Genomic DNA, 72089 nt, shown 5'->3' with positions numbered 1-72089 from the left:
CTCTTTTTTTTTCTTTTTATCTTTTTGGTTTTTTTAATATATGTTTTCTTTTAAACATTTAACTATATTTACATAGAGACCAGGAGGCCTATATTCAATGTGTTTTTTGACACTGGACTCATATTTAGGTTATACCTGTTTTTAATATAATTCTGATCCCTATGTATCAATATCAATGTTATGTTTATCATTATTTGTTTGTTGTTTTTGAGGGAAGGGGAGGGAGGGGGGGGGGGAAGGGGAGGGAGGGGAGGGAGGGAGGGAGGGAGGGAGGGAGGGAGGGATGGATGGAGGAAGCTAGCTAGCTAGCTGGCGATCCACCGACAGAGGGGTTCAGGCACAGTCAACTTGGAAAGTTTGGAGTGTAGTAGCTTTGGCACAATGGTGTTGAATGCAGAGCTAAAATTAACAAACAAAATCCTCGCATAGGTCCTCTGGTGGTATATGCGCTGGTGGATGAAGTGAAGGCCCACGTTGACTGCATCATCCACAGATCTATTGACCCAGTAAGCAAACTGCAGAGGGTCCAGCAGGGGGTTTGTGATATTTTCCAGCTTGGCCAGCACAAGCCTTTCAAGGGTCTTCATGACTACAGAGGTTGACAGGCCTGTAGCCAGTTGTTTGGCACAGAGCTTGAGAGAACAACTTTTTATTGTTGATGATGGAGAAGTGATGTTGCGCTGCATGTAGGGGGTGGGTAGTGGACGAGGCTGCAGTCTTTTGCAGTCAGGCTGTAATTGGGTGTTAAGTGATGATTGGACAGGGGTAGGTGGGAAAGTGTCCAGTCTTTTCAGACTGGAGTCTTGCTTTAAGTAGGTGTGATGTGGTGATTGGGGAGGAGTGGGTGAAGAAGGGTCCAGTCTTTGCAGTCTGGGGTCAGGCTGTGAGTGGTTGTGAAGTATTGGTTGGGGTGGGAACAGGGCCTGCCTTAAGCCAATTTGACCGATTGCCCCCAATTGGGCCCCGCGCCTAATGGGGGCCCTGCACTAATGTTCCGTATTTCGGACGGAAATACGAATTCTCTTTGTTAAATTATGATTTTTTTTTAATTCGCCATCCGGATTTTTTTTTTAAACGACCATGTATAACAGCCGCTGCACGGCCATCAGACACAAACGATTTGTTAACTAGTACTGTTAGCACTTCTTAACATGAAGTAGTTAACAAGTTGTTATATCAAACTGCATCCATCCACATTGCTCAGTAAATGTTATTGTGTTTTGAATGAGTATTAATGACGCCGTGTTCCTTTGAATAAAATTCACGCGGCGTCATAAATACTTGTTTAAAACACAATTATATTTACTGAGGAATGTAGATCGATGACACATTGAGAATTTCTTTAAACTCACCATCATGAGTGAGGGGCCCCGGACCGCGAGAAGGGGCTTCTTCCTGGTGTGCAGGTTAGTCATTCACCTACTGACCCACGTTGTGTCTCTCTGTGTTTTGCTCTCTCCCTCCCTCCCTCCCTCTCTCTCGCGCTCTCTCTCCCGCTCCCCATCTCGTCTCTCTCTAGCTCTCTCACCCTGTTGCCTCAGCATTCCCGGAATCATTGACGTTTAGCGGTTGACAAAAATGCTGGAGAAACCCAGCGGGTGAGGCAGCCGCTTTGACCGCTGAGTTCCTCCAGCACTCTGTGTTTTTTGTTTGGCTCTGAAGTTGAAGGTGGCTCAGCGGGACGGGCAGCGGCTCTGGAGAGAGGGTTGCGTTTCTGGTCGAGACCCTTCTTCAGACAATCACAAGTACTCTCACCGATGAGAGTTCAATTCAGTCTGAAGAAGGGTCTTCTCTCCAGAGTCGCTGCGCTGCCTGTCCTGCTGAGTTACTCCAGCTTTATGTCTATCTTCAATTTCAGAGAAATACAATTTCTCACGGGGGGCTTATAACGTCTCTAAACCCCTCTTGGACCCTCTGAACACCTCTAAACCCACTCTATCCCCCCCCCCCCCCCCCCCCCACCTATTTCCCTCTACAACACTTCTAAACCCATCTGAACCCATCTGAAGCCCTCTAAACATCTCTAAACCGTTTAAACCCCTCTAAACTAGGAGGCTACAAGGTGACTTGTACTTGTATAGGCTGGGTGAGTGGGCAAATGCATGGCAGATGCAGTATAATGTGGATAAATGTGAGGTTACCCACTTTGGTGGCAAAAACAGGAAAGTAGACTGTTATCTGAATGGTGGCCGATTAGGAAAAGGGGAGATGCAACGAGACCTTGGTGTCATGGTACACCAGTCATTGAAAGTAGGCATGCAGGTGCAGCAGGCAGTGAAGAAAGCGAATGGTATGTTAGCATTCATAGCAAAAGGATTTGAGTATAGGAGCAGGGAGGTGCTACTGTAGTTGTACAGGGTCTTGGTGAGACCGCACCTGGAGTATTGCGTACAGATTTGGGCTCCTAATCTGAGGAAAGACATTCTTGCCATAGAGGGAGCACAGGGAAGGTCCACCAGACTGATTCCTGGGATGTCAGGACTTTCATATGAAGAAAGACTGGATGGACTCGGCTTGTACTCGCTAAAATTTAGACGATTGAGGGGGGATCTTATAGAAACCCACAAAATTCTTAAGGGGTTGGACAGGCTAGATGCAGGAAGATTGTTCCCGATGTTGGGGAAGTCCAGAACAAGAGGTCACAGTTTAAGGATAAAGGGGAAATCTTTTAGGACTGAGATGAGAAAAACATTTTTTACACAGAGAGTGGTGAATCTCTGGAATTCTCCGCCACAGAATGTAGTTGAGGCAAGTTCGTTGGCTATATTTAAGAGGGAGTTAGATGTGGCCCTTGTGGCTAAAGGAATCAGGGGGTATGGAGAGAAAGCAGGTACAGGATACTGAGTTGGATGATCAGCCATGATCATATTGAATGGCGGTGCAGGCTCAAAGGGCCGAATGGCCTACTCCTGCACCTATTTTCTATGTTTCTATGACTGCGTCCAACTGCTGTCTGGTTCGTTGATCGGTTTGCTAGATATGAACTGTTTTGGGAGAGAAAAATGCTCACGGCAGACCAAACGTGTTAAACAGAAATTGGTCAGATATTGAGCTTTACACAGTCAGAAATTATGTGAAATAATCACTGAATTTAATTTTAAATGAATGTACCTGCATGTTATACTGTTTAGTTTGGAGATACAAACAGATAGTCTACTGAGTTCGCACTGACCAGCGATTTTTGTTACAGATTTGACAATTTTATTTGGCGGCTAATCAATCGCTGTCTCTAAGGGGGTTACATCCAATCACCAACCAGCTTGCTTTAAAATTCCCGTCCAATCAACAAATTACTCCTCCCGTCCAATCAGCCGCTGTCTCCAAGGACATTGTGTCCAATCACATAATTAGCAGCTACGGTAAAGGTTGGCAGCCAGCGGAGCTACTGACTGGCAAACGGGAGGGAGCGGGAGAGATTCACACAGTGTATAATCCATAGCACCTAGTGTACAATTTCATAATATATACTAAATAACTGGGCTGACACACCTTGGCTGGGAACCTGGGGCCCACCAAAATTGTTCCCAATTGTGCCCCGCACATCCTAAGGCCGGCCCTGGGTGGGAAAGGGTCCAGTCTTTTCAGACTGGGGTCAGGCTATGTTGGTAGGGGAGAGGGGGGGGGGGGGGGTACCAGGGTTATTTTTCTGCTTGTCAAACCTACAGTAGAACTCATTCAGGTTGTTGGTCAGCTGCCGATTGTCCAAAGAGCGAGGGGGGGGGGGGGGGGGGGGAGAGGTTCCTCTTGTAGCTGGTGATTTCTTGCAAGCCCTTCCAAACTGAAGAAGAGTCACCAGCTAAGAACTTGCTCCTCGAGGTTTCAAAGGAGAATGGTTTCACAAATGTAATTGTCTGTGCTTCCCCTGTACAGTCAGCCCCCCCCCCTCCCAGAGTCAGTGTCCCTCACTTCTGTTAAAAGAACACAGGAGAATAGATGCAGGAGAGCCACAGCCCCTCACGATTACCCTGAAAGCTCTTCCACCATTCAACATATTCATAGCTGAACCAACTCCTGAACCAGTATCCTGCAGCAATGCATTTCGTTGTCTCTGTATTGTACACTGACAATGACAATTAAAATTAAAATTAAAATTGAATCTGCAGACTTTAGTTTCCTGCTATTTCGAATATTTATCAACCTAAATACATGTAATGATCTTGCCAAAGTCAACTCAATATTATTTTCTCATATGCTATGTTCGCCAGAGCATACCTCAAAGTGGTGGATGCCCGAAACACCTTGCCAGGGATGGTGTGGAAGCAGATAGGATAGAGGCGTTGAGAAGACGTTTAGAGAGACTCATGAGTTTGCAGGTAATGAAGGGATATGTAGAATAAGCTGACAGAAGAGATTAGTTTGGCATCATTGAATTGAATTGAATTGAATATTGACACATGTGACATGCCGGAGTGAAATTCTTTGTTTGCATACCAAGGCAGGCAATAGTCGCCACATGAAGAGCGCTGACAAAGTTACAAAGTATCCCGCGCCAGGTCCACTCTTGTTCTCCTCTCCCTCATAACAGTTCCCCATGCTGGGCCCTCCTTTCTTCTCCCCCCCCCCCCCTCACAATGGTCTCCCACGTGGTTGGGGATAGATAAATAACCGGTTGAAGGGCCTGACACTGTGCTACACTGCCTTATGTTCTATTTCCAACTTTCTAATACAGTACAGCCAAAGTGCAGCAATGGAGTCCAAATACAATGACATCTGAGGTACGTGCACAATGATGGTCAGAGATGATTGATTTCAATAGGGACAGCAAGACCTCTATCACGGACATTCCTTTTGATTTCTCACCTCTCCTCCCTCCTGCAGCATTAAAGACACTTGTTTTTGTTACTTCCGCATTTGTGATGAAGGATTTTTGACCTGAAGCATTAACTGTTTCCCACCCCAGTGATGCTGTTTGAGCTGCTGAGTGCTTCAAACAATTCCATTTTTGTTATAGAAAATGATTTGGTTGGGGAATGTTTTGAGTAATGTACTAAAAACAAAGTTTGATTGCAACTGCCACAATAGTTAACAAGCATAATTAGCCTGAGCTAAGTTTAATGTTATAATTGATATTCAGGAAAATAGGTCACACTCTGTATTGAGAGGGCCGTGGACAGGATATAACACTTTTATGTATCTGAAGACTATTTGTAGAAGAACATGGGATCTACATCAACCTACTATGGATATTGTGGAGAAGTTGAGTTTAGCTTGTAAGGTTGAAGTGATCGCCAAGGGAATTGCAATATATAATGCTAATGTAAAGCAGTATGTAAATTTATGTTTAGCTAAATTTAAGGACTATGCGTATTCAGTTCTGTAAATAATTACAATGAAACTCCATTTGGAGTTTGGCAGTGCTTGACTGGCAGATTTTTGATATTCGGGAATGTTATTTGTATTAGTACCCTAACACAATTTTAATTGACTTTGTTTAGATTTCTCAGTTTAATCGAGCATTCGAATTTCTGAACAAGGCCATGATGCAATCAGTCGGTATATATCCCACCATACTCTTCGAGAAGTATGATTTAACAAAAATGTTGTACAGAAAAAATGTCCTTAAAATGAGTACTGCTTTTATCTAATTCATTTTTCAAGATTGGATAGTCACTGGACACAGACTTTTTTTAATTTCACTTATTTCCCACTTTCCTCAGCGGCTGCCACATTTCCAGAAAAGGTGCTCCTATAAAGCTATTAAATGGGAGTTATTCGATAATAGAACCAACAACAATGAAGGATTGGTGATATATCTCCAGAGCAAGACTGTGCAACATGAGAGGAATCATTTTGCTGGTGGTTTTCCTATGTTCCGCAAACTCTTGTCCTTCACATGGAAAGGATGCAGCTTTGGGAGGTAATGTTGAAAAAGCCCAGGCAACTTAGTGAGGCTGCTGTGTTCCGTTTTGGTTACCCTGCTATAGGAAGGATGTTGTAAAGCTGGAAAGAGTGTAGAGAAGTTCTGTATCTGTATCTGTATCTGTATCTTGATGTATAATCACCATCACTGGTTGTCCTATACATTCGGAGGGTCATGTGCAAAGTCATTAAAATATTAAAGTGGGCCTTAGAAGTCAGTGTCTTAATGTCGATTGTTTCCAACTTGATCTTGAAGGTCTTGACGTCAGTTGCAGTGTAAATGACATGGTGGAGATGATTCCATTCGCGAATTGTCTTTGGGTACAGTGAATACCTATAACAGTCTTTATTTGTTGGGATGATGTTGCATTTGAAAACCCCTGATTGCCTGGTTTTTGGTTGTTTGGATGAATTTGTAGATTGAAGATGACTCTTGATATTGCTTGGAATAAACCCGTGTGTTTCTTTATAAATGGTCGTCAGGCGTAATTTGGTCCAACGGTCGTGAAGAGTTTCCCACTCTAGATCAGCAAGTATTTTAATGATACTGGACTCCCTGCTGTAAACCTTGCAGCTCTATTTTGAATTATTTCTAACTTGGCCCCATCTGTTTTGTGATGTGGATCCCAGACCACGGAGCAATACTCAAGTTTGGGTCTTGTAGGACAGAGTCTATGGACTTGGTTCTGTTGCAATAATAAATATTTCTCTTCAGCAATCCCAGCCTTCTGTTAGCCTTAGTGGTTGTTTGGTTGATGTGAGTAGACCATTTCAAATCACTGCTAGGTTCCAGGTAGGGATGATGTTTCACCTCTTCCAGGGTGGAGTGCCCCATCTTGTACTTCATGGTAACCAGATTCCACCTGTGGGTGACTCATTCTTCTAGCACTTAGAAGAATTGAAAGACAACCTTCCCATTTGACTAAAGCATCAAGGTCTCGTTGGAGTCTCTCCGAACCCTCCATGGATTGTATTCTATTATAGAGAATACAATCACCCACAAAGAGTCTAACCTTTGAGTGGACCTTCGAAGGCAGATCATTGATGTATGCCAAAAATAGCTCAGATGCCTGTAACAAAGATTTTGCCAGGACTCAAGGGCCTGAGCTATATCGAGGTTGGGCTGTCTAAGACTTTATTCCTTAGAGTGCAGGAGGCTGTGATCTTACAGATGTGTGTAGTATCAGCAGTCACTTTGGTTCCCCACTAGAAATGCAACTAGAGTTGCTCTTTTCACCTTTTGCAGTGAAAACCGGAACACAATCATATATGAGACCTCTTACCTTTTCAGACAGGTGAGGGTGCACTGAACTTCCATGACCTTCCTGGACAGCCATCAGTCTCCTGAAGAATCTGGGATAATTCGACTAGATCATCATTTAAATTTAGTGCCTAGCACGCGAACACTTCCAGCATTTTCTCTTTTCATTTCAGCTTTCGAACGTTCACAATATGTTTGCACAGATTTAGTGGTCTTAAAGCAATTATGGCATGAAATATGCTGAGGCACTCCAATGAATTAAATTCAATCAGCAGGAAATATCGTTGGCACAAGTAATTGGACAAGAGACCAAGGCTTGTTACCTCAATGCTCTGATCCCCGTCTGCACCTGTGCAACCAATCCAATGAATTGAAAATAAAACTTATGAAGAACGGAAAAATGTGCTCATTGGCAATGGGTGATTCAGAGTGCTGCCGATAGCAACTGTTTTCATGCAGAGGGGAGTATTTGAACATTCCAAAATACTTTTAAAAAATAAATATTTTGGAAGTGTTGCACAGTGTGAAATGCTGCATCCCATTTATGCACAGTTTGCCCCTGCAAACAAAATATTATCCATTTTTATTTTAGTTGATGTTTAAGGGCATGAGGATATAAATCTACTCCTCTTCCAATGCCTCAATGGCTTGCAGAGGGGTGAAGGCCACTCCCTTGTTCCAAATAAGAAATAAGGATAGGCCTAGCAACTAAAGTCCTGTCAGTTCAACTTCAGCGGTGGGAAAGCTTCAAGAAACGCTGATCCAGGGAAGAATTGATAGTCACGTTGGAGAAAAATAGATTCGTTCAAAGCAGTCTGAAGAAGGTTCTCGACCCAAAACACCACCCATTCCTTCTCTCCAGAGATGCTGCATGTCCTGTTGAGTTTCTCCAGATTTTTGTGTCTCTTAGTTCAAGCATGCACAGCATTAACCTGCTATGAACAAATCTTGTTGAACCAATCTGAGATAATGTTTTTGCCAATGTAATGTACAGTGTTGACAAGACTAGCACTGTTGATGTGTTGTATTTTGGCTTCCAGAAGGCTTTTGATTGAGTGCCACATAACATGCATATTACTAAAGTTGAAGCAAAGACTTAAAAAAATGCACATTCATGTCTGAATGCTAAGTGGGTGAAGCAGCAGAGAACCAAGGGCGATGTTAAACGGTTGTATTAGAGACAGGAACATGGTGAATAGTGGTGTTGCACATGGATCATTTTTGGAATCACTGTTTATTTATGTGCTGGCGAATAGGTTAGTTGACTAATGTAAAGTTAAATTTTAATGAAGGCAGCTGGTTGGAGAATAGTATCTTGAAAGTGGAGTCACAGGTAGATAGGTTGGTCTAGAAGGCTTTGAACACATTGGCCTTCATCAGTCAGGGTACTGGGGTGGGAGATTGCAACCTTCACGTGGCCCACCCTGTTTCGACTAATGCGACCGACGTGCACAAACAAATAGACATAGTTTTTCATCTCATTTGATCTACAACTTTAGGCTGTGCACATCACACGCAAGAAGAAGTCAGGGCACTGATTTAGTCATTATTTTACAAAGCGCTGGTGAGGCCACAGTTGGAGTATTGTGATCAATTTTGGTCACCTGCCATGGGAAACATGTGGGTAAGCTGGAAAAAAATAGTAAGATTAAACGAGAATTCACCAGTTTGAAGTTTGATCTTTATCTTATGAGGAGTTACGATGAGCGATTACGTGAAGAAGAAGGCCGTCATCCCAAATGCGCGTCAATCTTCAAAGCAGTGGTGTGAAATCACAGATAACAGTAGATGAACTAACATAGTAAGATTAGAGATGACTAGAACTACCAAATGATCTTCATGAAACGAGGGTTGGGAGCATGGGCACGTAATCGCTCATCGTAATTCCTCATAAAATAAAGAACAAACTTCAAACTGGTAAGTTCTCGTTTAATCTTACTATTTTACTTCGGAGTCACGTGAGTGACTACGTGAAGATTTTAAAGCTCTGATTTCATGCCGTGGAAAAACGAGTCCACACAAGCACGACTGCATCAGTTGACCATAGATAAGGGAAACATTCATCATGCATACAGACATGACATAGATTTAAAATATGCTGATGCTGATAAATGAACAAATAATAATAATAGTAACCCCTCTAATCTGGGGGAAACTATAAAATAGAACCTAAAATAGAGTTGGCAAATATCCCTGGTCTGGCAAAGGGTTAAAATAAAATGTTTGGAAAACTCGTTCGTTAGACCATCCTGCAGTCGGCAGGATGTGGTCCAGAGGACCGTACATAACCCTTGCTGCTGATGTTGTAGCAACCCTGGAGGAGTGAGATAGAAAATTAATATCTACTCCTGTATAAGCCAAAACTCCGTTTTAACCTCCTGGAGATGGTCTGAACTGATACCTTCTTATGAGGTTTATTGTAACTAACAAACATTGCTAGCATCAGAGCCTCTAAGGCTCTAGGTGACCGTGATGTAATGTTGTAAATGTGTGACCACACATAACCGAAGGTGCATGGGGTATGCCACGAGAACTAGTTTGAGACCTGACACCCCTGGACTGCCCTGCTTAACATGTCCTAGGCTGAACCAGCAAAGTTTTATGTTTAGAAACCCATATAAGGTTCTATTATTATTCCCGACATTTGCGGGAAACCATGGCTGCATAGGCCACTCAGACAGTACGAAACCCCTGAAGTGGTAGCTTGCTGAATTTATTGCAAGACCCGACTGATGAGGCAAAATGGAGAAACAACATAAAAGAACATTCCTCCCCCGTGTAGCGAGAATGTATCTCTCGCCACTAGGATGCCACATGTTTTTACAACTGGTGACTGAGCCTGGATGCAAACATATCGATATTCGGTGTTCCAACGAGCCATAATGTCATAAAATATTTTGTGATCCAACATCCATTCTGTGTTGTCATGGATTTTACATGATGATACACCAGCGCCAAATGAGGTTGGGTAAATTATGACAGGGCACTTTGACTTGATTGCACCCATGTGACTAACATATGCCACCACCACATTGTATCAACTTGGAGCTGAGCATACAGAGTATGTATACTCGCAAAATAACCCTTTAACCCATAGCATGCACCTAGTGTCTATAGGTAGTTGAAACCAATAACTGAAGAATTGGTAATTCATGCAAAACCCATCTACCTCCGTAACTAGAGATGGCAATAGTAATTTTCCATCTTAGAGCACTAGCATCAGTTTGTAATATAACTGAAGATTTATTGACCAAAACTACTGGAGCAATGCTAAATATAGTTTGTCCACCATTGTGGGCTTCAGCTGGTAATAGCATAGGTCTGTTAACAATGACCTCGATGGCACTTGAGAGGTACTATTTTGCACGTTGTAAGTTCTGATAATGCAAAGGCCCAATTGCACAGCTGAAACACAGCTGCTCTATTGCCAATTATACTTGATGAATAGACGACTGCTTGAAAACAAGGTTGTTACAGGCTTCTATTGATTCCAATCTCTTGCCCCAGGGCGGAGTCACAGATAAATTAATAGTTAAAGGTAAATCCGGATAATCAATAACTCTAGTTGGTATCAACTTAAATGGATGGATGAGGAACCTCAATTTCTAAAATATACGGGACCTGAATAGTATGCATCTTTCAGATCGATGCATGCCATAAAGATCCTATGGAAATCAGTTGTTAGACAGTAACGAGTTCCATATACTGAAAAGTCTATGTTGCACATGCAAGTTAAATCAACTATGAACCGATATCCTCCATCTTTCTCAATGAACAGGCCTGCCTGCCATAATTCCATGCCTGTCTTGAACGACAACTCTGGCCAGATTCCCGAGCCTGTCTCAAAAGGTAATCCTGGCCATAATACTGAGCCTGCCTCGAAAGACAACTCTGGCCATAATACTAGGCCTGCCTTGAAAAACCACTCCGGCTATAATTCTGAGCCTGCCTCGAAAGACAACTCTGGCACCAATTCCAAGACATGCTTGGTACCCTTGTATACTGTGCAATAATAACCCAATCACATGTTATCATTTTAGTATATAGCTGATCTGAATCTCATGTTATCATTGCCATTTGTACAAAAACAAGTGTAAATATTACCAACTTGTAAATGGTCCACTTACCCCATGTTTCGGGAGAACCAGACCCACCTACCCCCATAGTTACCAGTGGTCTTATGGTAGCCCAAAGGCGCCTGATGTGGGTTCTATTCCCGTCCTTGATTGGAGAGTAGGAATGGTAGTGTATGTGGATTCCATATTTCCTGAAACCGGCTTGGAACCTTGGCCTGAAAGACCTCTGCCCAGCTTTCAAGCTGCCACCAGCTTCAGTGAACTGTTTACTGCCGATAAGGCATGGGGTGTGTCGTCGCCGAAACGATGTATCGTCGGTACCTTGATCAGTCCGCCAGCTTTTGTTTCCTCATCCAAGTATACCTGTTGGATAAGTCTTACCTGAAGAGAAGATTCGGCGGCTGGTTTCATTACCTGGATTTCATGCCCCTCCAATGTCACCCCTAAAGCGCAGTTCACTGCCGGTGCTTGTAGCGTGAGGGGAACTCTGGCCCCTTCCAGGTTTTTCTGCCAATGGCTGGAACCAATTCTTCCGGCAGTAACCCCATCGCTTGCAAGTATTTCATCGCACTCCCCTCCACAGAGAGGGAGATTCGTAGGCAGCCCTGAAACAGGTGCTGCCGCAGGCCCCTGAGGATACCTGCGCTGACATGGCCCCTCCTACGGACCTATATCAGGATTTTTGCTCTGAATCAGACTGAAACTGACCCTGAATGCTCCCCTCCTCAGAGAGGGAGACATTGAGCAGCCCTGAAACAGGTGCCGATGCCTCGGGCCCCAGAGGAGACCCGCGCTGATAACTTCCTCCTTTGGAGAATATCATTGTGGAGCACCTCTCCATCAAGTGTTCCATGTGGGTTTAGACGTCCGCAGACGCTATCCATTGAAGGAGGGGAACCCTCCTGGCCCTACTCGCTCAAGTCCCAAGGCCTGACCGACTTCCTCGTTGTTTTACCCCATTCCTGGGGCACCATAGTGGTCTTAGGAGTCACTGACCGCACTGTCAGCGACTCAGGTCTCGAGACCGGCTTACTGCTGGTTTTACCCCCTTACTGGGGCACCATAGTGGTCTTAGGAGTCGCTGTCCGCACTGTCAGTGACTCGGGCGGCGAGGCCGGCTTACAGCTGGTTTTACCCCCTATCTGGGGAACTACAGCGGTTTGGGAGCCACTGACCCCATTGTCAGCGGTTTTGGTAGCGAACCCGACGGCCGACGGCTACCCACGCTTCCACGGTCTGGACCGGGATCTCCCCACGGTCCATAACCGGTTTCACCGCGGTCCGTCCGACGTCGTCCCGAATCCAGCAGGCAAACTCTGTAAAGAGCTTCCTGCAACACAAAAAACAAAACCTGGAAATAAGTTTAAAACTTACCTGCAGGTTTAAACTTACCGCTGGCAGGAGCAGCGCACCTGCCAGTCAGTCTTTGCGCAATGCGTCGACGTAATGACGCGCATAGGGGATGACGGCCTTCTTCTTGACGTAGTCACTTACGTGACTCCGAAGTAAAATACAGAGGAGTTATGAAGATGTTGCCAGGACTTGGGAACTTGAGCTATAGGGAGAGATTGGGAAGATTAGGACTGTAGGAGGACGGGAGCTGATCTTATAGAGATGTATAAGATCATGAGGGGAATAGATAAGGTAGATGCACAGAGTTTTTTACGCAGAGTAAGGGAATCAAGAACCAGAGGACATAGTTTTATAGTGACAGGGGGGAAATGTAATAGGAAACTGAGGGACAAATATTTCATGCAGAGGGTGGTGGATTTAAGGAAAGAGCTGCCAGAAGAGGTAGTTAAAGCAGAAACTATAACAACATTTAAAAGACATTTGGACAGGTACATGCATAAGAAAGGTTTAGAGGGTTATGGGCCAAACGCAGGCAAGTGTCACGTGTAAATGGGGCACCTTGGATGACATTGGCAAGCCACGCCAATGTTTACATGCTGAATTACTCTATGACATAATAAAAGGGAGTGTAAATGAAAATGTGTGAGAGAATAGATCACAGGAAAATAAATGAGGGAGTGGGATTGGTGCAAATGTTCTGAAAGTTGGCATAGACTCAAAGGCCTTAAGGAAATATGAAACATGAAATAGCAGCAGGATATTGGGCAGATGTGTGGCAGATGATGTTTGGAGTGGAGAGCTCGGACATGATGTCTTTTGGGTAAAAGCATGCAGAGAGGATATGTAGACTAAAGGACACGGTTACGAAAGGGGTGCAGGAGCAGAGACCTGGGATATGTTTGCACAAATCAGTAATAAAGTGGGAAGGCAGGTTGACAAAGTAACTAATTAGCAAACATGTTCCTGGCTTTAATCAAGCGAGGTGCTGAGCATAAAAGTAGTGGTCAAGCTGAGGCTTTTTATAAAACACTGGTCAAACCTCAGTTAAGTATTGTGTTCATTTATCGTTCCCTCACTGTGAGAAGGGCGTGAATACATTAAAAAGGATATAAAAGACTTCCAAAAATAGTTTCAGGGTTGAAGAAATATGAATGTTTTCTTTTGAGAGGAGAAGCCCGAGGGGAGGCTTGTTAGAAAATTATAACATTATGAGGTGTCTGGACAGTGTGGAGGTTTGGGCTATTCTGGGCTAGGTAGAAGGATTGAGAACTTGAGGGCCAGTGTATAAAATGAAAGGGAAAATAATTAAAGATGACAGAAGAAACATAGCAATTCTATAGTTGACTAGACCAAGCGGGACCCGTTGGGGTGGGGGGAACGGCATGCAGTGTCACACACACACTAACCACCCCCCACACACACACACTAACCACCTCCCACACACACGCACACTAACCACCCCCCTTGATATTTATATTAATATTATTATTTTGCTCCTTTTACCTCTTCCCCGCCCTATCCACTCGAGCATAGCCCCCAACTCACAGGTGCGTCTAGAGAGGGAGGGGGGTAGAGAGAGGGCAGAGAGAGAGGGGGCAGAGACATAGAGAGAGGGGGCAGAGACAGAGAGAGTGGAGCAGAGACAGAGAGAGAGGGGCAGAGACAGGAGAGAGGGGCAGAGACAGAGAGAGAGGGGCAGAGACAGAGAGAGAGGGGCAGAGACAGAGAGAGAGGGGGGCAGAGAGAGAGAGGGGCAGAGAGGGGGGAGAGAGAGGTGGGAGAAGGGGGGGAGAGGGGAGGAGAGAGAGGAGAGAAGGGGGAGAGGAATAGAGTGAGGGATGGAGTGAGGGATGGAGCGAGGGGTGGGGAGGAGAGAGGCCCGGGAGAGGAGGGAGGGGGGGGAGGAGAGGAGGGGGAGGAGAGGAGGGGGAGGAGAGGAGAGGAGGGGGAGGAGAGGAGAGGAGGGGGAGGAGAGGAGAGGAGAGGAGGGGGAGGAGAGGAGGAAGAGGGAGAGGAGGAGGGGAGGAGGGGAGGAGAGGAGGAGAGGAGGAAAGGGGGGAGAGGAGGATGAGAGGAGTAGGGGGGAAAGCAGGGGGGAAGTGGAGGAAGGGGAGAGAGCAGGGAGGAGAAAGGAGGGGGAGAGGACAGAGACAGACAGACAGACAGACAGACAGACAGACAGACAGACAGACAGACAGACAGACAGACAGACACACACTACACACACACTACACACACACACACACACACACACATACACACACACACACACACACACACACACACACACACACACACACACACACACACACACACACACACACACACACACACACACACACACACACACACACACACGCAATTTTAGAGATTTTGGGCACCATTTCCTGGAAATGTAGTTGGCAGAGTATCCTAAAAGGCCTTCTGAAAGAAATTGGATATAAACACATTGAGACGTCAGATTTACATGGCTAAAAGAAGCGTCAAGGGTTTGGAGGAGGGTGAGGTTGAGTGGAAGGTGGATAGTGTTGCCCTGGGAGAGATTCAGCTCAGACACAATGTGACGATTGGCCAGCTTCAGCATTTAACATTCCATGCGTCTAAGATTCTTTTATGTTGAGACATTTTACATTTGAGAAAGTATTACTGTAACATTTCATCTTAAAGTTAACATCATGGTACTCTCTCATAATATCTGTCTACACTTTTAAACTTAAATTAATCAGAATGTTTACGAACCTGCAAACTTGCAACTTAAAGCCTAGACGTTATCACATTATGGTACGTTATAAGGTGGATTGTTTGATTGGATAACAATGCTCGGCTTCCCCTGAATAGATCCCATTGTGTGCAAGAAGAGGAACAAAAGGGATTTGTGGGAATATTCGCACAAATTCCATTATTTGTTTCTTTTTCCTAGCATTGAAACTTAAAAATATTCAGTTTTCAGCTTCCAGAGGAGATGGAAACTATTTTTACTGAATGCCAGATTTCTGTGGGCCATAAACATTTAGCCCTCAAAGGAGTGATTTATTTTTTTATGGTTTGGAATAGCAGGATAGTATCTGCGGTTTACAGTAATGCACCATGGAGTTTCCAAAATAATTCTCACTTTCCTCAAGCAATTTGAACTTGTGGGGAAAGTTGGCCAGATCCTTCCTGATGTGGCCTGTGCACCAATTCTCCCACTGGAAAAAAAATCCCAGTCAGAATATGTTTAACTGCTGTCTATGCAATACTTCATGACTTAACCAAAACTATCACATAGAGTAGTTTTGAATGTATTGGACATTGAAAATATAGAATATTTAAACATTATTTTAAAATGTATATAAAGGGCCTGTCCCACTTTCATGACCTAATTCACGACCTCTGCCGAGTTTGCCCATGATATACTCGCAGCATGGTCGTCACAAGGTCGTAGGAGGTCGTAGATAGGTTGAGATGCTAGTCGTGGATACTCGAGGCATCAAGCAGGTCGGGGCGTTTATTCAACATGATGAAAAATGTCCACGAGTAAAAAAGGTCATTAATTAGGTCCTGGAAGCGGTACAGGCCCTTTAGTTTGTCCATTTTATTTTTCTAACTCTGTGTCACTTAAAACCACAAATATTCAAAGATTAGCTGAATGAGCCGATATTTTCCATTGTCACTCGCCATTGTTCCATTCCATTGAAATCACCTAAAAGTACTTCTGGCATCTGCTCCAACCTGGCGGAGAATCTTTGTATGGATTCTCCTCTCCAACTAGAGGTCAGTTTTTCCAGCGTTTAAAGGGCCTGTCTCTTGGTGATTTTTTCGGCAACTGCCGGCGTCATATCAGTGTCACCAAAAGATTTTGAACATTTCAAAATCCAGCGGCGACAAAAAAAATGTTGCGACACTTGAAAAAACAGCGCGCGTCATAAGTCATCACGCCGCATCACGCCGCATCACGCCGCAAACGCAGTCAATGATGCCGGCAGTCGCCGAAAAAATTGCCAAGTGGGACATGCCCTTAAGTGTTGATCCCATGTTCACATGTTCCAGTGTTGATCCCATGAATAGTCCGGCCTTGGAGTACAAACAACCTCCCCAGCTGCAACCTACTGACACCACCTACTGAACTTCCTTAGAAACTGCTGTCAGATGCTTCAAAAGTAGCTGACATTCCCAGCAAAAACAAAGCTTTTTGTGAAATAAACAAATAGTTAAGCCTTTCAAGGAATGCATAATATCCCATTGCCATTGTTATTGACCGGCACCTATTGTTCTCCTGAGGTTCCTTGATTTCAAAGTAGACAAGTGATCAATGTGCTTAGAAACAAGGCACAGTGTGCTATTGGGACTTGTTTATTGTTATGAAAGCTAAGGTATGCTTAACTACACGTCTTGAGGATTTATACTCATTCCTCTGACACTGTAAGTTGTGAAATGCTAGATGATATTCAAGACTGTGGGCACCTTTCCAAATCACTTCTCAGAATGATATCTGAGAGAAATGTATTCGCTTCACGAGTAATGCAAATTATTTTTATGGTGGTTTGCTCACCTTTCTTACTGCAGTGAACCATTTATTTGGCAATGACCTAATGTTCCTGAATTAATCATTTGGTTGCCAATTGCTTTGGCACTCCCTTTGACTTTCCACTGCCGTTCATCCATGTCACTACTAAATTTCAGAACATAGATTAGTTCTCATAAGTTCTGTACTGCTTTTGGCAACATCAAGCCTCCCAACAAAAGATAGACTCCCAGGTGATTAATTAGAGTACATAACCACAAGCAGGAACTGGTCTAGTTTGGTATGACTTTCAGTAAGATGGATTGAAAAACAAACAATTTAGCTCTCGATTTATTTGCCACAATAGCCAAAGTTCCAAACTGAAGAAAAAAGTGACTCAACAAAAACAGACTGGAAACTCAGAATCAAAGATCATTCTGTCTTTGCGGGGGGTTTAAGAAGGAGATTCAATGTGTTTAGAGTAATCATGTGGGTGTCTGTGAAGTCTTAAACCCATGGAATGAAAAGGTACATCGAGGGCAGGATAAGTCAAAAAGGGAAGCTTATGCCAGAGGCCAATAAGTTAGTTCCATCCCCCCTCCCTCCCTCCACCGCAACCACTGAAGAAGGGTCCCGATCCGAAATGTCACCTATTCATTTTCTCCAGAAATGCTCCGTGACCCGTTGAGTAACTCCAGCACAACCAAGAGCTTAATGTTGCAGAAAGCTTGGAAGTGTCAAAAGAAGTAAAATTAACATCGCGGTTAGGAGAGAAAAGAGGGGATTCGAGCAAATACACTCACAGAAAATTCACAACAATCACATTCAAAGATGCTTTGGAACTACAGAAAGAGCAAAAGGATAACAAAGGAAAGAAGGAATCGGACCAGAACAGTAATCTATTCTTGGACGCAGAGTTGGGCAAAACTCTTAATAAATATCTTGTGACTGTTTTCACAAAAGAGTGGATGATGCCATTGTTGTTGTAATCAATGGCGATGAGTATGAAGTATTGGATATCATAAACATATGTAGTTTATCATGTTTAAAAATAGATAAATAGCTAAGCTTGGATAAATACATCCTATACTGTTAAGGTCAAAAGGTCATGTGATAGGAGCAGAATTAGGCTGTTCGGCCCATCAAGTCTACTCTGCCATTGAATCATTGCTGATCTATCTCTCCCTCCTGACCCCATTCTCCTTCCTTCTCCCCATAACCCCTGACACCCATATTAATCAAGAATCTATCTATCTCTGCCTTAAAAAATATCTATTGACTTAGCCTTCTGTGGCACAGAATTCCACAGATTCACCATCCTTTGACTAAATAAATTCCTCCTCAGCTTCCTAAGGGAACGCCCTTTAATTCTATGACCGTTGCTCATACACTCTCCAACTTGTGGAAACCCTCTCCACATCCACTCTATACAAGCCTTCCACTGTTCTGTATGTTTCAATGAGATCCCTCCCACACCCTCCCCCCCATGTTAACCCACTAATTCCTGGGATCATTCTTGTAAACCTCCTCTGGACACTCTCCAGAGCCAACACATCCTTCCACAGATATGGTGCCCAAAATTACTCACATTATTCCAAATCGTTTTGTGGACTGATTGTGGACTTTGGAAGGGGTAGTATTGGGACCCATAGTCCTATTTATATCAATGGGTCGATGGTGGAGAGGGTCAAAAGCTTCAAATTCCTGGGCATGCACATCTCTGAAGATATCTCCTGGTCCGAGAACACGGATGCAATTATAAAGAAAGCACATCAGCGCCTCTACTTCCTGAGAAGATTACGGAGAGTCGGTATGTCAAGGAAGACTCTCTTGAACTTCTACAGGTGCACAGTAGAGAGCATGCTGACCGGTTGCATCGTGGCTTGGGTCGGCAACTTGAGTGCCCAGGAGCGGAAAAGACCACAAAAAGTTGTACACACTGCCCAGTCCATCATCGGCTCTGACCTCCCTACCATCGAAGGGATCTACTGCAGCCGCTGCCTCAAAAAGGCTGGCATCATCATCAAGGACCCACGCCATCCTGGCCACACACTCATCTCCCCGCTGCCTTCAGGTAGAAGGTACAGGAGCCTGAAATCTGCAACATCCAGGTTCAGGAATAACTACTTCCCCACAGCCATCAGGCTACCAAACTCATACAAAACTCTGAACATTAATAGCCCATTGCACTTTATCTGTTTATTTATTTACATGTGTATATATATATTTTCAATGGTATATGGACACACTGATTTGTATTTATGCCTACTATATTCTGTTGTGCTGAAGCAAAGCAAGAATTTCATTGTCCTATCTGGGACACATGACAATAAACTCTCTTGAATCTTGAATCTTGAATTCAGCCTGACCAGTGCCTTAAAGAGCATCAGCATTACATCCCTTTTTGTATTCTAGCCCTCTTGAAATAAATGCTAGCATTGCTTTTGCCTTCTTTACTACCGATTCGACTTGCAGATTAACTTTTTGGGAATTCTGCTCCAGCACTCCCAAGCCCTTGCACCTCTGATTTCTGGATTATCTCCCGATTTAGGTTGGTCGGCGAGGGCAAGTTTAGCCAAAGGGCCTGTTTTCACGCTGCATGTCACTCTGACTATGACTCTGCTTATGTTAGAACTGAGCGCAGCACTATCCGTGGTCATAATTTGTGTACTACATACAATCTAGGTCACCCCAATACTGAAAAGGTGTACTGGGGAGAATGTAAGGGAGCTTTACGAAGATGATCCCAGAACTAGAAAATTGTAGTCTTCAGGAAAGACAGGAAAAGCTAAAATTGCTTTTGTGGGAACAGAGGAGGGTGAAGGGAGACTTGCTTGTGATGAATAAAATATATGAATAAATAGGAAGGAGCTCTTTTCCAGAGCAGAGGAGACAGAAGCAGAGGGCTAGTGGTTTAAAGCTGTTGGTAGAAGATTAGAGGAGAGATGCGAAAAAGTGATAGGAATTTCACACTCACTGCTTGAAAACATCGAAGAGGTGGCAAATTGAATTTTGCAAGTATTTGGATGTGTATTTAAAGATTTGTCACCTATGAACTACAGACCAGCAAGTGGAAGATGAGAAGCTAATTTTAGATTGCCATTGACACAATGAGATGAATGATCTGTGCTGTCTTAAATGTTCTGTCATTATATAGGCTCGCACGCAGTGAGTCCTGAATAGTTATTGCATGGTCAAGAAGGTGGCATGTAACATATGCACTGCACAAAACACAGCCAGTTACCATCTTCAACAAAAGGGTATTTAACCAAATTCCTTTAACATCCAATAGCATTAGTTAAGTTCATGAATTCAAATGTTATAGGAACAGACATAGGCCATTTGGCCCATCATCTATTCTGCCGTTCAATCATGGCTGATCCCCTCTTAACCCCATTCTCCTGCCTTCTCCCCATAACCTCTGACACCTGTACTAATCAAGAATCGATCTATCTTACAAAATGCCTTAAAAATATCCATTGATTTTCATTGAATTTCCCATGGTAATATCCTGGAAGACAGTAATAGTTAGCTGTTAAAATGGTTCAGCCATTTAAATTCTATGGCTAGACCAATTCATATTCCAGGCATCCTACAACAAATAAATTACTTCATGGTTAGTTGAACCTCCACAGTATCTAAAAGGTATTAATCAGAGGTGCAATGGAATACGTGCAATTTCATCAACACCGATTCGACACAATACAAGACAATTCAATTCAATTCAATTCAATTCAATTTATTTGTCGTTTCTGCAGCCATACATTACAAAACAAAAAAGACCCGAGACACAACACAGTTTACACAAACATCCATCACATCGCTGTGATGGAAGGCAAAAAAAACGTATCTCTCCACTGCACTCTCCCCCCCGATGTCAGAGTCAGAGTCAAAGTCAAAGCCCCCTGGCTGGCGATGGCGATTGTGCCGCGGCCATTAAAGCCATGCCGGGTGATGCAAGGTTGCACACCGGGTCTAGTTGTTAGAGAACCCGGCGTGCGCTCGCAAAGTCCCGCAGCCATTCCAAGCCGCGCGGGGCGATGGTGTAAGGCCCCGCTCAGGTGCTCTTCAACCCCGCAACTCGGGCGGGAGAAATCGCCGTTGCGGAAGCCCCGAAAAGCGGTATCCCAGCAGGGACCCGCGGGCTCCCGGTGCCGCCCTCCGCCAAACCCGCAGTTGCAGCCTCCGGAACTCCAGGGGGTCGGGTGGCAGCAGCGCTCCACCACCGCTCCACCCGCTCTGGACTCGGCCAAACCCGTGACGGTGAGTAGTCGGCAGCTCCACAACTGGAGCCCCAAGTCGTTCCTGTCGGAGGCCGCTCCACGTTGCAGCCCCAACGACAACGGAGACCCGACAAAGAAAAGGTCGGGTCTCCCGTGCAGGGGAAAGATTTTAAAGTTACCCCCTCCCCCCCACACCACCCCCACCCCCCCCCCCCCCCCCCCACACACACACATACCCCAACAAAAAAAATAACAAAAACTACATAAAAACAAGACAGAAAATAATAAAAACACAGACGGACTGCAGAGGCCGCTGCTGACGAGAGTCGCGCCGCCCACCGCCCACCAAGCAACTGCAGACCACACAAAACAATTACTCTTTCCTGTATGGTGGCACCAGCTGCAAGATCCTTTGTAGCAAATAAACAACACTTATTTGGCTGGACCTCCCAAACCTTCTAACCTGGATCACCCTGAAAAGTGCAGGCTGCAAGGACAAACCATTTCCTACAGGTTTCCATCCAAGGCCCAGAAAATTAAGGCTTGGAAGGATTAGATTTGTTTATTGCCATATATGTGAGTTTGCAATGAAATTCTATGTTCACATCAAGCTTGGACTAAACAGTATACATACAGAGCTTAATTTCCTCAAAGCCAAAGTTTCCCTATTTAACTGTGGATGTACATTCACACCTGGACTGTAGCAATTCCAGCAACTTGCCATTGCTGTCTTCAAGCAAATTAAGGATGCAGCGTGAATGCTGTTCTTCCTTCTGCTGTACACATCCCACAAATTAACTTTTAAAATGTCTTCAAGGAACATACTTACCCAAACACCATTTGAATTTGTCCTTTGTGTGGGAATGCGTACGTTTGGATTAATGCCAATGACCAACAAGCTCTCTGTCAAACCTGTGACGCCACCACAATTTCCAAAATGACCACCACAGCAGATCTAATATTAGTTATCACCTGAGCAGAGAACATGCAACAGCCAATTCTGAAATAAAATGGTCATCATTTGGATATTGACAAAAATTATTTGGACCATAATTAATGCATTCCCTAAAGGATGTGATAGCAAATATCTGCACAATTTAACTTGGGTTATTTATATCCCATTAGAACAGACACTGAGGCTGAATCTCCAGTGAGTAATTCAGTTTGGTGAAATGAAGTGTTTGCGGTGCACTGCTCAGGAAAACATGCTGAGAGTTGTTAATATCAGCAGTTCTTGCCATAAATGTTCACCCATGTACAGTCAGTGGCTATTAAACAACTGGTATGTGGTAAATGTCGGAGAGAAACCATAGGCTTTGAGGGAGGTATAGATGACATGTCAGTTAATAGAAACTTGGAAACTATCTCATCTATGGTAGCAGATCCAATGATCGCCATTGTATCCAGGTTTTCTTGTGATGTGGGCATTGCTCAGGAGTGGAAATCATTGTCCACCCAGTAGTCTGCAGGTGGATAGCAGTAGGCATTCATCCTGAATCACTGCAACTAATGAATGTAAGTGCTCCCTCAATCCTGTTCGGCAGCATGTTCCAACATTTTGAAAGAGTGGCAATAAATGAAGAAAAAGTTTAAAGACGAAAAATAACGAGGCAGATGTCCACATGTACCTTTGTTCTAATTTAAATGAGGAACATGCCTTTCTGGATGATGAGACAATTTATGGAATGGAGTCAGCAGCATATACAGTAAGTGAATAACCCTGAAATTCTGAAAGATTTTCCCATGTTTTGCATAATAATTCCTGGAAACTATTTATAGACTACAATAGTGGCAGACATTGTTATTTATGGTTTGTGGAATGCCTTGAATAAATTGAACCATGTTTTGAAAGATGGATTCTATGCATTCATTCAAGTGAAATAAAACATATTAGCACACAATCAACTTTGCCTCACTGATATGCATAAAAATGTGTGTGTTACAACATACTTAGGCATGAACACAAATAACATAGGGTCAATGCTTGGGCAGAACTGTTGCTTAATTAATGGACAGTGGAAGTACTTTCCAGATCATGAGAGTGTAAGATCTGCCTGCGAAAATGATTCTCAGCGTCACCAAAAATATATGTATGGTGGGACTTTTAAGTTTCTAAAAAAGAAAAATCTAGCTTTCTATAACATTTGACAACAAAATAACTTTTCCCAAATTTTAAATTCAAATTGTGTTCTTAATAGTTTACAATTTGACCTCTTTAATAATATTGGCATTTAAACATTATTTATCCATTTGATTCTATTCTGAAAGACATTAACAAAGTTCAAGCTGTTTCTGTGGAGAAAATACAGTATCATAAATATTCAAGAGAAACCTTATATCAAAAGAGAGGGAATATGTGTGATCCTTGAGCTGATGAAGTCTGAATCCACTATGTGAATAGAATTTTGATGTAAGCAGTTCGATTTAATTTCCCAATGTACCGGGTCATGGTGATGTCGGGTAGGTGTGGGGATTTTCTGCAGCACACTTTTTAGAGACAATTTAACACTACCATAATATTAAAATACTCTAGGCTTCGGGGCAATCAAAATATTGATGATACTGATGGTATTTGATGAATTTTGGCAGTAGAGACACAACATAAGGGATACAGAAGATGGATTATGGATGTGTAAAGATTGATAAAGATTGTCTGAAGAAGGGTCACGACCCGAAACATCACTTATTCCTCTTCTCCCGAGATGCTGCCTGACCCACTGAGTTACTCCAGCATTTTATGTCCATCGGAATCAAGCGATATAGGGGAGAAAGGAGGAATGGGTTGCTGATTTAAGATGATCAGCCATGATCATATTGAATGGTGGTGCCGGCTCGAAGGGCCGAATGGCCTACTCCTGTACATATTTTCTATGTTTCTATCTTCGGTGTAAACCAGCATCTTCGGGTCCTTGGTAGACACAAAATGCTGGAGTAACTCTCCAGCATTTTGTGATTACCTTCGATTTAGCAGCATCTGCAGTTCTTTCTTAAACATCATCAGTTCCTTCCTACACTGTGTACAGATTCTGTGATTTTTCACTGGGTGTCATGATGGGGGCTGCTGTGATCCATGTACTTGCAGTATGAACGGTGACAGGACGTTGTGATCTGGAGTTGCCTAAGTGGTATGGCTGGAGGTGGCTGCACAGTGAACTGCAGAAGCGTGGATCCCTGCTGCTGGATTCAGTGACACAAGCAATTTAATGGCCCCATTTGATCAGTAATGTGATGAGAACAGCATGGTCAGCCAGGTGGGACTACTGGCTAAATTACTGAATTAACATTGAGAAAATTGGACGATTTATCCAGGGGCATGAATTAAAATTGCAAGTCAGATGGGTAATCTAAATTAAGATTAGTGGATTGAATCTGAAATTTAAGCACCACCTTTGACTCCAGAACCCAGAATGTGATTGATTTTTAACTGCCTACTTAATTCAAAAGCAGTCAGCGATGGACATTAAAGGCTGACAAGACTAAAGAACACGTAACCTGTGAAAGAATTATGAAATAAAATTGCTAATGTGCATGCTACACCCTCATAAAATCTACTGCAGCAGATCACCCCTCTTACCAACAGTGGTATCGCTGAGTCACAGTGCCTGAGACCATGGTACAATCCTGATCTCAGTTATGGATGTGGCAATGTGTGGATGTCCATTTTAGGACACCCGAGATGTCCTCTTTCTCTAGTAAACATGGTTTACCACCTGCTGTCATAGATGGTTCCCTCACCCTCATCTCCCCCTGTGTCCCATAGTTCTCTTCTTGCTCTCCCTCCCCACCAGACTCCACATCCAACATAACATTCTCTGACATTACCGTCACTTCCAACATTATCCAACCACCAGTCACACTTTCCCATTCCCACCTTCCACAGAGACCTCTCCATGTGCAACTCGTTGCTTCACTCATCCCTTCCACCAAAACCCCCCAGGCACTTTCCCCGGCATCCTCAGAAGATGTACCACATATCCCTATATTTCTACCCATAATCTCCATCCAGCAACTCCAGCAGTCCTTGCAGGTAAGACATGTGTGGACCTACACCTCCACCAACCTCATTTACTGGATCTGGTGAAGATGTGGTCTCCTGTTCATCAGTGCGACCAAGTGTAGACTCAGCTACTGTTTCACCAGACATTAGCACTCGATCTGCAAGGCCTACAGGTTCTCCCAGTTGCTAACCGTTTTAACACCTCTTCCCATTCCCATACTGACCTTTCTGTCTAGGGCTTCCTCCATTGCCAGATTGAGGCCTTGCTCAAACCGGAGGAACAGTACCTCATAATTTGCTCGAGGTGAAAGTTTACAATCCAACGGTATGAACATTGAATTCTCCAATTTTAGGGAACTGCAGAATACCATTCTTCACCGCCCACCTGGATTCACACCTATTTCTCCACTCCCCCCCCCTCAACTTCCACCCACATGACTTCCTCTAGCTTCACAATTTCCAACTCTCCTATCTATTTGTCTCACACCTTCTGTATTTTCATCTCTGGCCTCTGTTCAACTATCTGCCTCTCGACCCCCCCCCCCCCCCCCCACCCTTACCTGTATTTACCTATTACCTATCAGGCTTTGTCCTACCACTCCTCCCTTCTAGCTTTCTCCACTCCCTTCCTCCCTACAATCAGTCTGAAGTAGGGTCCTGACCAGAAACATCACCTCTCCATGTTCTCCAGAGATGCTGCTTGATCCGTTGAGTTATTCCAGTACTTTGTGACATTTTTGGTAAACCAGCATCTGCAGTTCCTTGTTTCCGTAGTATAAAGCAGGGCTAATTTCAATGGGGAGCTTGAATTTGGAATAATTGGATAATTTAATGTCTATAAGGTATGGAAAAACTGAAATATGTTTTGGATATTTTTCTGCAAGTGTGCCCTAGACCCACGAGTAATTAATAATGAGCACTGAGTCAATATTAGTTAGCAGCATAATTGAACATCAATGATCTAAAACACATCATGAGGTGACTATTGCCGTATTTGAAAGGAAAAGACACATTAAGTTTGGCTGACCACTGTATGAATTTGTCCACAGTAAATTAGATAACTCTCCTACTGGACAAACTAATAGTAGATCTGTGAGAGCTAATCAAAAAAATAATAACTTATTAAGATACAGGGGATTTTTTTTTTGCAAAAATTTGGAAACATTGAAATATATTTTTCCATTTTAAAATGGAGGATAAAAGCTGGCGTGAGGAAACAACACAAAAGAAATCCAGAATATGCAGTTCCTTGCACCAAAAAATAAATCCTGTTATTTTAAGAGAAATGGGTAGTCATTGCATAATGTGGATGCTTTGAAAAGAGTGAGATTGTGAATGAAAATAAGATCAGTACCTTTCTCTTCCAATTACCAAGTTTGTCCGTGTATGTACATGTACAAGTGAAGCAGTCAGAGCCAGGACCCACATGAGCAGCAAAGTGCCAAAGACATTGGTCAAGAGCTACTCAACTGTCAGGTCAGATATCTGAGCCTACCCAAGTGTGAAGCAACAGTGTTAGTTACACAGAAGAACTACACATAGAGGAAGCTGTCAAGACTTGTAGATGTACAGTAGGTATGCAGACAGGAGTTTAACGCAGTGTCGGAATGTTAAGCTTCAGTTCTTGGGTCAGTAGTCAGTAGTTATGCAGCAAATATCTGATACTGCATGACCTGATATTCTGATCTGCCACAAGTACTGGAGTCTGGCCTGCCTTGGAACCTTCAATTCTGTTGGTGGAGTCGGTATGTCCGACCACAGCAGCAGCAGAACAAGTGGGGTGGAAGTGGAGAGCTGCAAAGTGCAGATAACAAGGTGGCACCTCCAAAGTTCACAAAGTGAATAGCAGTGCTTACAAAGTTTAGGGGGGCACAGTGGTGCAGCTGGTAGAGTTGCTGCCTCATAGTGCCAGGGAACCAGGTTCGATCCTAACCTCAGGTTCTGACTGTTCTCACATTCTCACTGTGCCACATGGGTTTCCTCTGGGTGCACCAATTCTGTCCCACATTCCAAAGAAGTGCAGGTTTGTAGGTTAGTCGGTATCTGTAAATTCCCCCCACTAGTGTGTACGGAGTGGAACAGAAGTGTGATAACACATAAATAGTGTGAATGGATGATCACTGGCCACCTTGGAGTCGATGAGTCAAAGGGCTTGTGTCCATGTTGCATCTTTCAATCAATCAAAACTTAACTCTAAATCCAGCAAAAACTTCTCCAAAATTTGCCTAATTACTTCCGGGAATAATTTCTTTGAAGTAATCTCTTCATAGAAAGTTTATGAGGTTCCAGGATTTTTGTGATTTGAATGCCAACTTTTCAATCTCCATCCAGTACCACTTTGGCTTGACCTTACTTTCACTGGTAAGTTTCAGGGAGCTCAAATATCCTATGTACACCCCATTTAAAATCCCACAATCCCGTTATTACCACTTTAACCTCTAAATATATTGCTTGGATATCTTCTAAGAGGATTCACCATGACACACTGGAGGAAACAACAAAGTTGACTGGTTTGAATTGGGTTATTGATTTGCCATCATTTTTATTGCAGGTACCCCAGCCTCCATTCCCACCTCACCTCCACCTTCTCTATGCAAACCAAGATTAAAAAATGTCCAAAAATATCAGAATGGCCAATGGAAGGTTGTGTTGCTTTAAGAGAAAACTGGCATTAATACCAATTCCAATACCGGTGGCCTGTGGGGGGGGGGGGTGCTCTCTGGAGCGCTAGTATGGGTGTTGTGGGCAGAAGGGACTGGTTTCCAGACAGCTAGTATGGACATTGTGGGCCGAAAGGATTCTTGGGCTGGCGGCTCAGTCACTCAAGCCTGTTGTGCTGGCAGCTCACTCGCTCACGGCTGGTGGGCTGGCAGTTGACACGGTGAAATTCCATTTCAAGCAGGGTGAAAGGCCACCAAATTCAAGTGCAGTTGCATACCATTTCAAGCAGGGTGCAAGACCACTAAAGACAGTGAGTTGTGACCTCTCCCTCCTCCATCTTGCAGAGACTAAGCCACGCCCACACTTCTAGGTTTTATAGTCCCTCCTCCCCTCCCACCAGAAGGTGCTTGGCCTTCATGGCGTGATTGACAGGAGAGAGAATCTCAACATTGTTTAAACACTAATAACTCTTTTATTTTTCATTGATGGGAAAAATCCTCAGCACCTGATGAGCGGAGGGGGACTCAAAGATGGCCAAAAATCACAGCCGTACGTGGTAACGTTTTTTCTAAAATCAATATAAAGCGCAAACAGGAAGTGGTCAAGATTAGACTTTTCATTATATAGAAGGCAAGGAAACTTTAATTAGGCAAGGCAACTTTAATTGGGCAAGGCAACTTTAATTAGGCAAGGCAACTTTGATTAGGCAACACAGCTTTAGCATTTCCAAACCAAAGGCAACACAGCTTTAGCATTTCCAAACTATAGGCAACACAGCTTTAGCATTTCCAAACCAAAGGCAACACAGCTTTAGCATTTCCAAACTATATTTTCAAACCACATTAAAGGCACTGACAGGTCAGTAAAGCCACTCACAGTTTAGTAGATATGTGTTCAGTGTTATTCACAGCTCAGACTGAGAGACGTGACCCTCTCGCTCCCCCACCTTGCAGAGACTGACTGAGGCACTCAACACTTCCAGGTTTTATAGTTCCTCCGGAAGGGATGTGGCCTTCAGGAGAGAGAATCTCAACATTTTTTAAACACTAATAACTCTTTTTCTTTCATCGATGGGAAAAATCCTCTTGTCCTGTGCAGCGGAGGGGGACTCTGATTAAGATGGCCAAAAATCACAGCCGAAAGTGGCAGTGTTTTTTCAAAAATCAATATACAGAACAGGAAGTGGTCAAGATCAGACTTTTAGTAATATAGATAATTTATTTGATTGTAAACACGATACAAAAACCAATAAAAAACAAAACTGTGGTGACACCAAATTATTCAGACATTAAATTACAAACTATGTTACAAATAACACCACCCTCTCTAACACCACCCTGGCGCATATGTAAGCCCGGTAAAGGGGCAAGCATCTGGCTTGGGCAAAGCCCTCTTCTGCCTAGTGCCGTGACTCGCAGATGGCCAGCTTGGCCAGGCCTGGGAGCAACACAACCAGAACATCTTATGCCCTGCCCACTCCCTAGATCCCATCACCACTCCTTCGGTCACTGACAGCAGAGCCACTCCTCCCCCTATGAACCCTAGGAGGAGTGGTGGTGCTCCTTGCCCTCCGGACCCTGGCTACGAGGGATACTCTACTGGTCCCTCTACCCTCAACAGGAACAACTCTGCTCTTGATCTTGGCATCCTTCTCCAGGTCATGCAAGAAGATCCTGAGCTGACGCCGGTCATTCCCCTTCAGCTCTGCACCTCCTTTCCCCTCCCCCTCCTTCTGAGGATGAGGTTCAGCGAGCCTGTGAGCCCATGCATGTTTGGACACCGGAGGGAGGCCAGTCTAGGCCAATGTTGGGCTCATTCGGTGGCCTCAATGATCTCACAGATTTCCTCCACTGGAATGATTGGAGTGCCGTCGGGGGGAGTGAGAACATCCATTGAATCATTGTCCGAGAAGTCCCTTTCCACCCGCTCACCATCCCCATCATCGGACACACCCTTAGTGCTTGATACTTCCGCCACACCCTGTGTGGCGGTTACCTCTGCCCCACCAGCTGGTATCTCCTCCACCTCAGTCCCAGCCCTGGGACCAGTGGCAGAGGGGCCTTCCCCATATGTACCCGGGTAGTCAAGACCATGGACAATGGGGGCATCTATCCCTCCACCAACTGGGCCTAGATTGGACTCTGGTGCACCAGACTCAGGGAATCCCTCTGGAGCCAGGTCCTGAGGAAGAGAAGGGCTGGTTTCCCCGACCCCCTCACCATCTACAGTCTCTAACTCCAGTGGCGTGCTCTGTGCCCCATCCTGCGTGGGTTGCTCTTGGGCTTCCTCGGATGCATGATGTGGGACTCCCTCCACAACAGGAATCTCCTCCTGCTCCATATCACCCGAGAGGTCCCCATCGCCACCTTCCCCAGAATCCCCTCCAGAACATGGGACCAGGTCCCGAACCAGAGGGTGGGAGTCTTCCTCCACCACAGTACTCCCTTCCCCCCTGGAGGATTCCCGTTCGTCCCCCTTCTGTTCTTCCCTACAGAGACTTCCCCTTCTCTTTTTCGATGGGGAGGAGCTCACAGACTCTGGGGTCATCTGAGAAACCTTCCTCTGTGGCACCCCCTCCTCCCGCCCGATTCACTCCGCCCCCAGCTGGATTATGGGGCTTGCGGACTCCTTAACGGGAGGTGATAAGATGGGTGGAACGTTCTTGTCTCCAGGGGTGTTGTTCACCATGTGTTTCATCTTCTTTGCCACCTTGCCCTCTTCTTTTGACCCTTCCCAACCCCACCTGCAGTCTACGCAACCGCGGAGTTCCCTGACTCAACTACATGGGGCTGGGAGCGGGTGGGGGAAGGGGGGTTAATGACACCAGAGACGGAAGCTCCGAATATGCCCCACTTCCTTACAGGCACGGCACCTTGGACGCTCTGATGTCCAGAAGATGGTAAAATCACACCCATCCTGCTGGACACAGAAGCGCCCGTCAACTAACTCCTCCCAGTCCAGCAACATCATCAGCTGGCGCCGGAGGGAAAGAATGTGCCGCAGCTCCTTCCTGCGGATCCTCTGGGATATCGGGGTGATGTCCGTGAGTATCTTCCCCAGGGTGTGAAGGTGGGGAAGGAGGGCATCATTTGTGATGCAGGGCCGAACGTTGGACAGGACCACCTGCTGCGCAGTGGTCGCCAAGGGTTCGACCTGCAGAAATGTTCCCCCCACTGAGATCCCTTTACTCACGGCCGCGTTCACCCCTCAACAGACTCGAGGAAGAACACGGCCTTCCTGAACTTCCTGAAGCAGCCGCTTTTGCATAGCTCCTGGTAGGTCCCACTCCCCCAGAACACTGACACTGCATGGTACCAGGTGCTATAATTTAAGCAAAGCACTTAAACAAAGTGCAGACATGCACAGACAGTCCAAATGGCATGAGGCCAAGTCCACACACAAAAAAACTAGGGAACAGTTTGAAGGAGGGAGGCATGTGGTGTTGCCTCGAACGTTGATAATGGCGGCTCCCCTGAAAAACTGTTGCGTCACCACCTCTTTGCCCGGCTATCTTAGCTCTCCTGCATTCCCTGAGCTGCTAACCTTCGCAGACAATCCCAGCTGGTCTTCACTGCTTCTGCAGCAACAAAAGGGATTTGCCTGCAGTCTTTGCTGTTGGCAGCCTCTTATCTCCCTCGGTCTTCCGGTTTGGCGGTCTTTCCATTTGCGCAAAAACGGTTTGCAATAGCTCTACGATTTTCACCAATTCACTCACCGTTCTCCTGTGCTGCGAGTGCGCCAAGTTTTGTTCGAATCGGTTGAATGTCGTAAAAGTTAGTGAGGTTTAAAAATCTTAAAAACTGCGTGTGCGCAGATCGATCTCTTCGCCTACCAGCCAGCATCACTCGGGTCACTCTCTTCCCCTGTCACTCACCGGGACCGCCCTTTCCTGCACCATCGCGTCTTTGCGGGAGCTGACGGTGGCCGGTGGAGGTTTCCAACCGGACGTTCGGAGGGACCCGAAGCAGCCAAGCCCAGCCCAGTCCAGCCCAGCCCCAAGCAGCCCAGCCCCGCCCCGCCCGTGCCCCCACAACCCTCCCGCCCCCCCCCCCTATACCCCACCCCACACCCACAACCTCCCCCCCACCCCAACAACCCCCCCCCACAACCCGCCCCTAAACATCCCTCCTCCTGCTCACACACCCCTCCCCCCCCACAACCCCTCCGCCCGCACAACCCCCCGCTCACACACAACCCCCCACCCACAGAGACCCCCCCACACACACACACATCCTCCCACACACACCCTCCCTCACACAACCCCCTGCTCACACACAACCCCCCGCTCACACACAACCCCCCGCCCACACACACACCCCCCCGCTCACACACACCCCTCGCTCACAAACACGTACCCACCCACACACATCCCCTCCCACACACACACCCTCCCACACACACACCCTCCCCCACACAAACCCCCCTCCCACATCCCTCCTCCCCCCCTCCCACATTGGGGCATGGGTTGTGTTGGGGGACCAGGCCTCTTGTGTGACTGGGACCCAATGGGTCCCATTTAATCTAGTGACCTTCATAAATGTTTTAACTGCACTTTCCCCATAACTTTAACACTATAATGCATCAATACTATATTCTGCACACTGGTATTTATGAACTACAAATGTAAAATAATTACTCAAACCCAACCTGGATCTCAAAAGTAATCTCGTTACTTTGGGAATTACTAGAATGTAAAATGTTGTGCCTTGTAAAGTATTTGAGAAAATAGCAATGCTGCATTTTAAAATAAGCTGAGTAGAGGAAAGATAAATTAAGTATGCAGGACACAATAAGGTGGGGAAAAGTGAGAAAAATCATGTACAGAATATAGCCATTGTTCTGGACTAAATTTCAGCTTGGGTGAATTTTCCGTTCTTTTCTCGAATTCCTTTAATATCTAAAAATATTATTAATATACTCTCCAATATTGGTGTTAGTATTAGTATTTGTAAACAACTGTACAGACACAGTCTGGTGTTTAAGTCAGCTTTAATCATCAGTCATAATGGCACAGTCCAATACATGTTAGTTCACTCTACCACTGGTGTGACTACGTAATATAGGAAGTGAGTGTTAATATAAAGTGTTCAATAGGGTGGAGTTAGTGGTAGTACATTACTTTGATTGGTTCACATGCAATAACCAATCTAAAGTATTGATTTATTATTGTCACCTGTGCCAAGATACATTGAAAAGCTTTGTCTGCGTGTTATCCAGTCAAGTCATATTATACATGAGTGTAATCAAGCTGTACAGATGTATAACAGGTAGTGCAAAGAGAAAAATACTAGTGTGCAGAATATAGTAATAATGCACTATAGCGTAAAAGTTATAGAGAAAGTGCAGTTAAACCAAAAATGCAAAGGCTACAAAAAGGTAGGTTGGGAGATCGGGCTTATGAGACGACCGTTCAGTCTAATAACAGCAAGGAAGAAGCTGTGACTAAATCTGGTGGTACGTGATTTTAGGGTTTTATATCTTCTCTCCGATGGGAGAGGGGAGTAGAAGGAATGACCGGGTGTAGTTGATCCTTCATTATCTTGGCTACTTTCCTGAAGCAGCGATTCAAATATACTCAGCGAATGAGTCATCACATCTATCTTGTTAGATAATTCTAAAGATTCACTTTCTGTAAGGTGAAGAAATTACAGTTTGACCTCGCTTTCAAATAGCTGCCACATTATTTTCAGATTCTGACCTTGGTGCTGGACATCACAGCCAGGGCAAATATCTGCCTTGCATTAAACCTGTCATCCCATTTAAAAAAAATTGATTTTCAATTTGGTCGTCTCCCATTCTTCTAAATCCACGTATGTAAGGCCAGTTTGCTTAACCTTTGTTAGTGAGACCAGTTGGAGAACCTGGGCAGCTTACAATCCAGTGGTATGAATATTGATTTCTCTAACTTGCTTTCCCCTTGCTTTCCCTCTCCCTCCATCCCTCCTCCACCCTAGTTCTCTGACTAGTTGCACTGTCCTCCTGATTCATTTTACTGATTATATGCCTCGTTGTCACCTTCCCCTCAGCCAACAGTGAACCTTTGATCTGTCATTTTCACACTTTACCCTTCCATATCTCTACTCTCCCACTCCCCTGACTCTCGGTCTGAAGAAGGGTCGACCCGTTCCTTCTCTCCAGAGATGCTGCCTGTCCCACTGAGTTATTCCAGGATTTTGTATTATCTCTACATTTGTACTCAAATCTTCTTGCAATAAAAACCAACATATCATTTGCCTTCCTAATTGCTTGGTTTATCTGCAGACTGCTTCTCAGTCATTTGTGTACTAAGGTATCCAGATCTCTCTGATCTCAGCAACTTTCCCACTTTCACTATTTCATGAATGAACCGGCTCTCTATTTTTTCTACCAAATTGGATGACTTCACATATTTTCATATTTTAAGTAATGTAGCCCATCCACTTTACCACATGAAATCTCTCTGCATCCTCCTCACAGGCCACATTTTCCATTAATTTTGCATCAACAGCAAAACTGGATATAGAACATGGATAGTACAGCACAGGAACAGGCCCCTTGAACCACAATATCTGTGCCGACCAACATGCCAAGTTAAACTTATCTCCTCTGTTTGTATGTGATCCATAATCCCCAATTCCCTGCAAGTTCACATGCCTATCTAGAAGCCTTTTAAATGCCACTATCCGATCTGCCATCACCACCACCCCCAGGGGGATCATGACAGAAGCCTCCTCGTGGGGATCCCCGGAAATGACGACACGATGCACTCAGTGATGCGTCGGGCGACCAATTCTGTCAACATGTTGGATGACAACGGAATTCAACAGCGAGCTATACATCGTCTGACACACGGGCAAATGAACCACCCCTGGCAGCATGTTCCAGGCACCCACGATTCTCTATGTAAAACATTTGCCTCTCAAATCACCTTCAAACTTTACCCCTCTCACCGTAAAGCTACCGTACATCCTCTAGTCTTTGATATTTCCATCTGGGAAAAAGGGTCCGACTGTCTACCCCCTCCCTGCTCACTTCATATATGACATTTCCTCCCCTAATCCAAAGCATTAATGTAGACCATGAACAATCGGCCCCTTTACATAGAAACATAGAAAATAGGAGCAGGAGTAGGCCAAACGGCCCTTCGAGCCTGCACCGCCATTCAATATGATCATGGCTGATCATCCAACTCAGTATCCTGTACCTGACTTCTCTCCATACCCCCTGATCCCTTTAGCCACAAAGGCCACATCTAACTCCCTCTTAAATATAGCAAATGAACTGGCCTAAACTACCTTCTGTGGCAGAGAATTCCAGAGATTCACCACTCTCTGTGTGAAAAGTTTACTGATCATGACAGCACCCCATTGATCATTATCTCCTAACCCTAATCCTAAAACACCTTTAGTCCTACTACAATTCAGTCTTCAATCCATGTTGGTGGTGTAACTCCTGGACCATGGTGAAAATCAAAGAACACTTGTCAAATGATTTCTGATACACCACATCAACTGATTTGTCCTTTTCTTTTCTGAGACAACTTTCAAATATTTTGCATTAAAATATATCCAGGTTAATTTAAATTGAGCAGAAATTTATGGAGCAGAGTTGTGGTGATACTCAATGCAATTGTATGACACAAAAATGTAACCCTTTCCTGTTATATCATAAAACGTATACCATTTTTTTACCCATCTAAATGTCAACATTGACATTGTTACTTCATTTGGTTACTCCAGAACCAGGGGCCACAGTTTAAGAATAAGGGGTAAGCCATTTAGAATGGAGACGAGGAAACACTTTTTCTCACAGAGAGTTGTGAGTCTGTGGAATTCTCTGCCTCAGAGGGCGGTGGAGGCAGGTTCTCTGGATGCTTTCAAGAGAGAGCTGGACAGCGCTCTTAAAGATAGCGGAGTCAGGGGATATGGGGAAAAGGCAGGAACGGGATACTGATCAGGGATGATCAGTCATGATCACATTGAATGGCGGTGCTGGCTCTAAGGGCCGAATGACCTACTCCTGCACCTATTGTCTATTGTCTATTTGTGCTGAATACGTTGGCTATATTAATTCGCTTTTCATGCTTCCATTCACATCCTTTGTATCAACCTGGCCTGATCTAATGTGTGTTAACTCACTTATTAAATAGCACCTTTACCTTGACAGATAGAGTTTTAATTTGGCATGGAACATGTGCAGCTGTTTTATAGACAAGGAGGTAGGATGAATGCTGAAAAACTAAAATTAGAATTTAAATGGTTTCTATTTACCATTTAATGATCTAAGCATATACAACATGTGGTCACATTAAATACACCAGGCATATTTGGTGGGTTTTTGCTCACACTCTCATTGGTCCGATCAACTAGTCACCGAACTGAACGCGGTGTCCTATGCTTCCATTCACAGTCTATTTCACAATTCCAAATGTCTACTTAATTTTAGATTGTGCTGCCAAACAGCTAAAAAGCAATGGACCCAGGTGCCAGAGTGCATCAGTTCCAAGAACTAGCGCTAGCTGTAAAATAGAATAAAGTTTAATGATACAACCAAATAAGACAAAAAATAGGACCAGGGGTGGGCCCTTTTGTGGCTTGGGCCTGATCCATGCAAGTTCAAAGATGACTTTATTCAAACATGGATCAGGGCCATTCACAAAAGGGCCCATCCCTGGTCCTATTTTTTGTTTTATTTGGTTGTATCCTCAAATCCATTAATTCCTTAAGTGCCTGATTTTTCATTGTCTTTAAGTTGAGTAATCACGGCACCCAAAAGGAAGGAATTTCAGTCTGAAGAAGGGTCTCCACCAGAAACATCACTCATTCCATCTCTCCAGAAATGCTGCCTGTCCCGCTGAGTTAACCCAGTATTTTGTGTCTACCTCCGAAGGAATTTCTCCTCCAATGACTCCTCCAACAGAACTATTCTCCCTCAAAACCACTGGAATATTGCCCCCATATTGCTTGGAATATTGCTCCATAGATGCTGCCTCACCCGCTGAGTTTCTCCAATATTTTTGTCTACCTGAAATATTACCTGACATTATTATGTTCAAATATCTGCTGAGTTTGTTGATCTCACATCTTTGACTAAAGTACTGTCAGCAAAATTATAGGTGCCACTTGAAATCAAGTAATTTCAATCTTTAGTGGAGATACTTTGTACTATTTGGACATGGAGAAAGTGTAGAATTTTACCCTTGGCTGTTATAATAATATTTGTCAAATATATCAGTTATTAATGATGCTGTATGGTCATTATTGCAAGGGTCACACTTTCTCTAGCCTGATCAAATCTCCATCCAAAATGATAGCTTGTCAGTACCATTGAAGTCGTATATGTATCCAATAATTTCTATTTGTTCTGATTATTCTATAAATAGATGACAAATTTAATTGGATTGGCATTGATTTACTTTAATTGAGAAATTTAAAATATATACACTTAGAATTTATTTGAAAGTTTGGAAATCAGTGACCACTTAAAAAACAGCCCATTGCTTTGAGTCACATTTAGGCCAGATCAGGTCGCAAATTTTGTTCCACAAGGACATTGGTCAACCAAATGATTTTTTAACCATAAAAGCAAAAAGTATTTTTGTGGTACTTTTTCAAAATAATTGCTTTTTAATTCTATATTATTTCAAATTATTGAATTTGTTCCCCAACTACCAAGATGGAACCAGCTTCTGATCAGCCCTCTCGATTGCTAACCACTATTCTACTACAGTATATCCATTGCATAAAGAGCCTGCATAAAAATAACCACTAAGATAGTCAACAAAAGATTATCATAGAATTATGTTATGTGTTTGTTTGAGCAAACATTGCGAACAATAATCTCTGGGTTGTGAATGGATTAACCTATATTAAAGAGCCTAGGATTCTAGACATCAAAATGATCAAGTTATTTGTGAAAATACAAAAGAACGTTATAAACAAAAATAACATCTAACAATAACGTGGTTATTTAAGAACAACATTGGTAAACTAGTTTTTGATTTAATAAGCAAAGACAGGTAAAGTGGTAGAACAAATTGAATATTGCAGTTAATGTTCTACTAATATTTAAGATAATTATGATTTACAAGGTAACACAGATTAGCCTGCTAGCAATATTGAACTGAATTGAAGCTACGTTTGGCAGTAATGTATTGTGAGATGGGTGTCTGGTTGCAATACTAAGCAGCTTGAAAGACACTTTATAAAATGTAAAACAGTTTTGTATTGATTATTTTTCCCAATCATGATGTTAAATCTCAGAAAGTGAAATAACATTAAGATGCTCAGAGGCTGAGAGTGCATATTAAATTCAATTATGTTCATTAAGGCATGGAATTCCCTAAAGATTTAAATGCATGCCAATATACTGTATGTCAATTGTTCCTTTTGCAAATCGACAGAATGCCAAGGCAAGATTTATTTCTCATTCTTTACAAATGAGTATTATATACAACAAGATACTTATATTGTATAATGATTACCGTCACAAAAATGATCTTTAGTGTTGATGAGGTTTCACATTGCATCAACCTTGATCTGCAAATTATTTAGTAGCCATCAATTTGCAAGGAACTAATCTCAACTATTTAACTGCATTAATGCCTTGCATTATGTAAGGTTGATCGCTGTACCTTAATCTTTATATATGAAATGTAACTAAAGCTCATCTTTTAATTTCTTTACTTTTTCTCTAGATTGCTTTATGTTCAATTAGTGAAGTAGTGAAGTGAAAGTGTTTATGTTCATCACGTCACTTGAGGAAACGGTTTGTCTGCTTTCAGCACACAACATTAATTAAGAAGGCTGGGATCTGTACAGCTAGCAATGATCATGAAATTCTAGATTTTGAGCATGAAATAGATCTTTCGAACTCTCTCCACCAACATGGTATCATTGCATAAACAATATTGTGATCAATTTGAATGAACTGTAATCACTGCCAGCCAGGGCCAGATTTACGTATAAGCTTGACAAGCTTAAGCTTAGGGCCTCGAGATCTAGGAGGGCCTCGCAGAGCTGGATTTACCACTAGGCTTCATAGGCTGAAGCCTAGGGCCTCAAAATCGAGGGGGCCTCCGGCCAAGGCAGGACACCTGCCGTTCAACTCTGGGCAGGCCCCCCTCTCCATCTGTCTCTCTCTGTCAATCTCCATCATCCGTATCCATGTCCGGGCTGCCGGGTCTCCGCTCTCTACTTGTTCCTCATCCGCCGGCATGGCAGACCGCCTTGCACATGTGCACTGCTACGGCCAGCACATCCTCCCCCTGCACATGCGCACAACCACAGCCAGCACATCAGCAGCCACCCTGCGCTTGCCCACTGCCATGGCAACTGGTCGGCGCTGGGCACTTTCTCCCTCACTTTGAATTGTGGGAGATCTGGCCGCCATTGCTGTCCGGTTGCCACCTCGCCGCGACCGCTGAAAACCAACATAGAATCACTCCCTGAACCTGGATCTGGAGTAACTCCCTGGAGTAACTATTGCTTCTGGTTTCCTGGTCCTCCATAAATATTCTAAATGGAATTTAAACTGGAGGTGGTGGAGGGCTGAACAATAAAAGCGTATTGCATTTTATCTGTTTATTTATTGTGTATATATATATGGTCGATGGTATATAAACACACTGAACTTTTATCTCCTGTTCTGTATTATGTTTACATATTCTGTTGTGCTGCAGCAAGCAAGAATTTCATTGTCCTATCTGGGACACATGACAATAAAACTCTCCTGACTCTTGACTTGGACTTAAGCAAAAAAGGGTTCTTGGGAAAAAAAGAGCCACCTTAAGTTTAGTTGCGTCTGGTTGGGTAACTATGGTAGGGTGAAGACTATTCCATGCTTTAATTGTGTGGGGGAACTCCATGGAGCAGCCAGCAACTCTGGATAGAAGAAATTGGGTGACCTTTCGGGTAGAGACCCTTCTTTAGACTCCCTCTGGTTTTAGTGTTTTTAGTTTAATTTAAAGATACAGCGTGGAAACAGGCCTTTCGGCCCACCGAGTCCACGCCGACCACCGATCACCCGTACACTAGTTCTATCCCACACATTAGCGGAGTAAGTCAAGAGTCAAGAGTGTTTTATTCTCTCACGTCCCAGTTAGAACAATGAAATCCTTACTTGCAGCAGCACAACAGAATATGTAAACATGGTACTCTGTAAACAATGTTATAAACGAGAAAACAAAACGGTGTATATTTATATATGAATGTATAACTATATAAATATATATATGTGTGTGCGTGTGTGTGTATATAATATATATATACCCACACTCAAACACACACACACAATTTCCCTCCTGGGATTAATAAATAATAATAATAACAATAATAATAATAATAATAATAATATATTTTATTGTCATAGCACATAAGCGCAACGAGATTGGTATCCAGCTTCCATCCGATGTCATAACTTAAATAACTAATAAAGTTTAGATTTAGATACCCCGAGAACATGGTTCGTAAAAAGAACATTACAACAGTAAATAGTCAAAACAGTTCAAACAGACTAAAGTGCAGATGTGTCTGTGCGACGTGACTACCCGAGGGAGACAGTCCATGGGGGGTGGGGGGCACTTAGCAGGGCCTGTTCAGAGCCGAATGAAGCTGTTTCTGAGTCTGGAGGTTCGGGCGTAGAAGGCCTTGTAACGTCTGCCGGAGGGAAGTAGTTCGAACAGTCCGTTACAAGGCTGTGTGAGTCTTTATGGATGCTGACGGCCTTCCTGAGGCACCGTGTGTGGCAGATGCCCTCCAAGGCTGGTAGCTGTGTCCCAATAATCTTCTGCACTCTGTGGACGACGCGCTGAAGAGCTCTCCTCTCCGCTTCCGTGCAGCTGAGATACCACACTGAGATGCAATACGTTAATATGTTCTCTGTGGTGCAGCGGTAGAAGGTTGTCAGCAGTTGTTGGGGCAGACCAGTCTTTTTTAATGTTCTCAGGAAGAACAGTTGTTGCTGTGCCTTCTTGACCAGTGCAGCGGTGTTGGTGGACCATGTGAGGTCCTCTGAACTGTGAGTGCCCAGAAACTTAAAGCTGGACACTGGATAAAGTTCTATCGTATAGTATCGTGTGTGTAGGAAGGAACTGCAGATGCTGGTTTAAACTGAAGGTAGACACAAAAAGCTGGAGTGCCTCAACAGGTCAGACAGAATCTCTGGACAAAAGGAAAATATAACGTTTTGGGTTGGGTCTGAAATAGGTTCCTGCACACCTTTCGAATGTGGAAGGAAACAAGAGCACCCGAAGAAAACCCATGTGATCAAAGGGAAAAGGAGCAACCTATACAGACAGCACCAATATTCAGGATCAATTCCGGTTCTGGCACGTTTACGCAGCAACTTTATGGCCCCATAGTCTTCAACTTAATTAAAACATACAGTAGCTGTAAAGGGGGACATAGTGTCACTTGGAGATTTAAAACTGAACATTGATATTTTCATTTTTTTAGTAACCAAAGTTATCAACGTATATTTTTTTGTGTGTTGGAAAACAAAATATAGTGGCACAGCTGGTAGATTTGCTGCCTCACACGCCAGAGATCTGTGTTCAATCCTGTCCTGGGGCACTGTCTGTGTTGAACTTGCACATTCTCCCTGCAAGCGTGTGGGTTTCCTCCCACATCCCAAAGACACATTGGTTTTGTAGGTTAACTTGTCTCTGTAAAATTGCCCCTAATGTGTAGGGAGTGGGTGAGAAAAGTGGCATAACAGAACTTGTGTGAATGGGTAGACAAAAATGCTGGAGAAACTCAGCGGGTAAGGGAGCATCTATGGAGCGAAGGAATAGACAACGTTTCGGGTGGAGACCCTTCTTCAGATTGATGTCGGGGGTGGGGGTCATGAAAAAGAAAGGAAGAAGCGGAGACAGTAGGCTGTGGGAGAGCTGGGAATGGGAGGGGAAGGAGGGAGAAAGCAAGGACCACCTGAAATTAGAGAAACATAGAAACATAGGAAATAGGTGCAGGAGCAGGCCATTCGACCCTTCGAGCCTGCACCGCCATTCATTATGATCATGGCTGATCATCCAACTCAGTATCCTGTACCTGCCTTCTCTCCATACCCCCTGATCCCTTTAGCCACAAGGGCCACATCTAACTCCTTCTTAAATATAGCCAATGAACTGGCCTCAACTACATTCTGTGGCAGAGAATTCCAGAGATTCACCACTCTCTATGTGAAAAATGTTTTTCTCATCTCAGTCCTAAAAGATATCCCCTTTATCCTTAAACTGTGACCCCTTGTTCTGGATTTCCCCAACATCGGGAACAATCTCCCTGCATCTAGCCTGTCAAACCCCGTAAGAATTTTGCAAGTTTCTATAAGATCCCCCCTCAATCTTCTAAATTCTAGTGAGTACAAGCCGAGTCCATCCAGTCTTTCTTCATATGAAAGTCCTGACATCCCAGGAATCAGTCTGGTGAACCTTCTCTGTACTCCCTCTATAGCAAGAATGTCCTTCCTCAGATTAGGAGACCAAAACTGTACGCAATACTCCAGGTGTAGTCTCACCAAGACCCTGTACAACTGCAGTAGAACCTCCCTGCTCCTATACTCAAATCCTTTTGCTATGAATGCTAACATACCATTCGCTTTCTTCACTGCCTGCTGCACTTGCATGCCTACTTTCAATGACTGGTGTACCATGACACGAGGGTCTCGTTGCATCTCCCATTTTCCTAATCGGTCACCATTCAGATAGTAGTCTACTATCATAGAAGCCAATGTTCATACCGCTGGGGTGTAAACTACCCAATCAAATATGAGGAGCTGCTCCTCCAATATGCGGTGGGCCTCACTCTGGCCATGGAGGAGGCACAGGACAGAAAGGTCGGATTCGGAATGGGAAGGGGAGTTGAAGTGTTGAGCCACCGGGAGATCAGGTTGGTTATTGCGAACTGAGTGGAGGTGTTGTGCAAAGCGATTGCCAAGCCTGCGCTTGAACTCGCCGAGGTTGATCATACGCTGAATAATCCAACAACATTTGTGTTTGGAAGTGGAAAGAAATAATATAAATTGCATTCATTGCAATGTGTATAAAGAGTTGAGATACTGTATTATAATTTTGCTGCATGTCATTGTGGTATATATCATGTCTTGATTGGTGAATATGTTTAGTTTGTGACTTTATTTGTAGCAGAAATAATATGTGAATGCTTCATTGAGCATAATTCCGACTGGTTACTACGCACTTCGTCCAAGCACATTATCGCACGCGTCAAGCAAGCCATCTTAAATGACCACCTAAACTGGCATTTGGCAACTTAAAAAGCTGCCAAGTTTGCACGGCTGACAACGGAGAAAAAAAATTAAGTGAGAGCCCTGTAAGGTGTATAATATTTTTGACACTGTCATAGGCCTTTCTTACATATGCTGTCACCATGCACTGGAGGCTCTAACTAACCCTTCAGTAATTTTCCTTGCCCTCCATTTCAGAATAATAGTGTTTTAAGCCAATAACTTGACACTAGCACTGGCAATATATAAATAAATAAATAAGCGCAGCTTTCCAGCCCCTTATCCGATTGGCCACGCTTCAGATTCAGATTCAGATTCAGTACTGTACTGTCCACTGCACAATGACAATAAAGATTGAATCTGAATCTGAATCTGAATCTGAATCTGAATCTAAGACCTTTCAGAGATCACTACAATAAATGGTCAACCACATAGCAATGTTACAACATTTTGAGATTTTAAAAATCAAGTGTGCAATTTATCCCATCAGATAAAGCATAAAAAGAAGTTTAATTTGACACCTAATTCACTTTCATATCTTCAGTATTAAAAAGGTTATGGCCATTTTCATACTTGGAAATTAGCATCTTGTTCCATTGATTTTCCATTGACTTAACACAAAAGCTGTGATCAAGAACAGTCAAAAGCCCATAACTTTATTAAAAATTTGGTTTGGAACGTTGCCATTGTGGTGGATTTGAAGCCCATGTCGACATGAAAGATACTGCGGGATTGAATGGGCCCCCAAGTCAGCTACTCGCAACATAACATTTTGTATAAATGGATCTTAAGAAGCACTTTTTAATGTAAAAATAAACAACCTACCTTACCTTGTCCCCTACATGAGATCCATCCCGTTGTCGGCGTTTGCGGCTTTACAGGATGATTTTTAATCTACTATAGCAATTAAATAACCCAATTTAGTTTTAAAATAGCTGCAGCGAACGAACCTCGCAGCGATTTTTCATCAGCAACTAGGCAGGCTGAACAACCTCGATTTCAATACCCTAGAGAAAATCGCGTTTTAAACCCGCCCTCCTCTCAAAGGTGCCAAAGCCGCGCACACGGGCAGCGGCAGAACTGCAGCGCCGCTGAAGGTAAGTTTTGCAACATACCTTAACCACATTGATAATTCTGGAACAGTAAATGGGCCAGACCATGTCAGGGTGGCAGATTTCAACCCTGGAAGAACAGTTGTGAAACAGATGTGTTTCTCTGAGAATCCTGTGGTTCAATGATCACCATTAGCAAAAATTGTTTTTTTTTGTCCAAATATATTTACTTGATACATATCATGTATTGAATAGTCCTGACCTCCAAAAATAAGGACTTTAACTTTAACCACTGCATGGACCTTGAAATGGTGCTCCCAGCCATTATCCTGCTTGTCCAAGGCCTGTGTTCAGAGTTATCGGTCAATACTCTCCAGTCTGATCTCTTTAAGCTCATCTTGAAAAGAAGACCCCTTCCTGCCTCCCTCAATCCCGTATTCACAGGATTCCCATGCAACCTCCTTGCTGCGTTGCATGTTACTGTTAACAGTCTTATCTTCACAAGAGCTCCTCTCTTTCAATCTGTGCTCATCAGTCCTCTGTCCTCAAAATCTACTGTCGAACCTCCCTTTCCTCTCCAAGGTCCTTGACTGTGCCAAAGGCTGATGCCTCTCTTTGCTAGAACATTGCCAATCATTCTAAATGGAGCCCCTGGCATTCGGCCATTGTAACAAATGCAAATCCCAAATGACCAAATGATGAGCGACGGAAGCGTCTGTGACTGACACACAAATTTGAATGTAATTCTATAGTTCTTTCTGCTGTTACACTGGACTTAGAGTGCGGTGGCTGAGCATAATTGTGCAGCAACTCGCCAGCATTACATCAGGGAGATCACCTCTCTGATCCAATACCCATATCAGGACAAGCTGCTGGTATGAAGGTGTGGAGCAAAGATCTATGGCACGTAAGGAAGAAGGTGGGTTACTTTTACTTTCAAACATTTGCTTGACACTGGTATTTTTAAATATTTATAAATATAATCATATGTTTCAATCAACTACTTTTTAAAAGAATGTAACCTTTGTTCCCGATGTTGGGGAAGTCCAGAACAAGGGGTCACAGTTTAAGGATAAGGGGGAAATCTTTTAGGACCGAGATGACATTTTCACACAGAGAGTGGTGAATCTCTGGAATTCTCTGCCACAGAAGGTAGTTGAGGCCAGTTCATTGGCTATATTAAAGAGGGAGTTAGATGTGGCCCTTGTGGCTAAACGGATCAGGGGGTATGGAGAGAAGGCAGGTACAGGATACTGAGTTGGATGATCAGCCATGATCATATTGAATGGCGGTGCAGGCTCAAAGGGCCGAATGGCCTAATCCTGCACCTATTTTCTATGTTTCTGTTTCTATTCAATTTTAATAGTTTAAGTATTTCCCTGAGTATCAGAGATGCTGAAAAGTAATTAAAATCAATGACATATTTTGCAGCTGGTGAAACTCCACTCCCACCTTTGCCACCTTCAGAGGTTGTCAAGGTTTTCTGTTGGGGCCCCTTCTCTTCACTTCCTATTGCAGGTGACATCGGGACTTTGGGGGTCTAAGCTCCACGAGATAGACTCTCCTACACTTGGACGAGGGAAATGCCATGAATTGACTGTGGGTCACCAATGCATCCTGCTAATTTTGGTGAATGCACCATCCAAATGGTCCACACAGCCATTATTGAACTTATCTGTGACATATTATGTGAATGAGACTCAGTTGGTGTATCCTTCCTCCCGTCACTGCGTGATCAGTTGCCTTGTGAGCAGATGGTGGAAGCCACCCTCATGCCTTTGTTCCTGTCAAAGACAACTATTACATTCTTAACTGTTGGAGGAAGGAACTGCAGATGCTGGTTTAAACTGAAGATAGACCAAAAAACAGGAGTAACTCAGCGGGACAGGCAGCATTACTGGAGAGAAGGAATGGGGGATATTTTGGATCGCGATCCTTCTTCAGCCTAGTTAGGGATAAGGGAAACGAGAGATATAGACGATGATGTAGTGAGATAATGAACAATGAATGAAAGATATGCAAAAAAAAGTCACGGTGATAAAGGAAACAGGCCATTGTTAGCTGTTTGTTGGGTGAAAATGAAAAGCTGGTGCGATTTGAGTAGGTGAGCAATAAAGAGAGAGGGAATGCCGGGGCAAACTGAAATGAGAGAAATCAATAATCATACCACTGGGCTGTCAGCTGCCCAAGTGAAATATGCGATGCTGTTCATCCAATTTGTGTTTAGGCTCACTCTGACAATGAAAGAATCTGGGACAGAGAGGTCTGTGTGGGAATGGGAAGGAGAATTAAATGTTTAGCAACAGGGAGATCAGGTAGGTTCAGGCGGACTGAGCGAAGGTGTTCAGCGAAACAACCGCCCAGTCTAGGTTTGGTCTTGCCGATGTATAAATGTTGAACAATCCCTGTTCCAGGCAAACACTGGCCCTAACAGCTAACAATCACCTGCTTCCTTTATTGGTACTTTATTGCATATCTTTCATTCATTGTTCTTTATATCTACATCATCATCTATATCTCGTTTCCCTTATCGCTAACTAGTCTGAAGAAACATCACCTATTCCTTTCCTCCAGAAATGCTGTTTGACCCGATGAGTTATTCCAGCTTTTATTGTCTCTCTTCGATAGGCTATTGGCACCTGTTTTGGCAATATTTTGACTTTTACTTCTCACCCTCATTTTATTGTCCCTCGAAGGTTCATATGCTTATATGCTTTCTTTAGCTTCTTTTGTCAGGTTATTGACATAGTTTTAGTCCAATAGTTTGCTGCTGTTATTTTTTTTAATGATCAAAACATAGATTGATTGATTGGTTGAAAGATACAGTATAGAAACATGTCCTTCAGCCCACCCAGTCATGCTGGTTCTATCTTACTGCACTTACGCATCCACTCCCTGAAAACTAAGGGCAATTTATAGAGGCCAATTAACATTATGGGGATGTAGGAGGAAACTGGAGCACCCTAAGGAAACCCACCCAGTCACAGGGAGAACGTCGAAACTCTTCACAGACAAAACCCAAGGACAGGATCGAGTCTGGGTCTCTGGCGTTATGAGGCAGCTGCCCCATTGTGCCGCTCTGGCTGCAGAAATCTGTTATTTCTCTGCTATATCGAGAAACAGATGACTGTAAGACAGCTCAGAATACATGCATGGCAGGACAGGTAATCTTACGTAAGTAATGAATTATATGTATATAGGCCTTATCTACAAACATTGACCATATGGCTTCAGCTAGTTGCAAATAAGATCAGTAAGAATGTATCTTGGCTCCGAGTCCTTCTGTTTATCACCGAGCACTGGGTCACAGCTCAGAGAAGACAGGATGGATTTTATTGTAGAACTGTGCTCCCTCCCAGCTAATTTTCTGAAATTGGCTGCACCAGTGCACCTGGGCTCAGACCCAAGAAAATCTCTGTTATATTTATACACTCTGCCTCTCAATGCATGAGGGGATGATTCACACAAAAATAACAATTTCTAAGACATTTTAAAACCGTTATACATGCATTATTCTATCACCATAACAGTCCTATTTACTATCACTTTATGTTAGAAAACAGATTTCCCACTGAGCCTTTTTCCAAAAGAGAAGCAAAATGCTGTCCTAGCTGTGACAAATTTGCAGAAAATTGTAGAATGCATTCTTTGGAGCTCCAGATAATGATGAATTATAGATCAAAAACTGCAATATCAACAGTGAATCCAATGAAGCAAAGAACTTAAGGGCCAATTTTATGCAACCCCAGGCACTGTGGGAAGCCTCACCTGCTGAAATAAGTTTATGAAATTCAGGCATGCACACCTGAATCTTGTTGTCCATTAAAATAAATACAGTTTCAAGCAGGATGTGCCTGAATCCCTGATGCATGTGCCTTGTGGATCAGACACAATTGAAAGATTTTGTGGAGCGAGTTCTTAACTTTTCAAATGTGTTCCCAGCCCACATGAGGTATTTGAATTTGCAAGCAATTAATAAAATCTAAATGTTGGTCTCAATTAAGAAGTTGCATGAAATCATTAACAGAGTTATCAAGTGTCATTTTATTTGGCTAATACCTGCTCAATGATAATCGTTCGGGTTCACAAAGGAACACAAAACTAGACTCAGAAAATCTGAATTAAAAACAGAAATACAGAGCTGGTCAAACAATATCTGAAGAGAAACAGAGTTAAAGAGTGAGAGAAAGTTGTTTTTAAATTCTTTCTTGTCAGACTCAGTCAATGCCTGACACAAAGTTTCCTCAGAACCAGGAAAAGTTAGAAAATAAGCCTCTTTTAAGTTGCAGAGAGGTGTGTGTGTGTGTGTGTGTGGGGGGGGGGGGTGGGGGTGGGGTGGGGGGGGGGAGATTGGGAGAATAAGGAATGTGTGAGGAAGGATAACACCAGTGATGATAGCACTGGCTGAGAGACAGTGGTGAAGGCTCAGTAATTGCACTGGATGTGTCTGCAGGAGATAAATGAAAACAGAGGAGAGACAGAGCGAGAGAGAGAGAGGGAGAGAGAGGAAGGGAGGGAAATTAAGATCCAGAACACAGCAGTGACGCATCTCAGCCTGCATTATATGTGACTTTGCCAGTTTAATCAACAAGTCAAAAGTAAAGAGACTTAGCATGGTGGAATGTGAATCATCCAACATATGATCAGCCAGGATTCATCATCCAAGAGTGAGAGAGCGTGCATGATCTTAACACTGTTATATTTTCATCCACAGAGTGTGGACACTGCTGAGAATGTCAACATTTATAGTCCATCTTCTATTCTCCTTGAACTGAGGAGGAAGTTCAGCATCAACTGCATTGATGAATCTGCAATCATGTATGGGCCAAACTAAATAAGGATTGCAGAACCCCTTCTTTGAAGAGTATTGATGAAGCAGTTGGATATTTACAGCATTCCAGGAATTTCAGGGTTTCTGTTGTTGAGCATTTTTCTTAAAATCCAGATCTGTTTAATTTTTCAAATTTAAATTCCCTCTCTGCTCTGGGTAAGAATTAAACCTCTGCATCGACAGTCCAGGACATTATCAGCTTCTCCAGTAACCTGACCACTATGTAAATGCACCCTGCACTATTGAGTTAAAAATGACTTTCTAAAGAAAGGCAATTCCATGAAAAAGCATTACTCTTTTGACAACACAGTGGCAAGGATCACTAAATAACTCATATCAATGGCAACAGAACAAACTGTCACTGATACCTCAAAGCATAATGTACCTTCAATGTTGGCATCTGATATTTCTAACAGAATTATATCAATGATTTACTGTTCTATTATTTCAGTTATTGTTTTATGTTCCAATGTATTTGGATTCAAGTTGCCGACTATCATTGGTCTTTTCTTTAACATGACTAGTTTGTTTCACATTGCTTTGGTGAGGGTGCTCTGGTGAATTTGCAAAGTTAAGGATTTTGTCAGGAAGTGTCGCCAACATCATAGTCGTAGAGTGATACAGTGTAGAAACAGACCCTTCGGCCCAACTTGCCTACACAGACCAACATGTTCCAGCTACACTAGACCCACATGCCCGCATTAGGTCCATATCCCTACAAACATCTTATCCATGTTCCTGTCTAACTGTGTCTTAAATGTTGGGATAGTTCCAGCCTCTGGCAGCTTGTTCCATACACCCACCTCCCTTATTTTGTGAAAATGTTTTTGTGAAAATGTTACCCCTCAGATTCCTATTAAATCTTTTCCACTTCAAATTAAACCTACGTCAAATTTTGTTGAGAGTATATCTACATAGGTGGAGGGCGTGTCTATTGAGCAGCCTTATATTGGATGAAATTAGCCATTTTTAGTATGATTGGAGCTTTACTTATTGAGGCGATTGGAGAGAATTCCTGATTGTTGCCTTGAAGATGGTGGAAGAGTTTTGCAGAGGCAGGTGGTGAGTCACCCACCTCTTGATACCCCACCTCAGCCCTGTTGGTCCACTTCAGGTTCCCGCTATGGTGCATCCTCACCTTACCCTGATATTAGCATAGACAAAATTTGGCAATGGTGAACCCATTGGACATCAGAGCAAGTTGTTTTTAAATTATTTCTTGTCAGAGTTAGTCAATGCCTGACATAGGTATCACAAAAATAAAATGTATTACTTACCCACCCAATATTGAATTTTTCCTAGGTTTTGTAGTGTATGGGCCTGGATTGTCTTATTTCTTGAGAAGTTGTAAATAGAATTTAACATTGTACAATCAATAGCAAACACCCCAACTTTTCAGTGAAATGTTGGACTAACTCAGCGGGACAGGCAGCATCTCCGAAGAGAAGCAATGGGTGGGTGACGTTTTAGGTCGAGACCCTTCTTCAGACTCAGAAGAATGGTCTCGACCTGAAACGTTACCTATTTCTTCTCTCCGGAGATGCTGCCTGTCCCGTTGAGTTATTCCAGCATTTTGTGTCTAACCTCAATTTTTCTCCTGAAGATGCAAGAATGTTCAGTGATGAAGCAACTGAAGTTGATGACTCATGAGATCTTGCACCAGTTTCTCGGGTCTGGGGTGATTGACCTATGATAACCTTTGATTTTAAAGCAAAAAAATTATTCAATTAATAAAAATAATATTTACAATACTATTAAAAAAAACAGTACCCATTACCATAATGTGACTGAGGAGTGAATGAATAATGCGATGTAAAGCGCCTTGAGTATTAGAAAGGCGCTTTATCAATCCCATCCATTATTATTATTATTATTATAATACAAGATAAACAAATATATTAAATAAACTACTATACAACTATGATATAATCTTTGTCAATGATGCATACAACTCCCCGTATTGCCCAGCGGTCCCGGAAATCCCCCAGGGTGCCCGTGGACAACGGGTAGTCCCTCTCTAAAACCACCCAGGCACGGTCTGAACCCTGGAAAAGGGGCAGGCAGCTGGCTCGGGCAGAGCCCTCTTCCGCCTGGTACCGTGATTCGCGGATGGCCAGCTTGGCTAGGCCCAGGAGCAACCCAACCAGGACATCCTTGGCTCTACCCTATTGTAGTCCAAGTGGTCCAGTGTGGAGTGGAGAGCCAGTGAGATTGCATCCTCCGTTGTCCTGTTGTGATGGTAGGCGAACTGTAGTGAGTCGAGGTTCTTTTTGAGGTAGGAGTTGATATCCAATAACCATAACCAACCTCTCAATGTACTTCATCACCACAGACGTTAGTGCCGCTGGTCAATATTCATTGAGGCACATCACCTTACTCTTCTTGGGCACTGGTATTATTGATGCCCTCTTAAAGTAGGTGGGTAACCTCAGGCCTCAGTAATGCGAGAGTTGAAAATGCCCGCAAAAAAAAAACTCCAGCCAGTTGGTCTGTACAGGTTTTGAGAACTCGACTGGGTATACCATCAAGTCCAGGCACTTTCCGAGGGTTCACCCCTCTGAAGGATCTTCTGACATCGGCCTCTGTGACTGTGACTATAAAAGGCCCATTCTTAGTCAAGCGTGTGACCAAAAATATGAAAAATGGTGGAATACATCTCTTCTAATTCTGAAAGCATTACAGGTATATTGTTTTGTACTGTATATATGATTCATATTTTTTCGGTTTATCAAGTGCAATTCTTATGTTATGCTGACAATGTTTGTTTATAGTTAGAGGTCAAATATGACTGGTCATGTGTGTGACCTCACGGAAGCATTTTTTCATAGCTCATTTTTATCTCACAAACTCTGTGAATTTTAAAAAGCTAGAATATTCATATCTTTAGCAGACATGCATTATAGTTCTGTAGGTAGGAAAATAGCAGTGAATAAGATTAATCTCTTAAAAGAATGTTTTAATGTTTTACTTTATGTGATGCCATCTGGTCACGTGTGTGACATTTTGCTTCACTTTCAAAAGTGTAGCCCAATAGCATATGGGCGTATGGGGGCTCGGGAAGGCGCATCAGTGCTCTCCCTATCAAAGCGTGCATCGAATACATTGAGCTCGTCAGGGAGTGATGCTTCGCTTTCGCATGAGCTGCCTCCTGATTTCGCCTTAGACAATAGACAATAGGTGCAGGAGTAGGCCATTTGGCCCTTTGAGCCAGCACCGCCATTCAATGTGATCATGGCTGATCATCCACAATCAGTACCCCATTCCTGCCTTCTCCCCATATCCCATGACTCCGCTATCATTAAGAGCTCTGTCTAGCTCTTTTGTAAGAGGTCATGGCATACAAGCCCCGCCACAGTTGCTGAACATCTGCCTCATCTTCCAGCTTTGACCTTTTGGCCTTTTTGATGTCTTTGTCAAGGTCATATCTGGACCTCTTATAGACCTGAATGCCTGGGATCTGGTCCTCGGAATCCTGTGGATCTCCTGGTTCATCCAAGGCTTCTGATTAAGAAACACTCAGATGGTAGGAACACAGTCTTCCACACATTTCCTTATGAAGTCTTTAACGACTGTGGCATATTCATTCAGGTCCGCTGTCGAGTCCTTGAACATTGCCCAGTCTACTGACTCCAAGCAGTCCTGGAGTTGTTCCTCTGCCCCCCCAGACCAGCTCTGTGCAGTCCTCACCTCTGGGGGTGCGCTCTTCAGTTGCTGCCTGTGTGCAGGAAGAAGCAGCACCGCTGAATGGTCAGATTTCCCGACTCTCCCACTCTTTGATGATGCTCTTGCTGAAATGCTGACTTGATGTTAAGGGCATCAGGAGAAATAACTCCACTGGAGGAGACACAGAGTGCTGGAGCAGCTGGAAGTAGGGTCCTACCTTAAACATCACCTATCCATGGTCTCAAAATGCTGCCTGACCTGCTGAGCTACTCCAGCGCTCTGTCTCTTCTTTTACAAACCAGCATCCACAGTTCATTGTTTAAGAAGGAACTGCAGATGCTGGAAAATCGAAGGTACACAAAAAAGCTGGAGAAATTCAGCGGGTGCAGCAGCAGTCGCAGTCGCTGCCTCAAAAAGGCTGGCAGTATCATCAAAGACCCACACCATCCTGGCCACACACTCATCTCCCTGCTACCTTCAGGTAGAAGGTACAGGAGCCTGAAGACTGCAACAACCAGGTTCAGGAATAGCTACTTCCCCTCAGCCATCAGGCTATTAAACCTGGCTTGGACAAAACTCTGATTATTAGCAACCACTTTCAGTTATTTGCACTACCAGTTTATTTATTCATGTGTGTATATATTTATATCATGGTACATGGACACATTTATCTGTTTTGTAGTAAATGCCTACTATTTTCTGTGTGCTTAAGCAAAGCAAGAATTTCATTGTCCTATACAGGGACACATGACAATAAACTCACTTGAACTTGAACTTGAGCATCTATGGAGCGAAGGAAAAAGGCAACGTTTCGGGACGAAACCTTTCTTCAGACTGAAGCACCCGCTGAGTTTCTCCAGCTTTTTTGTGTACCACAGTTCATTGTTTCATCAAATAACTCAACAGGTTGGACTCATACGTTTCATGAGGGACAATCACCAGAGGTGTTGGAGATCAATCATCTGAGCCTCAGGATATCACTGAAGGAGTTCCTCAGGGGCAGTGTTCAAACCAACCGAACTTCAGTTGCTTCATTAATTATCTTCCTTCCATCATGGGGTTAGAACTGAGGATGTTTGATGATGATCACACAATGTTCAATTCCATTTGCAACTCCTTGGCTGCAATCAGCAAGAGGTGAATGATATTTTGGCGTGGGCTGATAAGTATGGAGTAACAATTCCACCACAAAAGGGCCAGGCAACAACCACCCTCAAAAGGAGAGTTTTGCCCCTGTCCCACTTAGGAAACCTGAACGGAAACCTCTGGAGACTTTGCGCCCCACCCAAGGTTTCCGTGCGGTTCCTGGAGGTTTTTGTCAGTCTCTCTAATGGTCGAAAGTGGTTTCAGTTCTTCTATGTTCCAGTGATTATTTCAAAAAATTCAAAACCGGCTGCGACTAAAAATAGGTTGCCGTTTTAAAAATCGGTAATTTTTTAGTCGAAGCCGGTTGCGATGCTAGTTGAAGGTGGTTGCCGGAGGTTGCAGGTGGTTGCCGGAGGTTTCAGGTAGTGGAAGACCTTCCACTACCTGCAACCTCCGGCAAACCACCTTCAACTAGCAAAACCTCCGGGAACCGCACGGAAACCTTGGGTGGGGCGCAAAGTCTCCAGAGGTTTCCGTTCAGGTTTCCTAAGTGGGACAGGGGCATAAGATACCTATTGTGACATTCAACAATGACACCAGTGGCAGTAACATCCGTGGTGAGGAATTGGTTTAAGAGGTTGGTAGTGACGCATGTCAACTCTTCCCTTAGAAAGGACCTGGACCTACTATAATTCACAACCTAGCACAACAGATCAACAGGGGATGTAATCTTACTAGCTCTCCACTATGCAGTGGATCAGTTGGACAATAAGAACACATACGTCAGTCTAATGTTTAATAAAACAGCTCAGCGTACACCACTGTTATCCCCCCCAAACTTATCATCAAACTCAGGGAACTGGATCTGTGTGCATCCCTATGTAATTGAAGCCTTCAATTCCACATCAGCACACCACAATTAGTATGAATTGCTCATTCTCTTGCCCTAATCTCACTATTCCCCTGAATGTGAAGCCATGCTCAGCTCTATCAGCTGCTGATAATACTGCAGTTGTTGGACGATTAATGGTAACAAAGAGTCAGTGTAAAGTAAGGACCTTAATACTCTGATCGAATGGTCCCAGAACAATAATCTTGCCCTCAATGTCAACAACACCAAGGGGCAGATTGTTGACTACTAGAATGGACACCTGAGGATCCATGAACCTGTCTTCATCAAGGGGACAGAGATGGAGAGTCAACAGCTTCAAGTTCTTGGGCATGCATAACTCTGAAGATATGTCCTGGTCCCATCACATTGATGCAATCACAAAGAAAGCTCATCACGGAATCTACTTCCTCAGAAGATTGAGGAGATTTAGTATACTGACTGATTGCATATTGGCCTTGTTCAGTAACTTGATCGCCAGGAATGAAGGACACTACAGAAATTGGTAGACATTGCATGGTCCATCACATGTACTGACCTCCCCACCATCAAGGGCGCTGCCTCAAAAAGCTGATCATGATCATCAAAGACAAGACAAACTGTAACCATCAGGTTCAAGAACCGCTATTTCCCTGCAACCATCAATCTTTTGAATGCTGCACAACACCAACCATTACATCAGCAAGTACGATGTTCTATGGACTGTGCGCTTGTTTACAATGCTGACTTTGGTTTTGCGTTATTTTGGTTACCTAGTATTACTGTTATTAATTTATTACATTATTGATTATTATATACTTATCTGTGTTATTGCATTATTGCCTTAATGGACCTGCTGCAAGGTCTGCATGGAGCTGCAGCAAGAATGTCATTGTTCTGTTGCTGGTACCTATGACAATTAAACACTCTTGGCTTGTTTAATTTACTTTAGTTTAGTTTACTGAGGTACAGTGAAAAACTTTTGTTTTATGCTAGCCAGTCAGCTGAAAGACGATACTTTATTATAATTGAGCCATCCCCAGTATAAGGATTCATGATAAAGGGAATAACGTGAATAACATTTAGTGCAAGATAAAGTTCAGTAAATTCCGATCAAAGATAGTCTAAGAGTCTCCAATGAGGTAGAAAGTAGATCAGGACCCCTCTCTAGTTGTTGGTGGGATGGTTCAGTTGCCTGATGACAGATGGGGAAAAAACTTCTTAACTCCTTGACCCATGTTGACTTGACTTCTTGACCTATGCTGAGCCGCTTTCCCATTTCTTCTCATCAGTGTTGGCAGACAAGTGTCAGGCTTTTGTATTTCCAATGTCTGCTGTCCCTGTGCAAACTGAGCACCCTCTCACTGACCGCATCATTGTCATCGTGCCCACATGCGAGAGGCCTGATCATGACCTGTCATTTATCTCTGACCCTTCCCCTGACAGTTTCTGCCATTGCTTTTGCAAAGATACATATTAACAATTTTTGCGCAAAAATACATTTCACAGAAATAATTGTACAGTTGAGTTTACACATGACAAAATAAAGCTGAATAAATGCAAATTCTTCCATGTTAAGCCATTAACCTCTCTTACAGCTGATCTAAACTATTAAAGTTCCTTCAGGGGACATGCACAAGCAGGGGAAATAATCGATAAATTAACTTGGGGAGAGATTGAAAATCCATGTGAATTGCAGACTGGCTTGTGGTGCACTCAAGCCTGCTGTAACTTGTGGGAATGGATTTCAGCCTGAATAAGGATGGGAACACAGGTCATGATGAAAGACCTGTGGGAAGAAGAACTGTGTTCTCTTTGACTGAAAGAGTTCATTGTAGCAGGAGGCTTTTTTTAGAGCACAATTTGAAAACAGCAGTTCTTCACATTGACTGACCACAGTGCTTTCTCCCACGTTTCTCTTGATGGAGTAAGTTGATGAAAGAAAAGAGATGGCTGTCAATTATTTTGGTTCTGGACCATATGTTGCTACATTGTGAAGTATTCTCATTTGTAATAGTTCACCCCAAGTAATAGCTTTGCTTCCTCATCCATTGTACTCAGGATATTTCATTTTGATGTCACAATTTCACAATGACTACATTTTTTTTTCAATTCTGCAGAATTCTGATTTAAAGTCAGTAAACAATTTGAACTGAAAGCTAGACTGCATCACACAAGGTGGAAATTATTGCTTCATTTTTATATTTCAGAAAAACTGAAATCTTTATTTAGTTTAGTTTTAGTTTAGAGATACTGCGTGGAAACAGGCACTATGGCCCACCGAGTCAGACCACCATCCTACACACTAGGGATAATTTACAATTTATAGCCAAGGCAAATTAACCTACAAAGCTGCACATCTTTTGAGTGGGAGAAAACCAGAGTACCCGGGGAAAAACCACGCAGTCACGGGAAGAATGTACAAACTCCGTACAGACAGCCCCCAACTCAGGATTGAACCCAGGTCTCTGGTGCTGTAAGGCAGCAACTCTATCTCTGTGTCACCATGCACTCTTTGCTTTATGAACTGCCCCTTCACTGGCTGCATGTAACTTTATTTTACAAATTCCGAATAATTTGCTAAGCCATTGATTTGCTCGCTGTGTTGCCTGATTTCATGTCACAAACCTGGGATATATGTCACGATCACAGCAGCTGGTGCCTCTGGCACTGACCTTAACCCAGTGTCCAGTCAGAGAGAGGGAAGGAACCTTGACTCACCCATGAACAAGTCCACATTAGCAACATGGCAACAAAGCAGCAGACGGATCAGCCATGATTGAATGGCAGAGTAGACTTGATGTGCTGAATGGCCTAATTTTATTCCTATCACATGATCTTATGAACATCCTCACTGTAAGCACACAAGCTGGAAAGCTCAGGAATACTGTTCTGTCATATGTAGCATTGTCTTGATCTTTAGCTGACCATCCTTTTCACAATGGTTTTCATTTCTACCATTCAGGGGAACAAAACACAAGTTCTCCTTTGAAACTCAAGCTGCCAAACACAAATTGGGTTCTTGTGAGAACCAAAGAAATATAGCATCAGGATATCCCATTTTCAGTCCCCACCCAGATTCCTCTTGCACCAGTGGATTTCACTGGAGAGGTACAGGCCCCATCCCACCCTCAGTGGCCCTCAAGAGAAGGATAGAATGTGCCTGTAGTCTGCTGAACCTCAACTTCTTTAGCACCTATACGAGTTGGATTTACAGATATAACATTGTGGCCCACCAGTGGTGAGAATAAGCGATGCAGCTGATGTGCGGTTATCTGTGAGGAATTGCTGGAACCGATGTGTTCATTATATGATTTATTTGTTCATATGATCTGAGTCACAGGACGGTACATAGCGGATTTCTCCACGTCCACCACGGTGACAACTGCTTGGATCTGTTCTCCTTTCAGCAAGTGCATGGTCATGTTGCAGAGTCTTGAGAGGCATTGGACTCACTCATACATGCTTCTTCAACTGCTCCTGAACATTCCCTTTGAGTATTTGAATTGGCTTCCAATAACATGTACAAAAACAAAGTGTTGGAGGAACTCAATGGGTGAGGCAGCAACTGAGGTGGGAATGGACAGACTATATTTTAATTCAGGACCCTTCTGTTGGAGTAGGGGGGAAACTGGAAAAGAGAGGTGAAAGTGGGGCAAAGCTCGGCAAGTGATGTGGATAGGTGGATTCAGGTGATGGGAGGGGGGTTGGGTTAGGGGGGCGGTGATTGACAAATGGGTGGAGTAAGTGGCAAAGGCTAGAGATGAAAACGAGAATAAAGAGTGTCTGATAAGAAAATAAGATAAAGAGTGAATTTTAAGGCTGGAGGGAGGGATATGGGTGGAAGTGAACAAGGGGAGGGGAAGATGGGATACAGGAAATATGAGTCGGAGATTGAAGAGGAATAGGGTGGCTGAGATGCTGGGAGATTTGGGGAAAGATTTGTGCACACAGTGGGGTGGGGGCTCAAGGGAAAGAGAAAGGAGATGGAAGTGGAAGTATTAATGGAAATTGGGGAATTCAGTTTTCATACCATTGAATTGTAAGCTACTTGAGCATAATCTGAGGTGCTGTTCTTCCAGTAGCCCTTCCAAATGAGACAAAGGTTCACATGTACCTCCTCCATCCTTGACTTTAGCATTCGGTGCTCTCAACATGACCTTCTTTCCGATTGACGAGAACACACCAAGTCAAATCTAATGTAACATTGGAGACATTGCTTATCACAATTGGGATTCTGGACTAGTGGCTTGAAGGAAGATTTTATTTAAATTATTTTACCTTGCTTAATATTGAATACATTTTTTTTAATGAATACAATACTTATTTTATCTAATATTGTTAATCAGTGCTTTCTTTTGCAATAACTTTTATTGCATAATATTGATTGTTTGTAAATATCTCTAAAGGATGGCTCGTGGTTTTAAAAGGGGACAAAATCCTGCCCAGCTTTCTTCTTAGTCGATGGAAAATATAGAGCCTGAGTCAAATCTAGTCATCACAAGAGCCTCAGTGGCCAAGATTGAGAATGAGCACATTCCTTTGCATCCAGCTCAAGTAAGTGCAGGCATGGAAGGACCATGAGTGGCACTTCACAGGATACATACGCACATCTCCAGGACCTGACAATGTTTCCCCCTCTACTCTTAAGCTCTGTGCTAAACAGCTGGCACCGGTATATACAGACATTTATAACCAGTCCCTGCAAACATGTACTGTCCCTGCCTGCTTCAAAATCTCCACTATTGTCCCTGTACCCAAAAAGGCAAGGATTACTTGTCTTAATGACTACAGGCCTGTCGCACTGACCTCTGTTGTCATGAAGACACTCGAAAGGCTTGTGCTGGCCAAGCTGAAAAATATCACAAACTCCCTGCTGGACCCTCTGCAGTTTGCATATCAGGCCAATAGGTCTGTGGATGATGCAGTCAACCTGGGCCTGCACTTCATCCTACAGCACCTGGACCACCAGGAGACCTATACGAGGATCCTGTTTGTTGATTTTAGCTTTGCATTCAACACCATTGTGCCAGAGCTACTACACTCCAAACTTTCCGAGTTGACTGTGCCTGAACAGCTCTGTCGGTGGATCACCAGCTTCCTGACAGACAGGAAGCAACATCTCGGACGCGCAAACGTTCAGCATAGGAACACCGCAAGGCTGCGTACTCTCTTCTCTCCTCTACTCTCTCAACACCAACGACTGCACCTCCACAGACACCTCTGTCAAGCTTCTCAAGTTTGCGGAAGTCACAGCCCTGATTGGACTGATCCAGGATGTGGAGGAATCTGCCTACAGACAGGAAGTGTCACAGCTGGCGTCCTGGTGCCATCGCAACAACCTAGAGCTCAATGCTCTTAAGATAGTGGAATTGATTGTAGACTTTAGGAGAGCTCCCCCTCCCCTCACCCCACTCACCATCAACAACACCACAGTCACATCTGTGGAGTCTTTTAAGTTCCTGGGAACCATCATCTCCAAGGACCTTAAGTCGGGGGCTACCATCGACTCCACAGTCAAAAAGGCACAACAGAGGATATACTTCCTACGGCAGCTGAGGAAGCACAATCTGCCACAGGCAATGATGGTCCAAATCTACACGGCCATCGTAGAGTCTGTTCTCACCTTCTCCATCATGGTCTAGTTTGGCTCAGCCACCAAACACGACACCTGGAGGCTGCAGCGAATCGTCCGATCAGCAGAGAAGATTATTGGCTGCAACCTTCCCTCCATTGATGAACTGTACACTGCAAGGGCCAGGAAGTGAGTGGGCAAGATCATCTCTGACCCCTCTCACCCTGGCCATAAACTCTTTGAATCACTTCCCTCTGGAAGGTGACTCCAGACTGTCAAAGCTGCCACAGCCATACATAAAAATGTTTTTATCCACGAGTAGTTGTTCTACTCAACAGCCAAAAATCTGTAGCCTCCCTTTGATCTGGTATTTTGTTGGTTCACATGCTTGATCAATGGTGTTTTATCATTAATGTTTTATTATTATTAATGTTTAGTGTTTTCTGAGTCATTCGTAACTGTCACTGTATGTCATGTTGTTACTTGTGGGTGGAGCACCAAGGCAAATTCCTTGTATGTGAATACTTGGCCAATAAACTTACTTACTTACATCACAAATACATTACAGTAGTAAAAGATAACCTGCTCAAGGAACGCAACAGGCCAGACAACATTGTGAGGGGGAATGGACAGTCGATGTTTTGAGTCGAGATCCCTAATGGACCTGTCCCACTTAGGCGACTCTTTAGGCGACTGCCATGGACTGATTTTAATGGAATTCACCTACGACACCTGGCGACAACCAGGACAACACCTACAACAACCTAGGACTGTAAATTGCTAATTTCTAAGCATTGCACAGTCTAGTTTCAGTAAAAACACTGAATCAAGCACTTGAAACAACTACATTTTATTTTAACAAAAGCGCATTACAGTTCAACTACTGTACCTATCCCACCGCAGGTTCGATCCACGTACCTACCTGTTCAAGCCCTCTAGGCCTCGCTCAGACAGAGACATTCCAGAAGTTCACTCAGTCCCAAGCGCTCTCCCAGAAGATCGGCACTGGAGCTCGTGGTAGCGGACCTCGACCTCGAGACCTTGAGGGGCCGATCCACATGGGGGTGGTCTCTTAATAACCCAATTACTGATATCAATTAACCCCATACATAATAGACATTTCCCTAACCCAATAATACAACAGCTCATATAACAGTATATATAACAATAAATATAACAAACAATTTCTCCAATGTTCAACACTTTGACCAATTATCAATTAACAGGATGACCACCCTGCAACATTATTTATACTGTTTACAATGTTTTTGCAGCAACCCAATAAAAATGATGCATTTAAGGTTAGTTTGCAAAACCGCTATACATGTTATGAATTTAAGAGAAACCATCCTGCATATCAGTCTGAGCCTAGACTGGCTGGCGCCAATCAAAGCCTGTAAAGTTCAGCTGACAAGGGTTAAGCAATTCTGACAAGTGCAGGGACCATGCATTTTATGGTGTCTTTAACTTAGCCAATATTCCCCCGTTTTATGATTCATGATAACCCTCATCATGAATGATAACTCCAGAATACAATGATGACTGCTATACTTTAACAATGTTCTAACAAGATGTTGATGTAGCTTCTCAGAATTTCATCGAGCTTCCCGAGTTTTCATGGGCGCGAATTCCCATCCATCAATCTTGATAGTCCATTGGTCCTTGATTAGAATTCCCAAGAAAACCTGGGAGAAAACAAGTTAACTACTGATACATTCACTAATATATTTATAATGATGAAGATGCACCCAGGCATTTCTTCCTTCCTTTCAGCGGAATCCATTTTGTATCTTTAAATCATTATTAACTTCCAAATGTAGAATCGACAAACCAGACCCTTAAAACCAAATTAGCCAAATTAAAGGCGGAGACTGGACTTGGGTGGATTAAATTACTCCCAATAGCCCTATATCAGATGAGAGTTACTGCAGTCGGAGTCATTAAAAGAACTTGGCACGGTCCTTCCCAAGGGTCTGGTTTGCCCATTCTACATGTGGAAGTTAATAATGATTTAAAGATACAAAATGGATTCCGCTGAAACTAAGGCAGGCTTTCACCGTCTTCTATTAAATTGCAAAGCTAGTGAAAATGCACTAACCTTTGCTTTCAGTACACTAACAAAGCTAACAGACTGTTGATGTTCCCTTTCCAATAGCATAAGCGAGATAACAAGCACAGCTTCATGAATGTCTCCTCTACAATGTAAACATTGAGAGAGAATTCAGACTATAAGAGTATAATGTGCGTCATAAGTAGAAAATACCAAAATGCTTGTTCAGCAGAAATATAGCCTTCTCATATAACCATATATGGCTAACCCTTCCTCTGTCATAGGAACCAGTCAATCTTAAGAAGCTGTCAATCTTAAGGATCAGTCAATCTTAAGAAGCAAGAGGCTGTGCTATGATCTGCAGATAAATTATTGCTGAATCGTTGGTTATTGGAGTATATATATGTAATTAGATCACTACGACTTTGTGTGGGGATGAAAACTCTGTATAGTCTGTCATCTGCATACTGTTAAAAGTTTTACCACACCCGCCTAGCGAAATAAAGATTTTACTGCTTATACTGATTTTATTTGCGTTTTTGTCTGTTTAAGAATATTTGGGCCACGACATAGTCTGGCAGCCTGTGGTCGATAAGTGCAGTGCAATTGCTGCTGGATCCCCAGCTGTTCACAAAATTCTTTATTGATTTGTCCAATATAGTGTGCACCGTTATCTGAGCTAAGTCGAATGGGAATGCCGAATCTAGGGACAATTTCTCTCATTAGCACCTTGACAACAGTAGCCGCTTAATTGTCAAGGGTTGGGAATGCCTCGATCCACCTGCTGAATACATCGACTATGACAAGAACGTATTTGTATCCATGGCATCTTTCTAATTCAATATAGTCCATTTGCAATGTCTCAAAAGGACCCATAGGCAATGGTGTTTTCTCTCCTTCACATCCTATTCCTTTCCCTGGAGTGTATTGCTGGCCGAACAGACAATTAATGCTTATCTTTTGAGCAACAGATTGTGATTTTGGATGCTAGAAAGTAGCTAATAGAGTGTTCCCTACTGCTCTTGCACCACAATGGGTTGCATAACCCATACAGCCAATGAGTCTGTCATGCAAGTTTACACTGCTGGAGTGGTCCATAGCCCAGTCATACAATCCAGTACACATCCCAGTTGTCTCCATCTCTCCTTATCTCCTTCAGTAGCCTCTTCTTGTAATCAAACAATTTCTTGGATGGTCAGCATCTGTTTCTCCAAGGGGGACTTGTTAGTTACACTTTTAGTCTGCCTTATCATTCTAGGTATCACCACCTTACGTTCCCATGATACTCTTTTAGCTATTATATCGGAATTACGATTTCCAATATCTACTGGGGTCTGTCCTTTAGTATGGGCACTACATTTTATTGCAGAGATTTGTCTGGGTAGCATTAAGGCCTTCAATAAATTTGTCACCAATTGTTTGTGCGATATTTGGGTTCCTGCAGAAGTTACAAATCCCCTATTTTTCCACAATTGTCCAAAATCATGCACCACCCCAAATGCATATCGAGAATGGTTACTTTTAGATCTTTCCCCAATAATACAAGCCTAAATTAAAGCAAATAATTCAGCTAGTTGTGCTGAATATTGTGATTCAAAAGCAGCTGCTTCTACAATCTCTGTCTTTTGATTAATAATTGCATACCAAGACAACCTCTCGCCCTGTGGTCCAATGGATGCACTACCATCCACATATAATGTGATGTCAGGGTCTTCCATGGGTACATCCCTCAAGTCCTCTTTCACTGATGTTTCCTCCTCTATAACAAATAGACAGTTGTGTCCTGCCTCTGCTCGCTCTTCTGGGGGTGAAATAAGAAAAGAGGCTGGGTTAATTAATGTACAGTGTTTAAACTGCAATTCTGGATTGTTTAACAGGTAGATCTAATACTTATTTTGGTGGGCCATTGTCAAATGCTGGGTTTGTACAATGCCAATACCGAATGTGAACTGTACACAACAATTTCCTGCTGGAATGTCAAATTGGCAGCCGATTTTAAACGATTGTAGTTTGCAGTTAAGAATTGAGTGCAACGAGGATGTCCCCTAGCTACTGGATCTAATTTGGAGGAGTAATATGCAACTGGTCTATCTCTATCCCCATGCTTTTGCGTTAATAACGAAGTGGCACAATCGGATAGAATTGTACAATACAGCTGGAAAGGATGATCGTATAATGGCCTTCCCAATGCCAGCGCTCTCATCAAAGATCTTTTCAAGTTCTCAAATGCTTCCTGTGCCTCCTTTGTTAGTTTAAATTCGCCCTCCATGTTGGTATAGGGTGTTAGCTCCTTTGTTTCTAGAGCTATATTTGGAATCCAGGATCTGCAATAATTAACCATGCCCAGCCATTGCCTCATTTGTTTGGCTTCTTTTGGGACTGGAAATTTGCAGATAGGTTCGCGTCTGCTCTTCTCAAGACTTCTTTCGGTGGCTGAAATTATAATCCCTAGAAATTTACTTTCTCCTGAGTTACCAGTACTTTTGATGGGGAAACCACATATCATAGATCGGCGAGATGATTTACTAGTTGTGCAGTGTCTTCCCGATTATTAGATTCATCTTTACTAGCCACCAATAGATCATCAACATACTGCACTAATGTTGAATTCATTCTAAACTTTAAAGTACTTAGCTGATCCTGCAGACACCTGGAAAATAAAGTAGGCGAGTTGACAAATCCTTGAGGCAACCTGGTCCAGGTATATTATTGGCCCTTATAGGTGTAGGTAAGCAAATATTGGGTGTCTTCATGAAGAGGAAGAGAAAATAATCCATGTTGTAAGTCGACTATCGAAAAGACTTTGGCTTCAGCCGGTATTTGGGCTAGGATATGGGCACGATTTGGCACTTGGCATGAAATGGTTCTACAACAGAATTGACTTCCCTTAAGTCTTGTATAAGTCCATATTGACCCTCCTTTCCTGGTTTCGGAACGGCAAAAATAGGGGTGTTACAGATAGATTGGTATTTCACCAATATTCCTTGTTCCAGCAAACCCCAAATTAATTTGTCTATGCTGCTGATGGCCTGTAGTTTCAATGGATATTGCTAGATTGAAGGAAGTGTTACCCCTTTCTGGAGTGCTACACGGATGGGATTGATGTTCACGCATCCTACCTGAGCAGTGTCCTCCGCCCATACTTGAGGGTTCACATACTCGTAAGTGAGTAACAACCTTCCTTGGGGCCTGGTAAAATTCAACAACAAATTGATTAGACAAATGTTGCTTTTGATAATTATTTGGGTTTGCCAAGGTAATTGCCTTTCTTACCATCGTTCCTAGGTCTTTAGCTCTAGCCAGGAAATTCACCTTTCGAGTGATGTGAGGAGCAGCCTCGTCAGTTCTTTTCCATAACTGTGCTGGTATTTTAGCATATTCGGCAGCTCCCTCTTTTCCTTCCACTCGTGCCAATAGTTCTATTTCCCATTCCTGTCCTTCATATGATTTAAAGAAGGTTTCCAGCTCACTATCCTTTCCACTTCTATCGTAAGCCAGTGTAATGTGAAGTGGGGGTTCTTCGTCCAGATCTAAGGACCACCATTGAGGGGTCACTATGGAGTAACATTGTCATGCAGGGGCCCAGGGGGTCACTACTATACCTCTATCGCCACATTCTATTTTTAGTTGGAAAGCACAAAGTAAATCTCTCGCCATTAGGTTTCAAATTAATCCGGTGGTTATCACAAATATATATTTGATTGCCTTTCTTCCATACACTACTTCGACTGGCTCAGAGATGGGATACTAGCAAGTTTATCCTTGAAACCCAGACAGATTCTGAACTTCTTTTGATTCTGGTAAATTATAAATTGATTGAAGAGATGACATGGATGCTCCTGTGTCTGCTAGGGAGGTGCAGATTTTACCTTCAACCTGTAGAGACAACATAGGTTCCTCATCAGCATTACACCCAGTCGCTACCAGGTTTGCTAACCATAGGCAAGTAAATGGGTTACTCTGAGAAAAGGAGATTTGTCCCCTTGTCTCCTGATTTTCCTGCCAGTTCCCACTGCACTCTCTAGGATCCCGTTGATCCCTCCATTCTCTTTGATCTTGGAAAACATTTTTGTGACCCCCTCTGTCGTTCCTGTCTTTACGTGGGCAAGCGCTACTCCAGTGACCTACCCCTCCGCAATGATAACACTGGCTCATTCCTGGTGGCCGGCCTGTCCTTAATCCTGGTCTTTGGAGGACTGACTCTAGGGCAGATACTTCCCTATAACATCGGTCTGGATATTCCGGAACTCTAACATCTCCCAGTCCATAGTTTGCTGGTACTCTAGGGATCTATGATTCAGAGTCGGATTTTGGTATTTCCTTTCTGATCACATATTCAGTTCTTGGTTTGACTGCAGATGGGCTATCCTGCTTCTTTATTTCCTTCCAATGATATCTTACAGCCCTAGCCATTTGACTGGCACTTTTTCTGTCCAGTCCATGTTATTAGTCTTAATGGCTTCTGCTACGTTGGTGGGAAGACAATTCAGTAGGATGGCACAATATTGAGAGGAATTTACTCCATTTCTGTAATTTAAGTCACCCGATTGATCCGTATATAATTCAGAAAATCGCTCTAAAAACTCATCCGCTCCTTCTCCTCTTTTTGGTCTTATATATAATATTCCGGCCAAATCGATTGGTTTCTGAAAGGTATTGGCAAGAGCTTCCTCCCTTGCTCCATTGTCCGCTATTATATTTGCAAGAGCTGCATGCGACGGATGTCCTAAATTCGTTGGGAATCTCACTTGGAGTAATTCTTTGCTGGATCACCGTCCATAAATCCCGGGAATCAGCGTGATAAACGCACATTGTAGTTCTTAAGTGATTCACAAAAGAAGCGGGTGATTTTCTACGATTGGGTATTTGACTTAAAATAGCCATCATCTCATTAGGCTTCCATGGGGAACAGACTCTAATTGTACAGGGATTATTTGCACACTGCATTGGCTGGATCCAAAGAAGGATTAGGCATTTCCCTTACAGGGAACTGTCTAAGGGTTGGTTGTTTAGCTTCAGGACCTACCTCAGCCTCTTCAATTATGGTCCCACACCCAGATGTATCTTCCCCTTCACCAGGGGGTTCACAATACTTTCTAAAGGATTTCCTTCCTTCCTTAACTGCTCGTTCAATTTGTCTAGGGCTGTGTTCTTCTTTCTCCATAACTAATTTAGTATTTTTCCTAATTTGACTTCTGGTACCGTGAACTCTAGGACTGTCTGTAATGGATGGTGCGGTCAGGATTAAGGAAGTTTGTGCCCTGGGATTTAATTGTCTATTCCTATTACGAACTCCGCGATGTGCATTTGAGGTATTGGGATCATAAGGTGAATAAGGTGGTGGACCTGAATTTCTAGTTCTAACACTCTCTCAGTCTCTAAATAATCATTGTCATCCCCCTCGTAACCAGTGCCAACCATCGGTCATCACGCTTAAGACTTATGGATGATAATCTTTCCGTGAAAGATTTATTTCTCCCTTTATCAAAGGCTCTTCCCTTAGGCTACCTGGAGGTTCATTATCTTCTAATACTATCCCCCGTTTTAGAGTTGCTTCCTTCCAACTTGCCATTCTTTCCTCTGCTCTACTCGCTTTCTGTTCCTCGTAATAATTTCTCCACAATTCAATTAATTCCTGTGCCGCTGTATTATCGCTGCACTGCAATATAATCTGCTCAATGTATTTTAATCCTTTTACTATATCTATGCCCCCTTGGGGCCATAATTCGTTCCCTAATTCTCTATTTAACAATCCGGAAAGGATTCTCAATCGATCAGCTTTTTGAAGAAATTCACTGCATATTTCTTGCAGAGGACTTTCCGAGTCAGTGGTCATATCTTTATTTGCGTGGTTTCCCATTCTGTTGGATAAGGAAGCAACTCTAAACTACTCGCACCTCTTCACAATTTCCCTTTTCAAGTTCGAAATTATCAATGTCATTTTAGACAATTTTCAAATCAAAATGCTCCAGGAAACAAGCAATCACACTCACACACGTTCTCGCAGCCCGTCTCCTATCCCCGATCTTAATCTGAACGCATGCAAACGAACTCTAAACACGTGAGCAAAATTGAACACAAAAAGGAAATTAGTCCAATTATCAGAAGTATACCTAACCACACTCCTGCATAAATCAAAAACATTCACTTATTACAAATCACACACTCTAAGAAATCCTCCTCGTGGCATAATCAATCAGCGGGACGAACCACCCCGATTCAGATTCTTACACTACGATCTTAAACAAATACAAATATTTAACTTAAACACACTCTTACTTCAAGTCTCTAAATCCGTAAACACTCGCACAAGCAGCAACACCAATGATGGTCCGCAGACTTAACACAATCTAAATCTTAACTTTTAATTCTTAATATAATCTAAGTTTATTTACATAATAGAATATTTACAAATTCCGGATCCTATGACAATACAAATAGTTAGATTTCTACAATTTACACAAACACTCGATCTCGACGCCGCGTCATCCTGTTATCACGCAGTGAACCTCTTCCTCTGATTTCGAAGATTTTCCCCTTCCTAATTTACTCTTTATTGAGGGGTACTACTTAAAAGACTACTTTTCCTACCGAATGTTACTATCCCTCTGCTAAGACTGGACTTCTATAGGGGGAACCTCTATCCTTCCTCGACAGGATTAGGGGTGCCCTTCGCTATTTGGATTACTTTTCATCAAGTAAATCAGATTCTCGTCTCTCAGGTACTCTTCGCTATCAGGTACAAGTCAACAATCGACCTGAGGATTACTATTCACTGGATCAGCCGCTATTCGGAATTGATCAGGGACATGCACCAACATTGAAGTTCCATATACAGGAATTCGAATTCCACCTTACTGGCAGAACTTCAATATGAAATTCAGTATTTGAAAATTTGGCTTTCGCAAATATAGACACGAACTTGAACTCCTAATTTTAGTGCATATCTCTTCTACTACGCGGGCTCTCGAATCAAATTAAAATTGCCCAGTTGAATTCTTGAACTGATTGGAGTATTCCGGCTAATTTTTACTCTGTCCATTCAGTACCTTCTCGAGGTTCTTCATCTGTCAATTCAGCGAGAGACACAGATACCTTCACGCAGACACAACTCTCTGCGAGGATCCAGCGCCTAGCCGCTTAACGTTGTAAGTTATCGATGCCGATTTTCAGAGCACATCTTTTCAATTTGCGCTGCCAGCAAAAATCCAATCGAAGGCGAGACCTGTATTTTAAAATCCCACCAATTTGGATAACAAGTCTAACGCTAGGCCACTCCTTGCCCGATGAAGCGCGTTTGGCTCTCGTTAAAGCAGCTACAGTCTGCCAACTATGACCAAAGTTTTGGGCCTCTAACCCAGGAAAGGGACTCTAACGCAACCCCAGCAGGGCCTCTAACCCCACCCTGGTTTTATGGGCCTCCAACCTAAAGGCGTGCTAACCACTCCCCCGTGTTTGCTAGACTCTGTTCTCAATTATCTCGATTAGGCCCTTTCCCAAGTCCACAAATGATCGATCCGCTCCGACTAACAAAGTGCCGAAGATAAATGCGAAAACTGCACCGTGGGCCCTATTTTTGCTCTCGCGATCAAATCAGCTCAACACTCTTGATCGCAAACTTGTGTTTGGGGGTCTTTCAATGTAAATTGCTCATTTCTAAGCTTCCCATAAGTCTAGTTTCAGTTAAAACACTGAATCATGCACTTGAAACAACTACATTTTATTTTAACAAAAGCACATTAGAGTTCAACTATACTACCTATTCCACTGCAGGTTCGATCTTCGTATCTGCCTGTTCAAGCCCTCTAGGCCTCGCTCAGACAGAGACACTCCAGAAATTCACGCAGTCCCAAACACTCTACGAGAAAATCGACGCTGGACCTCGTGGTAGTGGACTTTTATATGTCCCGGTACATCGAGGGGCCAAACCACATGGGGGTAGTCTCTCAATAACCCAATTACAGATATCAATTAACCCCATATATAAGACATTTCCCTAACCCAACAGCTCATACATTGTATAAGAAAGAAAGCTCTCGAAGGAAGCTAACAAGAACAAACATTGAAACTTGTACCCTGAGATTCAAACAATTTCTCCAAGGCTCAACACCAATTGACCAATCATCAATTAACAGTTTGACCACCTTGCAACATTATTTGTACTGTTTACAATGCTTTTGAAGCAACCCAATAGAAATGATTTAAGGTTAGTTTGCGAAACCACTATACATGTTATCAATTTTAGAGAAACATGGAGAACACCTGGACCCCGTACAATCCTGCATATCAGTCTGAGCCTAGACTAGCTGGCGCCAATCAAAGCCTGTAAAGCTCAACTGACAAGGGTTAAGCAATTCTGACAAGTGCAGGGATCCTCCATTTTATGGTGTCTTTAATGTAGCCAATATTAACAAGACTACCTATGATAACCTACGACAGCAAAAATTGTTGCCACTGTTGCCGAAAAATTTTCACCATGTTGAACATTTTGTGGCAGTTGCCTGTAGTCGCCCCAAAAAAATCACCTAATGGGCCTCTCCAGCTTAGGTGATTTTTCAGGCGACTGCCGGCGACTGTCAATTCGTGGCAGGTCGCTGAAAAACTGGCGACTGGAACGGCGACTGTCAGAGTGGAACACACACACACATACACACATCGCTTCCTTCACCAGCCCGTTATGCAGGCGGGGGACAGGCAAGTGGTGGGAGCGTTGTCTGAGTGCAATTCACACAGTGCAAAGCCAATGTGATACAGGCCAATGTGATACAGACACACACCACGATGGTTGGTGCTGTAATTAAGACGGTGAAAGCACAGTGTACAGGAAGGTTCACTTAAGTCCTTTAAAAGAGGGGGGGAGAGGGGGGGAGGAAGAGGGGTGAGAAGGGGGAAAATGAATGGAGAGAACTTTTAAGAAGCCAGAAATACACGGCTGTGAAGCTCGGCAGACATTAACATTACCAGTCAGTTATCCTTCGTCTGAAAACTACGGTTTCGTTTTTTTCCCCAAAAAAACAATTAAATTCACCGGTCAGCACCGGCGACAACCTATGACAACCTACGACCTCCTGGCAACCTACTACCACTGCACCTACGTCACGAGAAATCTTGCTATTCTCCATGTCGTCAAAATTCTGGTCGCCATAATGTTGACCACATAGCGGTGACCTTGTGGTGACCACATAGTCTCCTGTAGTCACCTATAAAGTCGCGTAAGCTGGACAGGCCCATAAGGGTTGTCTGTTTCTTTCTAATGCAGGAAGCATTAAGGCTCTTTAAAATCAGGAAGGCACTGGGACTCTCTGTTTCTTTATCAAAATGCTTCTGAACTTGTCTCCTTATATCGCAACTCTATTTTGTCCACACTTGCCCAGTCCCTTCCCACCCACATCCTGGACACCTTGCATGCCTTGCACCATTCTAACAATTTCCAATTCCTTGTCCCCAACGCCTCATCTTTACCATGGACATCCAGTCGTTAAACATTTCCATTCCCCATCAGGAAGGCCTCAGGGCTCTCCATTCCTGTCAAATGTTACAAGAATTTATTTAAGGTATGATTATGAATGTTGTTAGTCAAGTCAAGTTACATTTTTTTATATAGCATATTTAAAAAACAACTCTCGTTGGCCAAAGTGCTTTACATTTGTTATAAGAATAGTATAAACAAACAAACTACATACATATTTACATATAGCCTTCGCTCAGAGGACGTCAAGAAAGGCTTGGGAGTACAGATAAGTTTTTAGTCTAGACTTAAAGGAGTCGATGGAGGGGGCAGTTCTGATGGGACGAGGGATGCTGTTCCACAGTCTAGGAGCTGCAACTGTAA

At 43.3% G+C, this 72089-nt stretch overlaps 2 long non-coding RNA genes across 2 annotated transcripts; both read left to right on the top strand.

The window, feature by feature from the left end:
• The first annotated feature begins 15918 nt into the window (after positions 1 to 15918).
• Positions 15919 to 35263, top strand: LOC116972974. Its single transcript, XR_004411972.1, has 3 exons — positions 15919 to 16112; positions 28023 to 28025; positions 35253 to 35263. It is a non-coding gene; the product is annotated as an uncharacterized LOC116972974 (long non-coding RNA).
• Positions 35264 to 37478: 2215 nt separating this feature from the next.
• Positions 37479 to 51335, top strand: LOC116972921. Its single transcript, XR_004411959.1, has 3 exons — positions 37479 to 37491; positions 40279 to 40282; positions 51190 to 51335. It is a non-coding gene; the product is annotated as an uncharacterized LOC116972921 (long non-coding RNA).
• The last annotated feature ends 20754 nt before the right edge of the window (positions 51336 to 72089 follow it).

The sequence above is a fragment of the Amblyraja radiata genome, chromosome 1 (assembly GCF_010909765.2).
Source record: "Amblyraja radiata isolate CabotCenter1 chromosome 1, sAmbRad1.1.pri, whole genome shotgun sequence".
Lineage (NCBI taxonomy): Eukaryota > Metazoa > Chordata > Chondrichthyes > Rajiformes > Rajidae > Amblyraja > Amblyraja radiata.
The sequence above is the reverse complement of the archived record's forward strand: the minus strand, read 5'-3'. Positions and strand labels throughout refer to the sequence as shown.